The sequence below is a fragment of the Echiichthys vipera genome (genome assembly GCF_963691815.1).
Source record: "Echiichthys vipera genome assembly, chromosome: 8".
NCBI lineage: Eukaryota > Metazoa > Chordata > Actinopteri > Perciformes > Trachinidae > Echiichthys > Echiichthys vipera.
This window is the reverse complement of record NC_139833.1, coordinates 27,722,110-27,794,198: the sequence shown is the minus strand read 5'-3', so window position 1 is coordinate 27,794,198 and position 72,089 is coordinate 27,722,110. Positions and strand designations below refer to the sequence as shown.

Below are 72,089 nucleotides of genomic sequence, written 5' to 3'. Positions count from 1 at the left end.
CATTATTTAATAACTTTTGAATTCATATTACAGGACTACTCACCACTGGGTAAAAGTGTCTACACCAGATGTTTATCTGATAGTGCTATAACTAAATTTAAGGAAGCGATTCCATCTGCATTTACTTTAATGCCTTATCCTAATATTCAAGATTCCTGCACTAACGTTAGTTTTTCTGAAATTGATCACCTTGTTGAAAGTGTTGCAGGCTCTCTAAGAACAACACTTGACTCTGTTGCTCCTTTAAAAAAGAAGATAATAAAACAGAGGAAGTTAGCTCCGTGGTATAACTCACAAACCCGTGAATTAAAACAAATATCGCGAAAGTTGGAAAGTAAATGGCGCTCCACTAAACTGGAGGAATCTCACTTAGTTTGGCAAGAAAGTCTTAAAACCTATAGGAAGGACCTCCGTAATGCCAGAGCAGCCTATTACTCATCTTTAATAGAGGAGAATAAGAACAATCCTAGATTTCTTTTTAGCACTGTAGCCAGGCTGACAGAGAGCCACAGCTCTATTGAGCCATGTATTCCTATAACCCTCAGTAGTAACGACTTCATGACCTTCTTTAATGACAAAATTATAACTATTAGAGACAAAATCAACTCGCTTGGCACTATTTGTTCATCAAACCCAGGAACCTTACAAACTGTACGACCTGAAATATTCTTGGACTGCTTTTCTACAGTCGACCTTAACAAATTAACATCTACTATTTCAGCATCAAAACCTTCTACTTGTCTTCTAGACTCTATTCCAACTAGGTTACTTAAAGAAGTGTTACCTTTAATTAGCACTCCTGTATTAGATATGATTAACATGTCTTTGTCAGCAGGTTATGTACCACAGTCTTTTAAAGTAGCTGTAATTAAACCTCTTCTTAAAAAGCCCAGTCTTGATCCTGAGGTACTAGCCAACTATAGACCTATATCTAACCTTCCTTTTCTCTCCAAGATCCTCGAGAAATTAGTTGCCAATCAGTTGTGCGACTTTTTACATAATAATGAGTTATTTGAGGATTTCCAGTCAGGATTTAGAGCAAATCATAGCACTGAGACAGCACTGGTGAAAATTACTAACGACCTTCTAATAGCTTCAGACAAAGGACTTGTCTCTGTACTTGTCTTACTAGATCTTAGTGCTGCCTTCGACACTATTGACCATCACATCCTGCTACACAGACTAGAGCATCTGATCGGCATTAAAGGAACCGCACTGAGCTGGTTTAAGTCATATCTATCAGATAGATCTCAGTTTGTACATGTTAATGACAAATCCTCCATGCACACTAAAGTTAGTCACGGAGTCCCACAGGGTTCTGTCCTTGGACCGATTCTTTTCACCTTATATATGCTTCCCTTAGGAATTATTATAAGGAAGCACTCCATACATTTTCATTGTTATGCTGATGATACACAATTATATTTGTCGATCAAACCAGAAGAAACCCATCAGTTAGATAAACTTCAAATGTGCATTAAGGAAATAAAAAGCTGGATGACCTGCAATTTCCTGATGTTAAACTCAGACAAAACTGAAATTATTGTACTTGGCCCCAAAGGCCTCCGAAACTCAATAGCTAAAGACATTGTTACTCTGGATGATGTTGTGTTGTCCTCCAGCACCACAGTAAGGAATCTGGGTGTTATTTTTGATCAGGATATGTCCTTCGATTCTCACATAAAACTAACAACAAGGACTGCATATTTTCACCTGCGTAATATTGCAAAAATTAGGAACATTGTGTCTCAGAAAGATGCAGAGAAACTTGTTCATGCATTTGTTACTTCTAGGCTGGACTATTGCAATTCCTTATTATCAGGCTGCTCCAATAAGTCTGTTAAGAGTCTCCAGTTAGTCCAAAATGCTGCAGCTCGTGTACTAACTAAAACAAATAGAAGAGAACATATTTCTCCTGTATTAGCTTCTCTGCACTGGCTACCTGTAAAATCTAGAATAGAATTTAAAATCCTTCTCCTTACGTACAAAGCTCTTATTGGTCAGGCTCCGTCGTATCTTAAAGAGCTCATAGTACCGTATTACCCGACTAGATCACTGCGCTCTGAGAATGCAGGGCTACTCGTCGTTCCTAGAGTCTCCAAAAGTAGAATGGGAGGCAGAGCCTTCAGCTACCAAGCTCCTCTCCTGTGGAACCAACTCCCAAATGTTATTCGGGAGGCAGACACTGTCCCCTTATTTAAGAGTAAACTTAAAACTTTCCTTTTTGATAAAGCTTACAGCTAGGGCTTACGATGAGACTTTATTCTGCTTAATTATGCTGCTATAGGCCTAGTCTGCCGGGGGATAATACTTTTCCTGATACTCTGAGCTTCTCTCCTCTCTGTCTGAATCATTCATGTCCCATCAATGCATGTTACTGATTCAGCTTCTTCCCCGGAGCTGTTTGTGCTTTGTCGTCTCGCAGGTCTCTGCTGATCGTGGTGGTGCTTGCTGCCGTGGTCCTACATGACGCTTCCTGCTGCTATTGTCACTGTTACTCATATATACTATCACTAGTTTAATAAACTATAAAATTTGTAGCTGTATTGTAGCTGCTATTGCCACTACTCATCATTGATCATGTTTGCCACCATAATTATTATCATTTTCATATTCTGTCACTTTAGCTGTGCTTGTTTCTACTATTCTGTTGTATTAACTGCCTTAACATATACGTCATATTCACATTACTATAAATATTATAGTTACTGTTAGGCTTTGCTTGCATCTCTGGAAGTGTGTCTGTCTGTCTCTCCCTGTCCATCTGTGTGTCTTTTCTCTCTTTCTCTCTCCTTTTCTTCCTCCCCAACCGGTCAAGACAGATGGCCGTCCTCCACAGAGCTGGGTCTGTCTGACGTTCCTGCCTGTTATAGGGAAGGTTTTCGTTGCCACTGTACTCTACAGAGGAATTGTTGGGTCTATGTAAATCATAAATAAGTCATTGAGTGTGGTCTTTACCTACTCTGTAAAGTGTCCTGAGATAACTTTTGTTATGATTTGACACTATAAATAAAATTGAATTGAATTGAATTGAATTGAATCATGTTTTTCCAGGAGCATACAGCCTATTGGCCCTGTACTGAGTAATAGGCCATCTGAAATTTGAAAAACATTATGCAGGTTTGATAATTAGCCAGAAGCCAGACTTATAAGTCTGAAGCCACATTTTAATCTCTCTCTGTCGCTCTCAGCAAAAGCCATTTAACACTTTGACAGCCAACATTCTGCCATTCCCTTCAAGCGCTGAAACAGTCTGAAAGACGGTTTGTCTTCACAAGCACAGCCCACCATGATCATCACCAAAAATATAACGTAAATAAAACGTTACAATATTAAATACGTTGTTTTGTTGTTCATTTAAATTTGACACAGGGTGCGATTTGAAACATTGTTATTCTTAAAAATAAATCACAAACCACAGCAGAACACAAAGAAACTTGGACTTAACCACTGTATTTGCAGCTGATATCTTAGTGACAAGATTGAGCTAGCACTTTTATGTTTATATGTGGTATTCAGTTTGGGAAACCATTAAAGTGAACAAAACAGTAATGCAGCCAGGACCAAGGTTCCTGAGCGGCTCCTTTCGTCACTGAATTTCTCCCTTGTATATGCTTTATTCTTTATTAACAATAGTAACTAATAGTAATCAACAAGCACAATTACTGTAGATCTAAAAGGAATTCATTAATTTATGTTTAAGTAACTTTTTAAAAGAAATTCTGCATTTGTGTGTCTGATGCTGATGGGGAGCTTATTCCACCACCAGATGATCAGTCTCACCTAACTTGTGATATGTCCATAACAAAAACTGTGTAAACAAGCTTTTCACAAAAGGAATTGCGGTGTATTGTTCCAAATAACATTTTGCATTAATAACAGTAGACAGAAATGTAATTTATCCTCCAGAGATAGTCATGACGATTGTTTATGCATCACACACACACACTCACACATTAGCATGGAAAGAACAACAAAGAGTTAAGCTTTTTTATTCTGTGTAATTTGAAGTTTTTTCAGATGTTTCTAAGCAGCACTTGACCAAATAACAGGGCAGTACTCGAGGTGGAATAAAACAAGTGAACGAGCAACATGACTCATTACAGAAAAGGGAACATAAAGTATGCACAGCACTTCCTTGACATTGCAATGCATTTGCAGATCTTGGAAAAAATATGACCAATCTGATCAGACCAAGACACATTATCTAATTTAATAATCAGTAATTTGGTCTTATTGAGCTGCTCAACTGATATCCCATCTATGGATAAATTAAGTGCAGTTACCTTAATAAGAATATTACTAGTACCAACTACAATAGATTTAGTTTTGACAATATTGCAACTCCACCTGAAGATTCTCACTTAGCTCCGCTGAAGTTGTTGATGAACAAAACAAAGTACAGTCATCAGCATTTTTAATAACACATAGTCAATCAGTTATGAAGATGGAAAATAAAGGTGGACCCAAGCAACTCCCTTGTGGAAAACTGTAAGACATTTCCCTACTGGCAGAAAATCTGCCATTAAAAAATACTCACAGTGTCAGAACATGTGAGATTTTTTTTATCCAAGCATAACTTAGGGTTAAAAACCATAACATTTGAGCTTTGCAATCAGAATGTTTTAACATCAAAAGCACTGGTAAAATCCAAGAGCACCCAACTGCTACAGCTCAGCATTAATCGTGCATCAAAAATGATAGTGCCGTTTAAGTTTTATTGCACTTATAAGTGCCACAATGCAGTCTCTCATCCACTGCTGCTGTTTTACACAAACACACACAAACAAAATTGAGAAATATTGAAACAAGTTAAGACGAAAGCTGTCTGTTTCTATTAGAACTGTTTTGGGTTGTTTTTTTTGCCACAAATCTCCTTAATAAAATAGCTGCTGGTGAAAACAAACAAGCACCTGTCTCTACCAAAGGTGGCTTATTATATTTGATGTCATTGGACCTTGAGGCATTCTTTTTTAGAGTTTGCTGCAGACATAGTAGGCTACACGGCATGCAACAGAATCTGTGGTGATCCTGAAGCAATGTAGTTCAACAGGGAGTGTAAAACAAAACACTGGAGGTGTAAAACAAAACACAATTTTTCCAACTTTTTTTCTCTTATAATCTGCAACTTTTCTCTTGTAGATTTATTACTTTTGATCTCATAAAACTGAAACCTTTTCTGGAATTCTTTTTTTTTTTTCATACTTGGCCCTACTACAAAATATATTGGGAAAAAAATCACTGTAATCATACTAACAGCCTGTCTAAAAGTAGCAAAATTAGGAATTTTACTGCAGCAGCATCAACAACTTGACATTTCCTTCAGGAAGATGTATTGAAATGATAAATGATCTCAGTTGTAGAGGAAATTCTACTGCTCTCAGCTAAGTGACTAAAATGAACTGAAGAGTGACCCTTGGGTGTGCCCTGTAGCTTCTTGGGAGTTAAAACGGTAAAGAGGCACACTCACTTCATGATGCCCCTCGGCCTTCCTCAACCCAGTAAGTAGCTGAAGAACGAGACGTGAATTCCCAATGCAGCCTGATCACATCTGTAACAGACTTATGATAGAGCACCTCTTCCAATATTGCTTTTGCCTTAGAGTAAGTCTCCTCATAGATCACCTTTAGTGCCTCGCTTACACTTTATTCTCCCCATAAAGAATTATTTAAGGTAGGAGGACAAGAGCCTTACAGAAAGTTTACACAATGGTAATAGCCCCGCAGTCAGACATATTATTCCCAAGTCACTTCTTATTAAAGTCATTTATAATTTGCACATCATCCTGACATGGTTTATTTCACTTAGAAAACACAATAAATTATTTTCCGACTGTCATTTTGGAATGAATTACAGATAAATCAAACTGTCAGGCTGCAGAAGAAACTCAGATTAAATAGAGGGAAACACAAGTTTGGCCTGTGGGTATTGTTACACATTCTCATTGGTTTTGCCACGCTATCTTTGATATTTTTACATGTTTCTCCTGGGTTCTAGGGCCAAGAAGCCAGTCTGGACCAAATGCCGGGCAGGAGGAGTCAACGGGAAAGCCAAATATTATTTCACAGAAATCCAATATGTGGGTACAAGTATGACAGCAAATAAGTTGGCCCTGTCCTTGCCTTGCTCTGCACCACCCACAGAGCAACGCCCGCTAGCGTTATAAAATTCTACCCTCTGTCTGGATGACCTCACAGCTCCGCCCTCTGCTCAGGCCAGGATCTCCAACCAGGGTCCAATAGGCCACCCCATAATTTGCTAACACTCGTTTCATTTGTCCTCTTCTGGAAAACTAACACCACATAGTTGCAGAAATTCAGACTAGGGTGCAGAGTATCAGTTGAACACTGCACTAGGTGTGTCCAGATGAGCGTGGGCTGCGGCCTGGCGCCTCCATTGTTCTTCACTGTTATTTCAGAACCCCAGATTTAGGAAAAAAACACATTCAGGGTGGTTTTCATTGGCCGAGCCATCAATGAAGGTCGTGTGAGCTCTGGTGCAGAGGTCTTTCTTACAGTCATGTGGCCTCAGACTTACGGGAGTTTTTACTTAGGCTGCACGGAGATAGCCACATCGCTTTATGCTGTATCATAGCCTTTTGCCAGGCATAATTATAATGTCAGTCTGTTTAAAAAGCAGTCTTACGGGAATGAGAGGGCCCCATTACTGCATCAAGATCATGCGCTAGGGGCAGTGGGGCCATAAAACACTCATCTGTTACCAGCAGTAAAAGAAGCAGTAGAGCAAAAAAAAGGGGGCACTCTGACAACATAGTATTTAGTGCAATAATAATCACACCCCCGTTTTGCTTTTACAGCATGTAAGCTTGATTGATTCATTGCCTTGAGAAGAGAACACATGGAAATATACTTGTGACATATTGTGTGACCGGGCAGCACAGTTTCCAAGGTCTAAGCTCACTCATGCAGTGTCAAATGTGTGTCTTAAGTTGGGAAACAGGGTAGGTAAGAGTTTGTACATTGACTCTTATATTGCTCTTTATGTTGTGATTCTGATTACTTTATTTTTATGAAATGCATCTTTTGCAATGCAATTGACTGAGCAAGAAAGTGATCCATGTCTGTTAAGATATGGCTGTTGGGCAGTTAATAGTCACATAGCCACCAGTTTTTTCAAAGGCCAAAAAGACTCATGTGCAGTCAGTATGGTCAAGCCAATGATAAGGAATAACATATTTAATATCATAATGACATGAGCCATATGAGGGGGCAACAGCATCATCATCATCATCATCATCCCGTCCTGTTGCTCTACAAAGATGGAACCAAGAATTGACTCTGGTTAGACTACAACCAGAAAATAAACTAGAATATGAATTGGGGTTCACACACTTACAGTAACTCATTCACTGACCAGTTTTGTCATGTTGTGTAATCAGAGGAAAGTTGATTTAGGTAACTTGCAACACACATGATGTTTCACTTAACTGTGTTGGAAGGGTTTATATATCCACCAACAAGTCCTCCAACCATTCTTATCCTCTAATACCACTCACAGAAGTGTTTCCTTTAAAAACACCCAAGCAGATCAACACGTCCAGTGGTTACAGTTTTAAACATGTGGGTAACGATGTATGTGTGTCACAGTTTGGTTGGGTTTTGGCATCAAAACTACTGGGTTTTAGGAAAAGATCATGTTTTTGAGTTAAGTATGTTTGTTATGTAACTTAACGTATGTAAGTGACGTACTTAAGTACATGACACAATTGTATGAACTGCAGTTTTTGGCACTTTCGCGTTGGCATCATTTTTTTAGCCCTGGAAGTTGCTGCTTGGGCATGAGTTGAGAACTGAACCTGGGTCACTGTCGTTAACGGAAACAAGTACATAGCCCTCCGCTACCCCAACCACAACAGCCTTACTTTCCACTGTGCTATTTCTATGTCAAGCCACTGCCTGTTTCGAGTCATGTCTCCTTCATTTAATCCTTTTGTGGTGGGAAAATGTATTTCTCACTTATACAGTTCAAGATGTTGTGCTTTTTCCACCAAAATTTAGGATAACTCACTCATAGATTGCCATAGGATTTATCGCTCATTGGAAATGATAACAGTGCGCATATGCCGGGATGCCATTTGAAATGGACAAAAATAGACAGGGATTTCCCCAAGATATAAGTAAAGCTGAATTTATTATGTAATATTTTTCCAGTAATGAGGTAGGTAAAACAAAAGCCTTAGAGTCAATCATCTGAAGAGGAGGAATATAGCCAAGCTTGTCTTTGTAAATAACCACACCAAATTGTATCTAAAATACAGGATCTTTCTTTTTATTGTAATTTATTTGAATGGAAACACCATGCTATTTTGTCTCCATTCATATCATTTTCAGTCATGAGGAACTGACAGAACTGTGTAAAGATATGATTCTGTGTGGTTTCAAAGTAAAAACCAAAAGTGCGTCAGAAAGAAAATAATAATGGGCAAAAGTAACAGTCAATAGCTATGCAACTCACACAGGACTTCAAATTGACAAGTTAAACATTTCATTTCTACCGCCAATCTGATAGAACATTGCATTTAAATTAAATAATGATAGCCAATGCAGAATATATGAATTACTGAAATATAATATTCTGAGAACTTTATAGTTCAATCTTCTGTTCAATGTTAAAAATCATAAAACTCAGCTGGTTAGCCAAGAATGCCTGTCGATATCCATATTCACCTCAGTCAGAGTAAACATGTCTTTAATGTAGCATGTAGCACAAAGATTTTATCAAAGACAAAACACATGGCACAGACCACATGGAATGCTCTAACATATCTGACCGAGTATGGTCCTTGATTCACACGAAAAAATCATAGAAACTTAAATGTTTGATGCTGTGATGAAGGCAGGAGTCCAAAGGGCCTGAACCAATAAAAGTTGGAAGATTTCCAAAATTTCTGGACTATTGTAGAATAAGAAGTGTTTGGCACAGTTTGCTCCCTCCATTCAAGCAAAGTTTTGCCTGGAGGTCTGTCTTCAGTGTCTTGAATGGATGCCATAGGAGTAGGCCGCAGCAGAAAAACAGGTCAATACTGACTGTTAATGCCACGATTGGATGGTTTGTGGTCTGACCGTTTGGAATACTGAACAAAATATAAACCTCTTGTGGACGTTAGAATGGCTCCTCCATAAATTCTAAAGTGTTGAAGGTGGGACGTTAAAGTCAAAGCTACAAGAATGAAAATATGTATAGAACTGCAAAGTTTCAGGAGAATCTCCTGCACATGCTGCTTAAACTATAGTAGCCTACGTCTTGTGTTATACGGGCAATATAAAAAGCCAGTGGAGATTGATGAGTGAGAAATAATAAACACTTTAGAGAGAAATTAAGTATGCTACAGCAATAAAATCTAACACACAATCATGGAATTCACCTCCCTCACTACATTACATTAATTCTGTAATGATGAATGAATTACAAGATAATGCACAGAGGTTACAGGACTAACTGTTGCTGTGAGTTTGGACAGTCTAGTCGCCATCACTCCAACTGGACCCAAGAGCAGACTGCTAAAAAAGCTAGAGTCTCATCCTTTGTATAATGTTAGGTGGACACCGAGCTGACTTATTATTTGACCAAAAAATTCTGTTGTTTTTTTTCTACGTTAGCAAACCATGTTATCCTAGCTTGCTAGCTTCCACTTTTGTATTGGAATACAAACTTAACAGTGTAACTGACAGGTTAAGTCAGCCTCTGTCACACCCAGTTGGCTGATCTGCACAATACAACTAATCAAAAATAAATGCCAGTAAAAGTAAGTCCTGATCATTCTCTTCCACTAATGCATGGTGTTCTCCCTGGTTGATACCGACGTCCCTGAAATCCTTGCAAGATTATCCACCTGGTGTTGAGCATTATTCCGAACACCACAGATTAATACAGGACTGTGTGGACTAGCAAGTGGCTGTCTCTGATTTGAATTGCACCCTTTGATTGAAAATTAGCAGTGATTCAAAATCAGAAAGGTATACTTTTTGGATCAAACTCAATTTCTCAACAGCTCTTTGAGTGAAGTCCCAAGGTGGGACTTCGACTAGAAATACAATTTAGCTGAGGTCTCTTCTGGCCCGGTTACACATGGGTCCTCCAAAATGTTGAATGTTGTAAATCGACAAACATCTTAAATCACTAAAGTTACATAACTACCGCTGTGTGTTTGTTGAAAAAAGGGAAAATGTAAGGATAGAGTAGAGTCAGGGTCCTGATCTACAGGAACGATAGTTCATGAACTCATTCATATTTTGGGCGAACGTGAACTGAACATACTGTATACCGACACGCTCTCTCACTTTAACTTCGTTTAGTAGGGACCCAGATTTCAATAGAGCCTTCCAGGCAAAACTCAGGCTAAAACACACCGTAAACAAGTCTTAATATGGAGCGGAAAAAACACCAAATCTGGCAACACCAGCCACCAGTGTTGCACCACCACATGTGTCATCAAAACAATAAAGCGCAAGACCTGAAGCCTTTGACTTAAGTGTAAAGTTCAGCTTTCATAAAATTAATTTCAAGGTCAACCTTAATTTCCTACCTCAGCCTGGTTAATGGTTTTACTATTCATGTAACTTGTTTGTTGAACCTGGTATATTTTACCAGGATTCCAGTATTCCTTTTTAGTATGTACTGAAATGGAAAATTATTAAAATAGAAAAACATTTGCACCTTAAGGATTACTTTCCTGTTTTTTTTCTTTAAAATTCCTCATTAAAAAAGACCATTCAAGCATGGACAACAATGGACAGCAGCAGAGTGTTAAAGCAACAATGGGGAAATGCTGTCCCCTCAATTCTAATGTAAACCCTGGTTAATTATGGTATTTAAAATGGGATATGAAGATGAAATCTAACGCATAGTTTTAGTGTTAAAACTGTTAAAATCATTGCTGTCTGTGGTTCTATATAGACTGTGACAATGATTTAAAAAAAAAAGAATAGCTTGCAACAACATATTGTAAAAAAAGAACTATGAACTAGTTCATCTTTGGAACTGTGAACTTAGTTCATCATTTTGAATGATGAACTATGAACTGAACTAGTTCATTTTTGGAACTGTGAACTGACCTTTGAACTAGTTCATGTAGAAAATGAACTCTCCCAACACTGCTGATCACCCTGACAGGATTCGATTTGCAATAACGACCGGTTCGCTCTACATTATCCAGCTTATTACATGGCTACTTATTAAATAAATGAATAGTTTAGTTTAAAAATTATTTAATTAATTTTGAATTAATAAAGTCTGCTTTGTTTTGTGCCCTCCAAATGTAGGTTGTTAAGATAACTATTAAAGAGTGACGAAAGCTAGTATTAAACAATGCTGTGTTATAACGTTTATAGACTCAACAGAGCTGACACCTTACAGTCAGTAGTCACAGAAGTTGGCTCTTAGTCAGCCAACAGCTGCAATGGGAAACAAACACTGACCCAGAGACTTGAAGCTTAGATTATTTTCCACTAATGTCATTTTATGTCTTTTTTTTAGGAATGAAAAAAATATGCACAATAGCTACAGTATAGTCATAGTTTCCTATTTCAGTTGACTTTAACTCCACAAAAAAATGTATGTGTGTGTGATATGTTTGCTACTGTTTTAATGTGCTTAGTTTATGTCCTTGGTGCTGCGGTCAGGGCATTTATTACAACAGAAAGGACAAGAAAAAAAGGTATTTTTCATGGGGAAAGAGAATAGATTACAAGTCACACTGATGCCAGTATGAAAATGAAGATTCCATTGATGTTATTGAAGGGTGACTCATCCGATGAGCTGCAGTCTCATCCGACAGGGAAGCCAGCAGACCAAAACACATCTGTGTATTACATCCAGTAAGTGGTGCATCATCTGATTTGATGTGATTTAAGCAAGTGCCTCTCCTTGAGAAGACATAAATTATACTAATGTCTTCTATACTAACAATGAACTAATAGTAGTTTGAAGTTGCCATCTCAAAGTGGATGTTCTGAGGTCAGGTTGAAAATAAAATATACTCAAGAGGATGTTCTTCACTTATGGGTACCGTAATGTGTACAAGTGATGTGTGATTTGGCTTGATACGGAAGCACCAAAGCAGACATAATAAAAGCAAAAGCCTCCTCAGGGTTATTAAAGTTCACAGTTGCATCTGTATAAAATCCTCCTCTCTATCTCTGAGAACATATGCCAGCTTGAACTTGATTGTTTTTAATATCTGTCCTGGTCAGCTCATTATTTTCGCCCTAAACCATTTATCTGTCTCATGCTGTGAGGGAAAGGCATCTTCATTTTTAAGTAGCAGATAACACCTGCTTCTGCTTTAGCTGAAAGTAACACAGGTTAACACACACATGTGGAATTTAGCCCTATGGTGGTTGGAAAGATGATCTTCTGAGAAGAGTGGCGAACTCCAGAACGGAAGCCCTACTGTGACCAATATATAACCCAGCATGAGTCATCCAGCCAAGACCCCATAGATATGATGACCCCACTACAGTGTACTGTAGCTGCCTCAGTTGGGCCCCTGTAAAACAAAGTTTGCATCTACCCGCTCTGATCATCTTCAGATGTTCCACCCTCTCTTGGAGACAGTGAGAGGGCAGAGCAAAGGTGGAGAACGGTAAAGGGAAAAAGAAACTAGGACAATCAGTCTTCCCCTGAAGTCACAAGGTGTTTCATTTTATATACCGCTTCCTGAATTAATGCTACTGATTTGATTTGTTAGGTAAAGATAAATATAAACTTTGTCAGTGCCTTATTCACTCAGTGACTTTGAATTATTGTATTGTGTGTTTGTGTTTGTGTCTGTGTGCGGGAGTATGAGTGAATGGTAGGACTTTCATCATGAGATGACAATGAACACTCAGGAAAACTGATGTAATGATACAAATCAATCAGGATTTGATACATGGCACCATCTCGCTGCTCACCATAGCCATTATTCCAAAGATATCACTGTTCCAGCGTGCCAAAAATATACAGAACCACAGCTTGAGTTTTTTCCCTCCCGTCCAGTCCTGTGTGGCTGAAGGGAGCCACAGGGATGATGAGGATAGTCTGGCTGACCCTTACCTCAAAGAAAATCCCCAGCAGGTGCCAGAAGCTCCACAAACACAGAGATCATATGAAGGGAACAGAGCTGTTGAAAGTAAACAAATTAGCATTTGGCTTTTTATGTTGCCCTTAGGTTTGTGGGATTTCATTGGGAGTTGGAAGTACATGCAACCACAGGTAAAAACCCTCCTGGATGCAAAAAGATGTGGTGTGTGTTTGAAGTGATAATCACTGGGCCTCTCCAAAACAAGTAAAAACTCTTCCCAGACCCACAGCTCATACACAGAAGAGGGGGAAGACCTGCAAACATGAAGAGAGACGTCACAATTTCAAAAAAGCCTTTTTTTCAATACATATCACATCCAATTGGCAGTGGCTCAGTCCATAAGGACTTGTCCTGGGAACTGATGGTTCGCTTGATCAAGTCCCCATATGGACCAAGAGTGGAGGATGGATTGGTGGCTGGAGAGGTGCCATGTGACTCCCTGGGCACTGCCAAGGTGCCCATGAGCAAGGCACCTTTCTTTAATTCATACTCAAGTTGGGAGTGAGTGTACAAAAAAGTAATGCAGAATTTTTATACTTAAGATTAGAACAATACAAACAACATCAATAACAATTTTAAAAAGTTGTCTGACATAGTTAAAATAAGAAAGAAAACACTTAACTGTAGGTGTATATAGATTAACTCTGTTTGTTTTCTTGTGTTGTATAGCTTAGGAATTTGTGTGGGCATTAAATGATTCCATGAAGGAGGTTAAACCTTGGATTCAGTTGGTGAATCAGTTGTTGTTAGTCAGGCTTCTCCACAGTGTAAACAGGGATCTGGTCAATGCTAATGTATTCAGCTACAGTCCTGTTTATCTTCTGTGTTTCTGCTGACTTGGCTCCATATTAGCTCTGCTGATTAAATAGAGTTGGTAAAGCTGCTGACACTGTTTCTGTCTTGTTGCTGGTTGACTTTTCAGACACGTAATTGTGTCATCTGTTAAATTAATGTCTCATAACGTTTGACGGGCAGGACTGATGATGTTAGCTGCTTAGCTCCGCCGTTAACATAACTGTTTATTATTAGAAGCTAGCCGCTAGTGGCTTGTTTACATCCTTAGCCTTTCCCTGGTCATTAGCCCCGTATGCTAAATACTTCCAAACGGCATTTTTGCTTTGTTCATTTTCTACTAAAACTGGTAGCGAAGGTCCAGTAGCAGCGCTAGCTTTATTCAGTCAGCTCAGTGTTGTTATTGTGATGAACCAGCATTCATGTGCTCAGAGAGACGAGCTGTAGCTTCTGTTTTGTTTTGTCTGCAGCTGCTGGGGGACGTTACCCGTCAACTGGAGGAGGCGGAGGCTGCACAGTTGATGGCAAAATAACGATACTTTTGCAAGTTAGTATCTAATCGCATACTGTTTTTTTAGTATCGATTATTTTCCGAGTATCGATTTTGACAACCCTAATGTACACTGCTGCTGTTGATATAGACCAAAACCCTTCCTGGTAGACAACTGGCGGTTAAAAACTTGTTAATTTCTGTTGTCATTTTCAGCCATAACTGTAACATTTAGAGATATATAGTTATCTGACGTTTCTGCTGTGCTTATTTTACATTGTGTTTTGTTGCATCGTAATTAACCAAATCTAGGGTTATGAACAGCAACATCTCACCGCCGGTCATTCTAACAGAGAGTGCACGGTAGTGTCATTTTCTTTAGCCTGCAGCCCAACAGGTAAATTAGGTCTCCAACCTAACATTAGTTGAAGTGTTGTAATTAATGAGATAGGAAAGCATCAAACATGCATTTTAAATAAATGAGAGTAGAATATATCCAGGGTTTCCTCACTCTCTTTAGTTCAACGCTGCTGAATTGTATGTACGTAATGCAGGGTTTTCTTCACGGAAGTTATTGTAAACTAACATTGTGATTGGGTCTATGGCTTTCCATAAGACCCACCTCCATCCCAACATCCACCTGTGGGCTTTGAGTTTAGGCTTTTAGTCCCCACTCTCTGACAAAGTCAGAGCATGATGCTAAATATCTATGTACACTCACATAGTCTATTCTACATGAGTTAACTGACTAGAAAAACAATTTTCACATGTTTAATTATTATTTTTATGAATTGACTACATATTCAAAACCTAATGTTTATTCTCTGTTACTCTGTTACAACTATTATAACTTTCACTGTTTTAATGCCACATCTTTGGTAATTCTTTCGTTTATGTTTTGTTGTTTACCTATACAGAACAATAGAGGGTTTTATTCCGGCAAATTCCGTGGAAATGTAGCGCTAAGATATGAACCTTTTTATGTGAAATTGCCAGAATAATACAACCATTTATGAGATTGTATTACATACTAGTCAATAAGGATCCGGAAAAATGTAGCACATATTCTTTTGTTAGTTTTAACTAATTGTTTCAGTCCAGAATCACTTTTGATGGCTATAGCACTGAGACTATGAACTACTGGAAATGGCTTGATATATCAAACTGAGAAAATCATACCGTTGTATATCAAAAATGTATTTCTGCCTTTTCTTTCCCAATGCTCAGCCAAAGTCACGTTAACAAAATCTGAGACTGCAAACAATGATGAAATAAAGTTTTCTATTGACATTCAATAGCAGCCAAACCATTTTCAGTATTAGCTACAGTGAGAACATTTAAATCAACAGAAAATGATGGTGCATTGACCTGTTCTGCTCTGTGCCATAACTATACATAGGTCATAAATCTATTTAACGAATGAAACACTAATACTTCATATCCTGCTGGATGATATACAATACATACTGTACCCTCAGTGTAAATTCTCAATTCCCATTTCTCTCCTCCATGGAAAACAGTCAGAGATAAAACATAAAGGAGTGGATGAAATAGCATCTGTATACTGTGCAAAAGCGATTCCCTGGTCATGCTTGTCAGGATACTGCTGGAGGAAGATCGACAGTAAGATTTAGTGTTTTCTATGGTCTCTAAATATGATGAATCCAAACTATCCACATTTTTTCCCAGACATCCTATCTCTTTCGTACACTGGTCCAGCCAGCAGGCCATGTGTATTGGGCTTCACGCTTCCCAAGACCCTTGCCTGCCTTCTACAGACCACGACTTCCTACCACAAGACCCCTGCCGCTCGGCGAGGCCCTGAGGCCAGACCACTTGTCTACCCAACACTAATGGTTCTGTTTAGTAACTCAGAGCCTTTTGCAGTTGAGCCAAGCATTCTCCAGTCAAATTTGACGTAAAGAACACATTCTCATGGACTCCACACAAGTGGAACAGGTCAAATCGCTTCAGCGTCTCTCTCCACCACAGTCTATTCACCAGTTATCTAATTTGTATTGTTATAGAGGGTTATAGAGGTCCTATAGAGGCTGTAAAGGAGGTCTGGGGAAGTCTCAGGGACCACTACAATACGTTGGATGAACAGCAAGGTGTCTCTCAATAGTCCCATTGGCTCTTAGCAAGAGATAGAGGAAAACAATTAATTACACTTCCTAAAAGTTTCTATTTTTGGGTTATGGTTCGAAGGATGGAAATGTCAGCTTTTCGGTTGGGCCGTGAACCAAACACCCGCAGACACTTGGTGTATTTGGCACTGATGCACTTGGTGACTTTTGCCAAGTACCAGCCAATAGCACCCCACTTAAGGTGTGGGTTTGGTTAGTCATAAAAAAATGGACCTCCACTCACACCACAACTGTCTCTATGCGTATCTAGCTTCTATGTTTTTACAGTTATAATGAAAGGACAATCTGTCCGGAGGACCACCATGATCAAACTGCCAAACTCATGACTGCCAGGCCCTAGTGAAGAAAGAAAGCCTAACGAAAGTGTCTGGATTCAAGGGTGTATGAGGTTAACAGTGGACTTTATTTTTGTCAGTAAATCAGGGCTTTGTTATGCAATGAAAAGGAGAAAATACAGAAAGAACACTGTGCTCATATGGTCAAAAATTGTTAGTCCATGTGTCGATTCTCAGAAATATGAAATGCTTTTCTGTGAAGTACGAATACAATATCCTCAGGTTGGACTGGTGCTGACTCAAAGTGTTAGTAGAGAAAATGTCAACAGAGTAGCAGTAAAATCATGCTGGATCCTCAGACAGCCCTTCGACACTTCCTGTATTGAGCCATGAGATTTATTGAAGGGCCATGACAGCCGTTGAATTGATTTCTCTTTGTGTTCAGGAAGCGAATCTCAGACCTTCGCTTGCAGACCAAACATAACTAACAATAATTCTCAATAGTATATCATCTTTGCAAGTATGACTAAATAGGTTATTTTCCTGCTTTTTAATGCTGTTCGGTCTATCCATTGTAGTTTCAGTTATTAAGGTAATAAATACAGTTAGAGGTTACAGTACACATAACACTTTTCTGAATTCTCTCAACTTCCGCACTGGTCTGTTCTCCAGAATGATGGCAGTTTGTGGGGAAATGTGCCGTTTCTTTGAATCATCAAAATCATCAGAATGTGCCAGCAACACTGCTGTACTTATGGTTAATTTCAATGTGTGAAAATACAAATATGGTGTGAAATGCGTCACTTCCAGCTCACTGGCTCTGTTTCAAACAGACTTTATTTGTATTGTTACCCAGAACACAAGCTTATTAGCAGAATAGTAGAACATGGAGATTGTCCAACCAGTTTAAAATGAATGACGTACTGATTAGCCTGGGTTATTTAAAGAACATTAAAGGTACATGCAGTTGTCATTTATAGGAAATGACCTAAAAGAATGTATATAATAATACAAAGACAAGAAGCACATTATTATCAGTATATACTGTATATTACTCAGATAACACTGCCACTGCTACCACTACTGTGCACATTTGCCACTGCTAAAAAAAAACACTACCAGCAGCTGGGATACACAACCACTGGTTTGTTGTCATTCTAACCCTCTCCACACTGGCATTCATATAAAACTCTGGCTTCCCACTTGACTGGCTGATGGTGAGTGACAGCATCCCTGATTCCCAGAATACAACGCCGGCCAGCAAGGAGAGAGGAGGGTGAGCTGAGATGCCAGAGAGCTGGATCAGGGCATGTGTTCTGGATGATTTGGTACCGGCTGGATTGGACGCCATGAACAATCACTGCTTCTCTGTTGCTTGATGATGGACAATTTGCTTTCCTAATTCTACTGTTAACAGATAAGGAACGGTCGATCCAACTTAGAGAAATATTGCTAATATATATTTAACCCCTATAGCTCTTATTTTGGCCTCAGGTGTGGTTGACAGTTGCAATGAGATGATGTGTATAACCAAGGACAGTTATTTAGTCAAATGAAATATACAGTATAATAAGTGCCGACCCTTGATCCGTCAGTTTGAATAATAGTGGTCTGTGTGTCTATAAGATGTAGCCTGGCTCATTCATTTCCAGGAACTAGCCCTAGCCCAGAGGGGCCAGCGTGGGTTCCTTTACCCCTTCGAACATAAAGGTAGGAAAACTGCTCATACTTGTTTCTCCTGCACTGATGAAGCCTAAACTACCCCCATTAATTTAGAGGAGGAAAAAGCATTTTGCCTTTCCCAGTTCAAATATGCCCACCAAGCATTCAGGTAGACATTTAGACTCTACTCCTTTGAGGGCTTGATAACACTCCAACAATGTATCAGAAGAAAATAAAAACCATAAGAGTGTTGACGCACGAGGGCAAAACAGTAATGCTCTAAGTCAAGGAACTTAATAGTTTGGGTTTTTTAATCCCACTTACTGAGACCTCTAGGAGGAAAAATAGCCCAATTTGAGCTGCAGAGAAACCGGACCGGTCTCGATCTTGGACTGAATCATAGCCTCCACAACAAAACAAATTTGTATCAACGATTATTTTCCAAGGAGGGGGAAAAATCTTGCAGAAACTTTCCAGAGGTATAAACAGTGCAATTATTGACAAACAGTCCCCACAAAGGTAACCTTAGCCTTCTGATGAGTATGCATCTTTCAACATGTGATATGCATTTATCCAAATTTGTGCAAGTGTGTACTGTGATCATTGCTGTATGATACCGTGGCCTTAATGTGAGCAGGCAGTGGCAATTGAGATTATTGAGCTGGACTAAAGTGTCTCGGTTGCCAAAGAGGGGGTAAACTTTATTGGACCTTGCAGAATTTGATAGCTTAAAGAAGAACCTGATCTCCTCTTTCTTTTCGCTGTGGTGTTGTTGATGCTCCTTTGGATGTGCTGATACATAGCTACAATATCCAGACTGGTGTCATTAATGTAATTCTACCTAAAGCCTGTGTGATAATATCTCTTAAAAGATGGATTTGAGTTGTTTTACTGTTATTCAGTGGGGAAAGAAGTACTGAGAGTAATTTCTTACAGTAAATCAAATATTATTATATTTGACATCATCAGATTGTCAACAGAGAGGTTACTACTGTTGGAGTTGGCAGAGGTCACACTGGTTCATCGAAATATATACAGTTAAGTGGTTTACATTACACAAAAGGTAAATCTAAGGGTTTCTGAGATGACTATTGGATATGAGAGAAAGAAAAAAGTTCAGTTTCACAAATTTGTACTATTTCTTTTTCTCTCTGATCTCTGCTTCTTTTGGGAAGTAATGAATAATTGTATTGATTTGAGACCCCCACAACGGTGTAAATAAAATTTAAACTGCCAGTGTGCTTTTTTAGATTGTAAAACAGCTTCTGAAAACCCCTTCCTCCCACAGCTTTCCAATGTTGGAATTGGGGCAGGGGCTGCTGCCGGCAATTTCTGTAACTTTCCGAAACCGACAATCCAACACTCACACCACCTTCAAGTAGCAGAAAACCAAGCAGAGTTTGAACTTTTCTATTTCTTTGATGCAGATGAGAATGAGGTTATGAGGTAATTATTATCTCCACCTGGTGTAAGCATGTGTGTGTGTGTGTGTGTGTGTGTGTGTGTGTGTGTGTGTGTGTGTGTGTGTGTGTGTGTGTGTGTGTGTGTGTGTGTGTGCAAATCTTGTATACTACTGATCCAATCACCCAACAATAATTTTTGTTGTGCATCTATGTATGACTGTACGTATGCTTAAGGACCTCCCTTGATTGTGGTTTTTGAAATTTTGAAAAAACGTTGACTGCTTTGTTTTATATCATCATTAACTGCTGACTCCTCAGTCCATTTAACTGACCAGTAGGGGCCGCAGGTTTGCACAAAATCACACAGGAAACGGCATTTCCAGCAATCAGCTTGGCTAAAAACAAGCTTTACATAATCTGTTGCAGGCCATATTTTGGTCTTTGTCGTGGCCCAAAAACTGAAAATCTTAGTTTCATTTTGAACCGGAGCATCTGCAGATTAAGTCCATCCGTATAAGTTACCATCCACTGAAGTTCGGAACAATATGACTGTAGACCTGCTACGGGAGCCAGGATATACAAGGTAGAGAGCGAGAGGGGAAAAAAATCAGAGGTGGCATGTCTACGAGTGTCCCTAGCTTACACCTACGCCTACATAGAAAACAGGGGCGGCTGTTTTAAAGTTCAGTGGCAGCGTATTTTGGCCTTTATTAAGGGACCTTTGAATGAAATGCAACTCTTTGATTGGGAAGGGAGAGGGCGGAGATCTGCATTCTACTAAGTCCACTGTAGATTCATCACTACAAACGATTGTTTTCACATTACTATTTGATACATTGTTACTACGAAGATATTGATTATAGTCCTGTAAATGGTGACCTGTGGACATATTCTTGATCATGATAAACCATGTGAAGTGTTTGATCTATGCCTCCATGGCATTTATATAATATTCTCTGTGCTACTTTTGATGCATAACTGATGAATAAATAAGAATGGAAAAAGTGGATCGCTGCCAGTATTGATTGTGATGCATTATGCTTTTGCAATACAAACTGCAGAATGTGTTGCAATTAGCTGCAACAAGAGTGACTAAGGAGATCCTCCATGCAGCACCTACATAGTGTGTTTTCATGTGAAAGATTCCACTTTGACCTTAGAGGAATATGTGGTGAAATCAGACTCTATGGTTTGGCTCTCTGGGAGACTGAAGAAAAACCTGCAAACTTTAGCCAACTTATATTGAAGGAAGGTCATAGGGGCAACCGCATTTAGCTGAAGAACTGTGTCATTTAATACAGGAAATGTAATGATTTATATGGGTGAATTTACACCTACCTTAGGTAATACTGAAGAAACCCAATGTTGGGCGAATGCCTGCAACCTTAATGTGATCATTCTACTGCCATATTTAACAAGAATCATTACTCTGTCAATACCTCGATGTTTTAGTGTTCCTGAAATGGAGAAATGCATAATTAAGAGTTTTTGCAGTCCAGATGAACAAAAATTTAATTAAAAGGCTGCCATAGGTAATGAGTTTGTAGCCTATTCTTTTTATACTCTGGCATGGATTCTAACTATTCTTCTGGTTAAGGACCCAACTCATGAACTGAGTTCTTTTATTTTGTTTTTCTATTAGTCTATTGGCTGTACCCCATAGTTCAAGCTTTCGCTCTCTCACTCTGTATTTCTGTTCCTTTCTTCATGTGTCTCCATGAGAATCCGCCACAAGCAGAACTCTCCCCAAATTAGCATTTATTAAAAAATCCCTACCTGGAAGTATTAGCGGAAACTGGCTCCAAGATTTACATGGGTAAGAACTGAATGAATAAGAGATTCTGTTTGGTTTACACAAAACTACGTAAATGTCTGAGAAATGTTACAGTAGCTGCCAGCGAACTGGAGAAGCACTCTGTCGTTATGCCGTGGCCCATGTTGTACGAGGTCCAAGCGCTTTGGAATGAGGAGTTTACTGCTGTCTGGGAGATAGAGACTGAGTGGAACCCATCACCATTACCTTGGCTGTTTGTGGTTGTCCGCTTGCCATAACCCTCTCCCCACAAGCAGATGGTAGCATTGCTAGCCTGCCAAGTTTACATTGACGAAAATGTGTGTGTGACACGAGTATCCATTGGTGTATATGTGTGTGACTGCACATAAAATCATAGGTGGCAATAACATGGTAGAGTTCATTCCCATCCATGGTGAAAGCCTACTTGAAACCCCCCCCCTTATCTTCCAAAATAGAGGGTGCAGTGTATGTTTCTGTGTCTATTACGGATCGTGTCACAGGAAAGGAGAGTGAAGGGTCCTGACTGGATATACAGTATATGATAAAGGATGTAGCGAGGTCACCTTACTATGCTGCAAAATGAGATGGCAAGAGAGCAGTGAAGAAAAGAATACAGTCAAGGCGAGTCGAGTCAGCAGACCACATTGCATGTCAGTATGTGCTGCAGATGTAGCCTTGAATCTCTAACTGATGCCATAATTTACACATATCAAACAACATCAGTTTGTTCGGCAGATCATTGTGTATTTTAAACAGTGACCAACCACCCCAGAGACGGTGGATCAGATAAATCGCTACCATGAGGATAGAGAAACCACCCAACTGATAAATTAAACCGTGCATGGCCGCAACTAGTATGAGCACATATGGATGTACAATATTGCTGGAGATTTCTAAAAAGAAAAACTTGTTCTTGGAATTAGAGCTAAATTCTTTGGACTTAAGATGAGGACTTTGAGTTCCTCATAATAGGTAACAGGTAGAAGGATGCTCAGTCAGGAGCTAACAGTACACTGTGGTGGAAGAAGCATTCAGATCTTTTATGTAACCTACTGACTGGGGTACCTGCAGACCCCAGAGATATCTTTTTGTCATATCTCACAGTTGCTTTATTCTGTCATTGCAATGTTTTTACGACCTTGTCAATAAAGTTCTAATGACTTTATATCATCATTCCGTTTTAATTAGTGCTTTTTAAAAAACAACATAAATGTATTGGGGTGCTGAGGGACCCAGTCATTTTGAAGGAGAAAGACATGAATTGTAAAATCCAAATTTGAATTGCATTTACTCAACCTTTGTTTAGACGGGGTCATACTGAGACCAAGGTTTCTGTCAACTTTTGTATTTAAAGACAAGTAGAATTAAAAAGTATTGAAGCTTGAATGACTGTGGGTTTTCTTCAGTTGTTTTATATTGGTTTCAGTGTGTAAATATAACATTTGAAAAATTACAGAAAAATGAATACCAGTATCAAAGGATGGTAAATAAACTTTTAAGTACTAACGTGGATTGTATTTGAGATAAGCTGCGTGTTAAAGCAACATTGTGTAACTATTTTACCTTAAAATAACAGCTTCATTTATCATTTTGACACTACGTTACTTGTAATAGGGAGTTGTTGGCGAGAGCGTCACAAATAAAAGGCTGCAAGACAGACGCTGAGCTGGCCTTATTGCTGTTGGATTATAATATTAGGTGGCTTACTATGTCTTGTGTTGTTGCAATAGTGTTTTGTGCTAAACTAAGCAAAGCTAAACTAAACTAAGCAGCTGCCGGCTGTAACTACACTAGAGATCAAAAAAGTGAGTGAAAATAAGTTATTAATACTTGATTTATTCTGAAATACTGTTGATTTTTATTGTTAATAATTTGATAGAATACCCACTGCTGTAATAGCATGCTTTTTTAAATAACCTTTATATTGTGAAAAAAGCAGTGAGCAAAATGAATTAGTTATTGCTATTAATCTGGCACCTGGTGACTTGTTGGACTCACCCTATTTATCTGCAGCTCTCCTGGTTTCTTTGTAAGATGTCAGGCTGCTCTAGGGTGACTAAAAACCCTGAGACAGCAGGTTGTCCAGATGAAGGCCAAAGGGATGACCCTCACAGCCATCAGAGAGAGGTTGGGCGTTCACAGTCTGTGATTTCAAGAATACTGAAACTTTAAATACTGAAGGACACAGATTCAATAATGTCTCTCAAAAAGGCCGGTCGTCCACGTAAAACAAGTGCACGAGAGGACAGGATTATGCAAAGACTCAATGGGGAATCGGTTCAACACTCTGCAGTGACAAAACCTCTCATCAGCAGTAAGTATAAAACGCTAGACTTTGCTGAGGAGCATGTTGTGTGGACAGAGGAGAACTGGTCCAAAAGTGACTTCAGTGATGAGAGGATGTTCAATTTATTTGGGTCTGATGGAAACATTATGTTGGGTGTAGGACTGGGGAAAGACTGGACCCAAAGTGTGTAAAGAAGTCAGTTCAATTTGGAGGAGGAAGCGTCATGGTTTGGGGATGTTTTCTGCAGCAGGAGTTGGGCCTCTTGTGCAGCTACATGGCAGGGTGAATGCAAATGTTTATGTGAACCTCCTTCAACAACATGCAAAAACTTCACTACAATTGTCTCCAATCAGCTGCAATTTTCATGCAAGACAATTCCCCCTGTCACACTGCAAAACAGTAGTAGTTCCTTGAAGCTTAGAATATTGAAACAATGAGATGTCCAGCCCAGAGTCCAGATCTAAACCCCATAGAGAATCTCTGGAAAATCCTGTGCCAAAAAGTAATGTCTAAGAAACTCACTCCAGTTAGTGAACTGTGGAAGAGACCGAGTCAGAATGGACCAAGATCAAACCAGAGCAGTGTGATAAACTAGTGATGTCCTGTGGGTTCAGATGTGCTGAAGTCATTCAAAGATGTGGCCTCTACACTTCCTGTTCATTTTTGAATCCTACAGAAGAAAACATTGTTGAAATCTTCTTTTCTGACACAATGATTACTGTTCTCTAATTTTGCTCACTGTTTTTACAAAATGAAGGTTTTTGTTGATGTGCCTCAGTTAGTTTAAAAAAACATGCTTGTACAGGTATAGCCACAGCTGATTCTGATTTAATCAAATTCTGAACAATAAAAAAAACAGTATTTCAGAAGAAATCAAGTATTAATACATTGTTCTCTAATTTTGATCTCCAGGGTATATATTATGTGCAAAATGTGCAAATTATTTTAGTGCAGTAAAAAGTACAATATTTGCTTCTATGTAGTGAAGTAGATCTATAATGAAAATACTCAAATACAGTAATCTACTTACAAGCTCTGTAAAATGCTGGTCTACTTAGGATAGCCATTAAGTCCTTGAGCAGATACTGAATTATATTCTACCAAATCAAGAGAAGGTGTTCGCATGACATCAAAAGCTACAATGTGGAGGAATATGTGTCCCATTGTTCCCAGTTGGAATGAGGTTTGTCACCATGCCTTAGAAACCCTTTGATTCTAGCACTGTAGTAGGAAGTGTTTACCATTCCTGGGTGGTGTCATATCAGAGATGTCTTACAATGCCTATGGTATAAAAGAACATGTTACAGCAACCCATGTAACGCTTTTTCTTTACAACCCCAAACCTCCCCTACTTCCACATACTCCCAGGCTCTGATGCATCCCTCTTGGGGTATAAAATATCCCTCTGTGGTTGCTATTAACATTCACCCAGGAAGCTCAATCAGTAGCCAATTCTAGTTTTCCCTCCTTTTTATAATTAGGCCCCAGGCCTTGTGTGGGGCGAGCATGTGCATTCTGGCTGAGAAGACGCCCTGAGAGGGGATTTGTGGTTTGGGAAGCCTGGTCTGGAAAGAACAACTGTCTATTGAAGCCAGCAACTTGCCCCTCTCTGATTTGACACATGCCCTACACTGTGACAGATTTTGCAGACAGGATGCAGCCTCAACATGCACACGTCTGAGGCTACTGCCAGGGAGCCTGGAGCTGAGAAGCCAGCTCAACAACCAGAACAGCCCCTGGAGGCTACAGAATATCCTCTGGAAGAACATCGCAGCAGTCTGGAGCCTCCTGGTCAAGAGGTTTAGGAGTACAAGCATTGCCTGAAGCGAATAGTTTTAATTCCACAGGCAAAAGCTCTTCATATTGTTGAAATTACCACAGCCTCTCACACACTCTCACTCACACACAAACCCAAGCTGACACAAAGGCATGCCTGCACATTGTCTGCACATTCATAATCACACTTTCATAACCCCACACACACACACACACACACACACACACACACACACACACACACACACACACACACACACACACACACACACACACACACACACACACACACACACACACACACACACACACACACACACACACACACACACACACACACACACACACACACACACACACACACACACACACACACACACACACACACACGTTCTCTTGTGTTGAGAGGGAATTATTTCCCAGCATCGATGCCCTTGGAGAGAAAATTAAGTTAGCATTTATGCCGGTGAAATTTTGTAGAGGAAAAATGTTACAGAACCAACAAAGAGATATTGTGCAATGACCAGAAAAAAAATCCCATTTTGACAGATGATCTTACTGCTTCATATGCAATGATTGCATTTCATTAGGCAATACAAATCCCCCTAATTCCACATAAACATCCCACCTCCTTATCTGTATGTAGTGAAGCAGTACAATGTATTCTGTAGAGTGGATGAATGGGATGTGGTCAACTCTCAGCACTGTATCCAAGGCAAAAAATACTTTGATGAATGCATGTCCAACATGATTTTCCACAAAATGAATTCCATCATGAAAACAGAGACAGACATGACAAGCCAAGAAAAGCAAATCTACGCAAATACACCAGAATTAACAAGTGTGCATTTATTATGATGTATGTGTGTTCATATTCAAAACTAATTGAAATGGATCAAAAGCTTGTAAGCATTTCAAGAGTTGCAGGTTATGAGTTCTGGATGAGCAACTGCGTGGCAACTGGAGTAGTTATCTCCTCACATCTCTCCACTACATGTCAAGTATTATTTAACTGATCCATCCTCGCTGGTCCAACCCTACGTGTCCATTCCCAGAAAAAAAGGGAGTGGGTCAGTCCGTCCCTGCTCATAGCCAAAACACTATTTCATCACCAGGCTCGGTTGTGTGGCTGGACAGGGCAGGATTTAACGCTGCATGCCTCATCCATCTTTAGCGCTCTCAGCCTCTCCCCCTAAAACAGACAGAGATAGATGAGCTAGATGGAGCCCTGCTTTCCTTTTCCACTCACTCCCTCACCTTGGGAAACTTCCCCTGCTCCTGAACATCATGGGGCAGTTTGCTCCTCCCTCTGTCTTTCAGCCCTCCATTTTCCTTCAGTTTCTATAACCCACATCCTCAAAGAAATTGTCTCTTCTTCTACCTCCACTGTTGCCATTTCCACCAGCTAGCACCCTCTGCTTCAAACAAGACTCCAGCCATGCTAGGACCTCTGAAGATGTACTTGAATTTTCTCTCAGTGCAAGCAAGCCTTGTACTGAGAGAAAAATCACCGTCATCACCCCTGCTTTTGATGGATAGGCTGATCAGGCGCGGCTCTATCCCAATGTAATCTTATCATCCCAGAGCTCATCCTGTTCAACTAACCTGGCCACTGTACAACAGCTGAGGACAAGCAAACCCTCTCCAGGGGCTAATCTCACAGAGAATCCAGGATTATGGGCAGCACTAATAGTGAATCCCCTACACACACTAAACTGAGCCAGCAGCTTAGTGGGGTTAGAGGGTTCTCTCCTCGCCTTCCTCTGTCTTTTGGTCTGGCTCTGCTGTCCAGGTATGGGCCGACAAGATGTTCATGAGCTCTGAACTATTTGGACAGGGGTTGAAAAGGCTTCAGGAGCTTGAGGTGTCATAAACAGTGAGGTGAGAAGTGATGCTAAGGTTTATTAAGACTCTACAAGACTAGACAGGGCCAACACGCTATTTTTCTTGACTCTAAAAGGGTATGTTTGGACTGCACGGCTGAGCGCAAGAACATTTTTTTTAAATCAGAATTAATGACTGAAAAATGATCCGTAACCCACTTTTTACTCTTGCTCAGCAAATCAGAGTTGCAGATAGGCTAGAAATAACATTACAGTGAAAATTTAGATGGTGTTTAATGAATGACAGCAATTGCCTACTTCCAGGTGCATACTATCAGTCATTGCAGCATGCAGTGAAAGGTTTTACCCAGTGACAAGTTCTCCATCCAGACTACAGATGGCACTATTGCCTCAGTATGGTTGGCACTGCATACCAACATCTCATAATGACCCATCAGACTGATTGACAACCTTTATTCCCTTTTTACAAGTTTATAAATGACCTAGAGCAGTGTTTACATGCGAGCTACAACAACAATGAATCACTCTGCTTCAACTCAAACAGTTACCACCCTTTAACTTTTCAAAGAGCTTCATTTAGCTTCAGCCATTTTTGTGTAAAACATAACTTGCAACATTTTATGTTCAAATGTCCGCTGGCTTTCATTGGTTCCGCTCGATTGGGGAGTCAAATCAAATGCAGACGCATCCCTCCACTGATCACGGCCAGAGTATCAAAAACTTGAGAAAGCGGCTTTCCACACTCCGGGATTTGAGCTGGTGACCTCTCTCAATTTAAAAGTCATCCAAAGAAGACCATAAACTCAACACTTAAGTTTTCCATCGACCGAAGAATGAAATTATGAGACAATTTCCACGACTTAATAAACAAAAGAAATGGAATTAACAGCTGACCATGCACGTGTGAGTGACAGCTTCACATGATCATTTGGATCAATTCAGATTCAACAATTATACCAAGTGAACCAAGTGTACTGCTCTAACAGCAGAGGAACCAAGTGCTGCCTCTCACAGCACTAAAATGTCTTTCCTCCTCGCCTGTCATGAAAGTTCCCAGATTCCTAATTTTTTTTTCTTTCCAACAGCGTTCTTTGACGCTCTCTAAACTCAAAGGACAGAGGTGTTCTTCAGTGTGCTTAAGTTCACTCAACTGTTGTCCAAGGAAAATGAAAGGCGGGATTTTGCAGCTGAACTCATGGAGGAAGAGGAGGAACATTTTTAATGCTCCTGTTTGTCTGTGTCTGCCCTTCATAATGGCAAATGTATCTAATGCTTCTCCAGGATAATTATAGCAGGTTCAAATGTGTCAATAAGTTATCACTGTTAGGTACAAAATGACTATTTTAATACTCAGAAATACATTTTTAAAAAACAACTGCTGCTACAAACACCCATTAAGAAAACATGTCAACAATCAGTTCTACTTTTATTAAGACATTTTAATGGGTTAGATAAAAGAAACGTTTTTTATTAGATAAAGATGTTTCCTTTACATATGGTACGGAAACAGTAAAGGACCTCAGTGCAGACAGGTGGGATCTCCACATTGTCTTTATAAATATCTTTTCCTGTACAGCTTGTTATCTTTCCTAGTCACAGTTATAGCCTTGACGTGGATGTGCTAATTAGTGATAGACAGTTAGAGATTAACCTTAAAGATGGTATGAGCTGAGGTTGGATAAAATAATCCTGTTGTGGGGAAGTCACAGCTAGGTTAACACTAAGAAGAACTTATTTAAACAATATGGGGTACTTGGAATTTGCAGTTGTAGGTTCCAGATGGGTGGAAAAATCTTTACACTTCAGGAAAACAAATGTCTTCCACTGTCCATGTCAAGTTCATTCAACTACAGGACCAAACTTCAAGGGATAAAGAAAAAAAAATCTGCTAAAAGATCCGGTTCTGGTCACATTGCAAGGCAATTTGAGCTGCCATGTCACTCTAAGTGGCTGTATGTGAACAAGAGGGAAGAAGGAAGGCGAAGTCCAGGACATCTAGGGCATGGTGATCTGCATGGACTCAAGCATCTCCTCCACCGCCTTCATGGAGCATTTGTTCTCCTTGGTCCCACGACCGGCCAGCTGCATGTCAGAATAGGAAGGTGAATGGCAGAGAGACACCAAATGGGACATAGCGAGGAAGAGAGGAGGGGAAAGGAAAAGAGAACATCAGCTCAAGTGCTCTCTGCACCAACTAAAGCAATGGAGAGCCAAACATACTTAACATAGCATCACAGAGGCCATGATAACCTATTAAAGAAAAAAGCCAGAAGCCAAGATAATCAAAGGCGATGGCGGTCATTAACAGCCTTGTAAAACAGGTTATGCAAAGTAATATAATGTCTCTAATCGGCAGGATTGTCCCTCAACTGTTGCATGAGTGCCATTTTAGTCCTCTGATTGTGCCGGAGCTCCGAAACAGGATGCCCACATGATTAGTCCATTTCCATGGCCTCTAGTACAGGAACTACATAACACTCCATTCTAATTTCTGCAGTGTCCACAGGGTTTCACAGGAAGTGGCGCAAATTATAATCCACAAGCACATCCAGGATTACTCATGCATGCATATACAGGCACACACTTTTTTTTAACCCAATTAAACTTTGCAACAAACGAGGCATCCCCTCCAAAAATACCAAGGAGAAAGACAACTTCCTTTACCTTGGGCAGGGGATCATGCTTATGAAAAAGGTTCAGACTAATTAACCTCACTTCACCCACATTTATAGATACATACATCTTTATGAGATCTTTCTAAAAGAAGTTAAACTCAAACTGATGACATTTTTATTTTAAATAAGATAAGACCTGCAGTTCAGTCAGATGCAGGTTTTTAATGTTTTATGTATGTTAAAACCATTTCCGAGCTACAATGAGCCTTAAAACAAAGCTACATTAACACTTATTAATAGTTAATGTACAAGACTAAGAGTCTACAGCCATGCTCATGGCTCTGTGGGGTTGTGCTTAGGCACAGGGATAGTGAAGTAAATGCTAACATGCTCATGTTCACCACTTGGGCTGGGTATTGTCAAGAACCTTACGATTCGATTTGATTTTGGTTCTTCAGGTCACGATTCGATTTGATTTGACTCTTCAGGTGACGATTTGATTTTGACTCTTTAGGTCACAATTCGATTTGATTGATCTGAAAGGTTTTGATACTGATTCAGGAATAACTGTAGATGACAGAAATTCACAAATAATGAATTAGGGTACCTCCTGATAATTGATAATGTTTGCAATATTTGTTTAGAACAAACTGACACCAACAGAAATTAAGAGAAGATAATAGGAAGTATAATTATTACTATTAAAATTACTTCATGAACAAGTTCGTAGGACGTCTTACGAAAAGTTATGCAGAAATTGGTATAATTGTAAATTCAAGTAGGACGACACCAGTGACACTAAAAGCAGCCGGACCGGAGGGCAATTAAGAAAAAAAAAAAACATTTTACAGCCCGATTTCAGCCTACAAAAGGTGATGGTTAGGGTTAGACATGAAAACCACTTGGTTGGGATAAGAAAAACGGCAGTGGTTTGGTTTAGCCCGTCCATAATATAAATGGCCACCACCCGGGAAATTAACCTCACTTGCCCGGGTTAGCGTCCGGCTGCTGCTACTCGCTTTGGCCGCCATTGTGTTTGAATAAAATTTGTTTGGTCGAGCAGGTCCTCCGTACAACGCGAATCACACTATGGCGTTGCCCAGAGCACCCTCTCTCAACTAGGGCTTCATTACAGCGTAAATAATCGATTTCAGGATTTTCTGAATAGATATTGAATTGGGAAATATTATACTGCAATGCATTGATGAATCGATATTTTTACCCAATCCTATTCACCACCACTACACACAAAGTACAGCAAAGACTGATAGGAGAGCCATTAGTTTTGCAGGTATTTGGTCAGAATCAAAAGTAGCGAACAAATTAAAGTTTTAAAACCCTGCTGCAGCATAGAGGCATTGCAGTTACGTCAGCAACAACTACAAGACAGCTAACCAGCAAAGGACAAAGGGGACCTTTCAATTAAATCATTAGGAAAACATCATTACCCTGAGACGAACACGGGCAGGAGATACTGTTTCAATGCTGCCTCTGGACAAGAGAGCACATGCTGCATGTCCTCCAAGAGGAGACTCGAGATGAACCGATCCGATAACTGGATTGGATATCGGCTCAGATATTGACTAATTAGCTGGATCAGATATCAGGTGAATGAGGCCGATATTATTTCGATCCAGTCATTTCTTTTTTATTAATATCATACACAGCAATTAAGTTACAGTGATCTAGTCGCTTCAATTCTATGTTTGTGACACGGGTTGGAGTTTAATATTACATTTTAAAATATCTGTTTGTAGTGCACTTTACATGGAAGTGTTACTTTGTTAATAAATAATATCAAGTACATTCATATCAGTGTTAATTTGTTACCTTTTTTTTAACAAGACAAAATGTTTATGTCAAACCTGATGCCTTCACTCACATGGACAGGTAAACGGTTCATTCATTCAACAGTAGTATTGGATCGGTATTGGGTACCGCCCGATACGCTCAGCCCAGGTATCGGTATTGGATTGAAAAAAACTGGATGGGTGCATCTCTAGATGAGACAAGCTCCTTGAGAGTGTGTGCACACTTGGGCTACGTCCACATTACTAAGTTTTCATTCTAGAACAGTGTTTTGAAGTGAAAATTATCTCCGTCCACACAAGCGCTTTATCAGAAACAATCTGAATTAATATTAAAGTGTAATTCCGGCGCAAAATCATTCCATGGTCTTTTTCGGCATTTACATACATCAAATAAGCCATCGAGACAGTTTTTTTTTCGTGTATGAACTATTAACAGAGAAATCCGGTAGAGTCGCTAACAAGCGGATGTGGCTAACACTCATTAGCTCGGGGCCCTAACCAAAAATACTACTCAAAATAACACTAAACCTCTGCAGTAGCATGGTAAGACTCCCTACACATGTATGTACATGGTGAAAAAGACCATGGGACGATTTCACTCCGGAATTACACTTTAACACGCATGAAAACAAATATTTTATATTTATTCATTCAACCTTTGGCTATGCTCAGGCTTCTACAAACAGGACCTAACTGTAGCCTAAACCTAGCCTATACTGTATTTCCATGGCTAAAGTTTTTTCCTTGCTCTTTCGCCAAACTCCATCTTAGACAGGGAAGTTGGCAAAGGTGTACAATTGGCTACGTAATTTCCGAATGTGACTCATTCTTCTAGATTTAGGGTGTGTGTGTGTGGTGGGTTAGCTATAATGATCAGTGCATTTCATTGCCTTGCTGCCTAATGCGCCATTACCCAAGGCCCGGTAGTCAATTATCTCCTCAGCCTGAGGTGAGACCACCACATTAACTCCTGCCCTGTTCTACAACAGACCAGACAGCTCCACATCTATTTAGAGCATCTGATAATAGAGTCATGACACAGTGGGAGCCTGTGATTCGTGACAGAGGAGCTAATCAGAGAATCTGTTTAAGAGCTAGGGCAGGAGGGCAGGCCATGTTGTGCTGCTTTGAAGCCCCCTGCACCTACGACCCACACATCTACAGGTCTTTTACATGTCAACCAACCCCACCAAGGTAATTAGATTTCTTTTTAAATGGGCCCCAGTCAGTCGTGACCTCTCGCTGACGTCTGCTCCCACTTGCACTCACCTGCCCACCTTCTTCTCACACTGAGGTATGACAATCACCAGGTACCAGGGCCTAATAAAAGTGGACAACTGACAAGAACAACGCTTTAAAGGGGGCCATCAATCAGCAAGCACAAGCCCACAGCAGCCTGCAGCTGTCTGATGGAGGCCCACACTGCCGTTCCCTTTTAAAGATTTAAGAAGTCATTTAATTGGAGTTGGGGAGGCAAGATTACACCTTGTCATTTAACTTCTCAAATAGCTCCAAAAAAAACATCTACAAGTGCACACGTGCATGGTGCCAGGCTTGCATACACATACTGTACATATACACTCACAGTTGAGTTGAAATCCCAGTATAACTCCACTATTACCAGGCAACTTAAATAAATACAAGAGGCTGTAGACCAGGGCAGAAGCAGAGGGGCGGAATGAAGCTCACATCATGCTCCCTTGAGGACATAGGTGTGACTGACTGAGGTGTCTCATTATCGTCACCATGGGGTCAAAACAGCATAAAGTCAAAGCGTTTTAGCACTGGCCTCTAAGTGTAGCTGAAGTCTTTCAGTCTGCCATGGCAACAATACAACTGAAGCAATTTTTCAGTGATGCCCGTATTAGCTTTATAACTTAAATATCACTTCAGTCGTTAGTCCATTTAAAGCTGTAAATGATAAATATGTTATTAATAACATAGAATTGGTGTATGACTAGTAATATAAGAAAAAGGTTATTTATATATATATATATATATATATATTACATTATTCTATAACACTGCAAAGTGTCCATTAATAACTAAAATCTACGCTGATCTATTAGTACAAAGAGTCTACTGAACTGCATATATTCATATGTAGGGCAGCGTTTGGTGATGTTTGCCTTAATGAATCAAATAGTTGGCTATCTGCCTCCCAACGACATATGCATGTTCCCTGTTTGTGCCACACCTCCATTGCAATAAAGAAAATATCTAAGCAGGAAAACATGTGCTACACTACTGGTTGTGATACTGACTAATCCCTGTAACAAGTTTCAGATAAAGTCTCAACGTAGTGTTGTTTCCAAGCTCAGTCGATGTAAACAGCCTGGCAACTGCCAATAATGAATTCATAACCACTTTGAATTATAAATATAAAATGTTGAGTAATATGTTGACAGAAGTGAAGCTTAATTTACGGTATCAGGATTTCTGGCTGTCCTGTAAAAGTCTGACGCTTTGAATGCTTCTTATGTTACACTTAAGTTCTTCAGATAGTTGGAAGCTCCTGAGTTCTCTTCAAATATGATTTTCTTTTTCCACACTTTGTTCCTCTCCCTCTTATGGGCCTCTGATTTATGATTAAAAGTTAGCAGTTTGAGATATTCATCTCGTCCCCTGCTGGGATCAAAGACATTCTAAGACAGCGAGGAGAAGTCAGTGGGCATAATGATCAAAGTGACGAGTAGTGTGGACCAAACATCAATCGAGACATTGGATTGACTAATCTTGTTGACCGGACCACCTCTACATTTTTCCATTGATCAAGGAGATCTATATCTGCATACATATAAAGTGTGAAACAAAATAAGCTGCACCTCTTCAGTTATGACAGTCCACCTAAACTCTAACCGGAAAGCAACAAATTTACATGACGTTACTATCATGCACACTGTTTCCAGTAGAGCCCTCAGACTCGTCTGAATGCTCAACATGTGAAATGTGTCTTATTAGGCTAAGACAGCAGAGTGTGGTAAGACATGATCTTTAGAGGCTCAGTGGGGAGTCTCTCTCCCGCTCTCCCTCCCTCCCTGTCTCTCTCACACACACAAACACACACACACAGGTTAAACAAGGAACCGCTTATTACATGTTTAGCTGTCGATGCCCAAATAAGCAACATATATGGCTCGCATGGCAAATAAGATTTTTAGGTTTTTAAAAATGCTTTTATGCCTGGGTTAATATTACAACGACATAAACCATTTTAGTGATACCATCTGAGCAACTCCTCACTTTTTCCACTCTTTGCTTGGTGTGTAATGTGCAGATACTAGTATGTGAGCACACATGCACACACATACACTTCCATCCTGTATCTCCCTTGTATGTCCACTTTCTTACTCTCGGTATTTGAATAGGTCAGAGTTACAATGTCTACATTAAGGGCCCTAACATTTTTCTTCTAACAAATCCTCAAATGGAAAACTAATGAAGTTGATTATAATTAATATTAAATGTATATGTACCTAAGAAACACTGCAACTGAAGAAATAACATTCAAAATCTATAATTAGGCTTGTGAATTTGCTGGGGACCTCCTAGTTTCTGTTCAAAGGCACTCAAGGGTCACAAAACCTCACTTTCAGAACCACTGAACTAGACAACTCTCTGCTACAGTTTAGTGTGATTGTGGTCCTCAGAGAATCAGCCTGTGGCTCTGTTAGAAGCTCATCTGTGAGGCCAGGGTGTGGAATAAAGTCTTAGCAGACGTTGTGGCCTTAAATAAACACATTAACATTAAATGTACCCAGACACACTGAAAGACACTAGGGCTGTTATTACAACATTGCAAGCTGAAGGCATCCTTCAGGACTGCTTTGCAGTCAGGGGTCATTTGATGGTGGTAAATACTTTTCACATACTATGCAAATGAGGGGATTTCTGGTGTCTGGATATTGTGTGTAAATGCCCCATGAAAGCTAAAATACAACAGAAGAGTCAGAAGACATATGATTGGTGGTTTTTAGTGTCTGGCGGAATGAAGGGGGATGTGGGAAAAATATGTTTTTCAGATGGAGGGAGACACCAGAGATATGGAGGCTACACAAGAGTAATGAAGGTAGTGGCAGGAATAACATGTATTGTGAAGCTAGATTATCAAGTCTAAAGACAATTATTACGGGACTCACCTTATAGGCTCTATTTATTTGAGTGGCAGCCCAGGCAGCGTACTTCATATTGTCCTTCTTGACCTTGGCACTAACTTTAGGACTGGCAGCAATGTGACTTGCAGACTAGAGGACAAACAGAAAACGGCAGGAAGAAGCAGAGGAGAGAACAGGGATGTTCTTGAATCAAAACTTGTTGAAACAGCAATAAAAGCATAATTGAGATGAATGTGCAACCACTCTTACCATCTACCACTCCACTAGTCATTGTGGCAGAATGAAGAAAAAAAACAAACCTTGGCCTGATGACACGGGGGAAATCATTTATGGGGAGGAAAAAGTGAGTGTTTTAATGCTTCATACGTAAAGTGTCACTTAACAGTGCCTAATTTCTCTAACACCATCGATTCACTGCGATGAAAGAACCTTGTATGTCTGAAAAAAAAGGCGCACTGTGTGAATCATGGTCTATGCCTGTCCTGACAGCTCCCCCTCTGAACCACAAATCCCATGTCTTTCCCATGTTCCTGCCATCATCTCCACACTGCAAGCCCCAGAGGGCTTACTCTGCATGCACTTCAAAGCCCTCCCTACCAGTGTGCTGAAGCTTTTACTACACACCAATCAACCCAGCAGTGGTTTTTTTTTCAATAAAATGGTTTGGCTTCTGTATTTTTTTAGTAAGCATTATCTTTATTTCTCTCTCTCTTTTTACACTCAAGAGCACCCTTAATTTAGATTATGTAAACCCAGACAGGCTATCCCCGAATAATAGTGTGCACCGTTATGAAGGGAAATCCCCACCCAAGTGTTGTGAGTAACTAACCCACAGCCCAACTGCGGTCAGTGCTACCAGGTCTCCCGTCGAACTGACTCAGATGATGCGAGATAGGGAAAGTTTCCCGTCCTTTCGCTGAACTTTTTGCACCTGTCAAGCTCTAGACCACCGAGACTTGCTGACAATCTGAAAAACACACTCTAAAGACGGATCTGTGAATGATAAAGACTAAACTCCCAACTCAAGTATCCATTAAAGACCTGAGTGTCACTGGATGACTTGTCAGGAAACCATACAGGGCCTGCTCTGTCTCCAGTTGAACGTGAGAGTTAACAGAAGCAACTGACCCTGCCCTGTGCCTCCTGTACTCTGCCTACACCTCTGAGTGGTTTCAGAGGGTATGGGCTGCTGTGAGGTGTTTGGACTACCTGAAGAATCCCAGTGCTGCAAAGAGGAAAACACTGGGGCACTCTGTGTAAGACCTGTTTCCCCTCTCCACCTTTTATTCCCTGCACCGCTTCGTTTGTGTTTTTATGTCAAGTCTCACTTACATATGATGCATTGGTACAAGCAGACAACATCCTGTTTAAACAAATATGTAGATGAAAGTGCTGTTGGGCCAAGACTACAATCAAACTGGCACCTGGTTGGACTACTTGCCATGGACAAAATGCTTGCAGCGGTTGTACTGCTCTCTCTCTTGCGCTTTTCTCTTTTTTACTCCGGGGCTACTTTATTTATGTAAGTCATAAACATAAAAAAATGTCTCACCAAAAGGGTATTATTACTAAAATAAAGCGCTCCAGAGGGGCAGATTTTTCCAATGCTGGAGTTCACCGTCTGAGTCAGCAATGAGCTGACCTGTCTGAGAGCCCCTTCTTTTCTCCCCCCCAAAACACACTTACAATCACAAAGTATAGTCGTGCTTGACACACTCAGTGGCCAGCCTCAACTTTGACAAACCACAGGGCTACAAAAAAAAGTTATTTTTGTTTTTTCTTTCTCACTCTCTCTCTCTCCCACTTTGTCTTCATGCAAAGCAGTACTCACCATGTACAGACCAAACAATGCCCTCATGTTTCGGTTGTTCAGCCTCAGCGCCTGGGAAAAATACTTTCTGGACAGCTCTAGGTTTTCCAGCCCCCCCTGAGTGTACTTCACCTGTGTGAGGAGGCATTAAACACGGCCAATAAGTTTTGTTAAAGGGCAGCTCAAGCAATGACAGCATGACATCTGAATAAGCAATACATGACAACCCTGCGTAAACACATATCCTTTCATGAGCCTATATTCCCAATGACGTTAAGTGCGTGTCGGTGTCTCTCTGTTTTACAGAGAGCTACCATTCAGAGATTTATTCCACAGTTTGCACCCATGTTTGATGACGGACATCCAGGCGGGTACCTACCTCAGCGTACTGCTCACAGTACAAGTGATTGTGAGGATTGGTCATCATCAGCTCCTCCAGACAAAACGCTGCTTTTCCATAGCTGTGGAAATGACAAGGAAAACATTAAGCCGATTGATACAGCTGTGGATGTGTCATCCTTTAGCTTGCTCAACTGTGAAGCATACATCTATGCCCAATAAATTTACAGGTATAAATTTGAATTGAAAACTACGGGGGGTGCAGGTCAGTTTACATGCGATGGACTTAAAGCCTATGCTGTGGAGATCTGTAAAGATACGCCACATGATGTTTATTAACAGGCTTACAGTAGAGGGTTTCTCAGTCCAGACAGCTGGTAAAGGTAAAAGCCTATCTAGTGTGGTGATTCTCACTCCTTTGGGGACACTAAGGATCAATCTTGTCCGTCCGTGTGTTTTTTCAGCCTTTAATGTGTAGTTAACTACCTTCCTGAGGTCAGCACTACAGTAAGAGCTGGCACACTGTGCCTATACTCAGATGAGATCACTTCTCAGCAGCAGACTGCTGAGCTGTTGACCTCACACTAATCTGCTGCCACTCTACTTCTAATACAGTTTCCCCTTCCCAGGCCCAGGCCAAGATGAGCGAAGACACAGTATATCATTGAACACAAAGCCATAAAATGTCTGTACACCTAACAAAACAGAAGCCGACGCACACAGACCAAGGCAGAAGCCGAGCTACCAACAGAAAAAGGAGCTACTCTGTCTGTCTATCAGCACATCAAAAAAAAATGAAAGTTAAGGTCATTCTTTGTAGCCAAACTTTCACTTCTCAAGCGATGCCATTTTTTTCATTTTGCTTTATACTATTTGAACAGTCTTTGCGCAATCCTTATCAGTTAAAAGAAACATAACATGCACTGGGATAGATGGGGAGTCATTTCACTGCGAGAGAGAAAAGAGGGAAATGCTAAGATGCAGAGTTTTTGTGGGAACCAAATGATCCAAATGTTGCCTGCCACAACACAAAGAACCTATCAGTCTATTTAAAGTCTGCCATGGTAACTAGCTGAAAGATTAACAGCATAGGAGGGAAAGGAAGGTGGGGACAGAGAAAGAAAGAAATAAACAGGGAGAAGGGGTATAGTAGAGGGGGGAGATCAGATGGCTTGGAAGGTTGGGGGCTGCTTACAATTACCACTTCCTCCCCATAAAGACTTTCAGATGTGTTCATGCAGTGGCCGTGGCCTGCAACAGGGCCCGCTCCATCAGCCATCAACCGGAATCTTGTACCAGAGCCAGACCCTTACCTCTTTTACTCTTCCTCTAAGCCATCTAACCCCACCGTCACCCAACTACTCTCTATGGCAGTTCCGAAGCTCACTCTTTACCACAGTGCCTGAGGTAGGCTGTAGCCACCATCATGTGCGAGACTGTAAGAATCATATTTGTTTCTTTTGGAGGTTAGTAAAACCATCAGCAATGGCTTTCCCCCCATTTCAATACCACATTCTGACTGCATAGAAGACAAAAATGGATTCAGACTGCGCAAAGTATGCTTGAAAAAAAATATTACTATTTATCCTGTAATTCTGGATGACCAGTCCATTTTGTCAGTCTGGGTCTGAATTAGAGCCAACAGCATATTCCGAGAGTGCAATACTCGCAAACAGCCAGAACACTTTGCTGTCTTAACACTGTTGGCATAAGGACTGTTTTAACTGTTTCAACACAGAGGCTTTTAATTATGTTTTTAACGTGTTAACACTCATGCCTGCTACAACTTTAACAATAGCAGTACAAAGACACTGCTTTGTTTATTTTTAGCTCCCAGGGTGTTGCGCAGTGAAGGGAGGAGAGGTTTTTTCTGGCCGGGGGGGAGCAAAGTGCCACCACCTTCCCCTGGGAATTTCACAGCAAGTGCTCTCCCTTTCTGCCCCCTGCTCTGTCCCTCTGGAAGAGTGGCGATAATGCCGGGCTATCCGGAAGAGGAGGAGGAGGGGAAACAGGGAGTTTGTAACCCAAAATAAAGAAAACAAAGAAAAGAAATTGACACGCCTGTAGATAAGAGGCTGTGGGAGTGAATGGTGTGATATTAGAAGTGTTGGGATAAGCTGAGAGATAATCCGCTCACCCCTGGATTTCCTCTGGCCACTACAGCAATAAAGCTTCCCAGACAAAAGCATGAAATATCCAATAAGTAGCCTTCTCACCGCACCGCATTCCTGCTGCCACTGCCTTGGTATCAGAGCAACCAAGCAGCCAGAGTCAGCGCGCGCGCGCGCGCACGCACGCACGCACGCACGCACGCACGCACGCACGCACGCACGCACGCACGCACGCACGCACGCACGACTCTTTTCGCTCTCATATGTAGGAGAGGGGGCTTAAGACTGAAATCCTATTAAACTACTCTTATGTGACAAACAGGGAGAGGGCTCCATTCAGACCCCTGGCCGAGTTAGGCATCTCACCGCCTTCCATCGTGGCCATCCAACGGCCCTTTGGAGATCAAGCCATCAGCCTGATGTGAAGCCCTGTTAAACTGACAGACATATCTTGAACATATGTCTGCCTTACTGGAAACAGACACTTTTTATATGATAAACCTATGTCATTAAACAAAGAGTTCACACTAAAATAACAACTTAACACAGCGGATACACCTCAACCATTCTCTTCAGAATATATACCTTTTTGCACAACAGGATGTTTGGTCCTATCCCCACCTTTTCCCATTATGATGAACAAAGTCACATTCATATCTGTTGTTTTGGCGACGTCCAACACTGTGGTGCCATGACAACAAGTACCTATGTTTCTTTTTGTGCAGAACTATTTCTTAGGTGAATTGTGTGAGTTTGGACAGACAATGAGCAGAGGAATGGCTGAATATCTTGCTTATTTCCTCTTTTACTTTTACCCCATGAAGATATTTATAATTTCTCCGAATGCACTGATACAAAAAGGGTGACTAAAGTTTTTTTAAAATGCGAGTTTTTAAGCTTGGCGTTTAATCTAACTGATTTTTAAATATTCTATGGTGCATTAAAAAGTGCAAATAGTAAAAGAATTATTTTTGATTATTTATAAAAGACATATTTACTCGTGTTCGTTGATGTAGAGTTCTGACAACTCATGCCACGCTTCCTGGTCTCCAACAAACCTGTAAACACAAAATTACAATAAATCCTCTCCCTCAAACATGAAACCATACATTAAGTCATAACAGTCAATTTAAAATAGGGAATGCTTTTGTAAGGAAGCACTACATAAATTGACATTGTTATTCTGATGATAAGCAATTACATGTATCAATCAAACCAGAAGAAACCGATCAATTAGCTAAACTTCAAGTGTGAATTAGGAAATAAAAACATGGATGACCTGCAATCTTCTGATGTCCAGTTTAGACAAAACTGAAGTTATTGTACTTTGCACAGAAGATCTAGAGCTAAAGATATTTTTACTCTAGGTGGTATTGTGTTGTCCTCGTTATTCAGGAGGCAGACACTGTCCCCATATTAAAGAGTAAACTTCAAACTTTCCTCTTTGATGAAGCTTACATTTAGGTCTGACTAGCCCTTAGGCCACAGTCACACTGTCCATCCATACCATGCCCAAGCACGTTTCACGGTTAAAAATTAGTTCGTTTGACCAGTGTGAGTGCAACCGTACCGCGCCTAGGTGCGGAACCCTTGCCGGCCACGGATCGTTTGGGAGAGGTGGGCTTTTGTAAAGCATGTTTGCATATCTACGAACATGAGCGTGCGCACGTGTACGAGCACGAGGCCTACGGCGGCTCTGACGTCATTTTATGTGCGCCTGCTTCGCCGAGGCCCAGGTAGTGTGAGTGTGAGAATAGAACGGGCCCGTCCCGTGGGAGGAGAGGGAGAGGGGAAACAAGTACCCTAAAGCACAGAGCACGGTGCGGACGGACAGTGTGAGTGCGCCCATATTTACACTGTTTCCTTACATGAAAATAACACACAGTGAGGTGCGCAGGTTTTAAATATGGGGGCAAACAGAGCACAGGTATCTATGGGGGTATGTACAGGGCCTAAACAGATTTTGTACTGCTTACTTAGTAATGCTGCTATAGGCCTAGTCTGCTGGGGGATACTACTGTTCCTGTGATACTCTGAGCTTATATCCTCTCTCTGTATACTTCATGTCCCATTAATGCATGTTACTAATTCACTTTCTTCCCCAAAGTTGCTTTCTCGTCTCGCAGGTCTCTGCTGATCGTGGTGGTGCCTGCTGCCGTGGTCTACGTGATGCTTCCTGCTGCTATTATTAGTGTTACTCATATATATTATCATTAGTTTTATACATTTGAATATACATAGTCATGAAAACATTATCAGTCATATTTCTAGTTGTATCCCATTTTTTATTACTACTACTCATATCACTGATCATATTTACCACCAACATTATTATCATTATCATATTCCATCACTTTAGCTGCAGTTGTTTCTACTCTTTATAGCACTCTGGTATATGTATGTAGGTCATATTCACATTACTATAGATCTTATTATTGTAACTGTTACTTTCGTGGTTGCCTGCATCTGAATCTAAATCTAAATTGAATCTAAATTATGAATTAGTGTGGTCTTGACCTGGTGACCTATATGTAAAGTATCTTATTTTGTTTGATTTGGCACTATAAGTAAAATTGAATTGAATTGAATTTGTAACAAAGTAAAAAATCTAAGTATAATATTACCTACAATAATTCAACTACCAAGGTAGGAAAGAGTTTGCTGACTTTTCATGCACAAGTTGTGCCAGCTCAACTGAAAACAAACTTATTTTTTTTAATTAAAATAAAAGCCAGGGGAAGAGGGGGTGCCTGACCCTCTCCCCCTCTTGTAGAAACACTCACTGCTCCAGATACTCATTGAGCTCCCGGATGGCTTCTGCGCTCTTCCCCTGGGCCTTCAGTATGGAGATCTTGCGCTTCCTTGCTGCCTGTAGAGCAGAGAGTAAACAGGATTAGGAGCTCAGCTCCTCAAGTATTTGTCTGAAGGGGGGTGAGAGGATGAGTGAGTGTAAGAGATGGGAGTTTAAGTGTGTACATTAGCGTGTTTTCCGTGCACCACAATCCTGTTTCAAGTTTCACTGTGAGACTGAATCATTTCTATAAGATGAATAAGCACTTTGGTGGATGACAGAAACAGCCACGAAAATAGAGGACGGACAGTTTTGATACTAAAGTAAACTTTGCCACGTTTATTCATATAAGAGTTTTCCCTGCAATTATAAAGCTTAGGCAAATTGCCTTAACATATGAACGTAAAAACAATGCGACAAGCATCAGGATGAGCCGTGAACAGGAAGGGCGTTTGCTCCAACAGTGCAGTCTGTCCCTCCCTTTGTATGCTTTGAACAGGCGGTCAGTAGTTATAGAGCAGTCAGCCGAACGCCACTTGCTGTAGAAGTGCAAGGTTTCTGTCAGTGTATTGCAAGTCTGGTGGCCCACTGGCCAAATTTGCTTCATGTTGGTTCATGCGCCAAACGACACAGACAGCCACGCACAACATTATGCATGTTGTGCACAAAGGGGCTGCTTCCCCACACATTGATTCACACAGCAACACACACAGCAGGGTTTTATCCAGTGAGTGATGGATTACTCGAGTAGTACTCATTTCAAATTAACTTGACTGGTAAACAACGGCACATGTGTTTTTTTGTGTTCACGAGCACCTTTGATTTTTGGAACCGGCTCTTCGCCTCACCATCCAAGAGAAGTTGTGTGAACTACATGATGGGGTTACTGTGCAAGGCCCAGACGTTATGGAGAGGGAAAGCAGTGATGTTCGAGACCGCAACGTCACAAGCACAGAGGCACTGGACAGCCTCTTCAGGGAGGACTAGTTTGAAAATATGGATGTCAAGGAGCTAGTGGCTTGTTTTAGTGAGCCATGCATTCGTCCTCAGAAAAACCCACTAGAGCGGTTCGAAGTCCATCAGGCACCGGGACAAAAAACTGCGCGTTCTGGCAAAGCAGCACCTGCTGATACCTGCCACCTCTGTACCAGTGGAGAGCCTGTTCTCCACAGCTGACTGATCCTTAACAGAATGCGACTGCAGATTTATTAACATTTTTGTAAAGAAACAATGTTTTGAAGTTGTGGTTGTGAAAATAAATCCTTAAGAGGTGACTATTCTGACTAAGAATAAACATTAGGTGTTGGGTAGGCTGTATTGCTGTGCATCATTATTCCTGCAGGAAGATGCGTTGTGTTCTAAAAATAGATTTAGAAAAACGAGAACTCAATTGGCCCTCGAGCAATTGATGGGAACATTCGATCTCGGAATTAACTATTCGTGTCCATCCCTAATTTTACGTTGTTTTTTTAAACTTAAAAGTGTTACACAAGTCAAAAACTCCAACAGTGCATAACATTAGAGACGGCAGAAAGACAGAAAACGTGATGCTACAACTCCTCAAGACCCGAGCCAGGTTCCCATGTCTTACTTGCCACCTGCTGATTAAAGCAAAGGGGGTTAGCCCCGAAGCTAGCGACAACTTCAGCACAGGCTCACAAACTTAACCTTGAAGGTGCACCAGCTATACTAATTTTAGTGACAAACAGCTCCTCTAAGTTTTGCTTTGGGTGATGTGTCCCTCACTGTAACTGACAACCACTTAACTTTATGCAAGTAATTGCACAATACCGTCACCGTTATCCAGTTGAGTGTATGACATAATTTGCGTCTCAGCGCTGTGACAACACAGGGATAACCCTGCTATTATAGCTGGGGAATTTAAATGTATATAGGCGTACCAAGACATAATTGGAGCTAGTTAGTGGCCATGTCGAAGAGGAGATGGACACACATTATGAGTCAATGTTTGGGAGTCGGAATGAGCTCAGTGGTTGAGATAAAGTGGTGAGTCAGCCCCTAACCAAGTGGGGAAAATGGCACACTCCCCCAAACCCCAACGCCTGCCTTCCTGCCGGCACGGCACACATCTAGTGCTGCACTAGCCCAACTGACATCAGCTGAAAATTGCTCCACTTCGTTTTGATGTTGAAGTGACATTAAGGTGGATTAGATTCTCATCAATCTGAATTACAAAGTATTACTCCTGCTGCTGCAACTTTTCCAAATGTTTGACTCCCCTCAACCTCCCTCCTCCTTCTTTTGGTAGTAAGTAAAAACCTTAACAAGAGGCTGCCGCTCCATTAGAAGTGCACTGCCCTGCCACAGTCTATTTTATTAATGGACTGGCACTTGATTGAGTAGGGCTTCCTCTCCTGCACTCCTAACCAAAGCCATTGAGGGCTACGTATGAGTCATGTCTATGGGGCCGTAAATTTGGGCCTCTTCTGACACTGCCATCACAAGAAATCCACTTATCCATCAAGCTGAGGCAGGGACCTGCTGCCCCAACTGTCAAGCAATATTTTAGCCTTTCAGAGGAAAAAGTACACAGGCAACAGGACAACATCTTGATAAAAAAGAAGGATTCTATCATCAACAGTAAGAACTGCTACCTACACCACAATGTATCTTAATGCAAAGCACACTGTTCACATCTGTGAGTATTTTTAGTATCAGGGTGGTCTAAAGGAGTATTGAGAAAGTGATTAAAATATGTTATGAAGTTATCGAGCAACAAGGAACAGTAAGAGGTCAGCCCATTGTTTCCTCTTTTATGTCCTTTGACTATGAAACAAAGATCATACAATTTTACAACAAATGCATTTCACCAGAACTTGATGCTTTGTGAGATTCGGGAATTTATACTCATTTCAAACTAAATTACAAGCATGTGGGATCTTTCCTCATCCAATATCAAAAAAGGAAGCAGAAAATAATTAAACACTATAATGATGTTGAATGTGGATTTTTGCACTTGTGCGCTCCTGCCGTCACCACCCCCACCTCTCTTCTCTACCAGCTTTTTCCCCCCAGATAAAGAAACACTTGGGGCTCAAAGGAACATATGGAAGTTGGTAGCCCAGAGTCACACGGCACTTTATTAAACAAGAAGCAATTCCAAAACACTCCTCTCTCTCTCCTCTATTCTCTAACTAATGATCCAGAAAAACCTGGCAGTGGGTCTGATCCCTCTGTTGTCATGATTCTTTTTTAATTAGCGCTCTGAGGAGACCTCAGGAGGGTGGACTGGATTATTTACATCACCCCTGGCTCTTTGCTACGACCTACCGCAACCTTCCTTTATAATAAGAAACATCACAGCAAGGGTGGCACACCTAGCACTGTACATACTTGGAATTGGACAGATGAAAAGGGACAGAAGGGAAGTGAAAGACCCATTGTATTTTTTTACAGTGGAAAAAATTTGTTTACATAGGTACATAATGGCAAAGGAGGCATGTATTTATATAAATTCTGATCAGTAACAAAATGGGTTTTTTTGTGCAAATTTATTTAAAACGTTATTTAGTGAATATACTTTATACAAAAAAACTTAACTGGGGCTTTGATTTTCACATGACTTGACCCAAACAAAAATAATCTTGTCCCACAATGAATCTGTAATCGCATATGATTGTGGGTCAACCTCAGGAGTCGTCTATGTGACCTCAGTGGCTTATTTTTATATTGAACAATTATGGTGAAAGAAAAGCACTGGAATTCAATATCAATACAATCACTCAACTCAGTCAACTCAATGTATAAATAAATAAGAAATTGGTGCATCCTTTTATGTAAATGTTGTGGATATAAAATACTCTAAAATACTCAAAAGAAGAAATAAAAATGTGGAAAAAATGCATTTACGCATGCAGACCAGAATTTTGCCAGATCATTGCTGTAGGTATTGGAACATAGCAAGCAATGGAAGGGCTAAGAGTTTGAAACATTTTTTGGACGCCGCCATGGCAAAAAAACCTTGAGCAATTTTTGTTGATTCAACAATTTCGGTTAATGGGTACCACATCTATTCCACAGCCTGTAATTACAACAGCTCAGTTTCCAATCTCTGCTTCGCATGCTGGGATGCCTCGCAAGTCTTCCTTGTGGTCGCCAATTTTCCGCCATTTCTCAGGCCCATCCCCTGCCCGATTCTTAAGAGCATGTTGGAGAACATGTGTGTGTGTGTGTGTGGGGGGGGGGGGGGGGGGGGGTAGCCCTCACTCCAAGACAGGTGACCTAAACGATGTCATCACATCATTGCTCCACCCTATGCCACTCCACCCAAGTCATTCAGGACAAGGATTGTGGGAAAAAGGTTTAAGGTTAACATCCCAGGGACATTTGTCTGTTTTGTTCCATTCCCGGTCCCAGGCTTGACTGACACCCTATGCCCGCTAGGGTGGCAGTATCCAGCATGCAGAGACCAGGAAACCGCCCATTCCCTTTCTGAGGATGTCCCTGGAATCCCCAGAAGATCTGTGCCATGTCGGGGAGGTGCCCTGATTCAGTGAAATTACAACTCCCATTGTCAAAATAGTGGTTAAATGCAAAGCAATTTGTTACCGATTTTGCCAATTACCCCTTTTGAATATGAAAATGAAAGCGATACAAGAAAATAACGTGATTTGTCTCTTTAACTTCAATCTGTTACTGCATAGTATGACTGGTAAAATATAATTAATTTTAAAATATTCACTACTACCATCCCAGTGTTTCCTTGTCTGACATGGCACGGATCAAGACTTCAGCATAACTTAGGAAAGTAGTATCAAGTAAAACAAATGTTTTTGCTTGTTATTTGTGTCACCAGAGACAAAGCCACAAGACTGTGGAATTATAATGAAATGCTTCAGGTGCTTGTGTGTGATGTAGCATCATCATTTTGTGTCAAAATGCATAGCTTCCAGCTTCATGCTTCCTTTTGTTGTGACATTCAGCCTTCTACTTGCCTTAATAAGAAGTTCATCCCGAGATCCGGCCACACTAAATTTAAGTATAATTGAGGGATGCAACCCATGAAGTCCTGTTACTGACAAAGTGAAAGTGGGAGTGAGACATGGTGGGAGGCAGCAGCTGTGGCTAGATAAAGACGAGGAGGCTATTCCTCTATGCCACCATGAGAGCAAGCGCGGTGGGGTGCATCAGAGCGAGGTAAGGATTATTAGTTTTTTCAGTAAGCCTTTCATTTGTTTAAGCAGATAACTGAAGATGAATTTTCGCATGGCATCCAAAGTACAAATGTCTATGCTGTGTCTGTAGCACTCTGCCAGCTGAGAGAAAATGTAAATGTACATCTAAAGCAATCCATATGTCAGCAGAGCACAGGAAACTTGTTGAACATCTTTGGGGTGAGGGGAGAGGGGTATAGCCAAAATAAATAAGGTCATGGTTTCTTCTGAAAACCTTTTAAAAGATTTATTTTCTCGCATGGCCACATGTCCTTATGGAAACGATTAACAGCAGGTACATTATGTTTTGGGTTGGTGGTGTGGGATTGGCAGAACACTGGCTAGACGTGCTTCTGCAAGTAATTCCATAGGGATGAATAGTAAATTGAAAAGAGAAGATAGCAAGATTAAAAAATGAACAGCTTAAGACACAGCAGACTTTGCACCTGAAGCAAGTAAATGGCAATGAAGAAGGTGAGTCAGGAGCTCAGCCCTGTTCACTCAGGGCGAGGGTCCGAAGGGTCCAGTAAATCACCATCTTCAAAAATGCCAGACCTTTATTTTACGCTTTCCTTCAACCAAACATGTCTGCCGCTGACTATGACCATACGACCAGGCTGATTTTTCCCATATTTCTCAGACTTACCGTATTGGTGGGGTCGTCTTGGAGAATCGCATCATAGTGCTTGTTGGCCTCGTCGTACCTAGAGAGAGAGAGAGAGAGAGAGAGAGAGAGAGAGAGAGAAGTTTGTTTTTTAACCAATCCCAGTCGGGTAAAAATAGGTGTTGGCGAAATCAAACACAGTTCAAGGTAATCAAGTTTCTGTATACAGCATGGCAGGTTCCTATGATTACAGTGAGGCTGTACAGAAATCAGTGGGGATCTAAAGGGAGAAATAAACACTCATTTAAAATTAGGTTGCTGGTCAAACAGCAGACATTGTGCGATCACTTCACAATGCAACATGAAATCAATACAAACAAAGAAGATTATATTTTCCTTTGATTGTATCCAGCTTGATCCACCTTTAAACAAAATGAAATTGCTGCTTCTACATCTGTCCAGATCCACGGCTAAGCTGTTGGTTCAGTTGTCTGTGTCTTGGCCCATACACATATGAACCTGATAAGCAACAATATCCAACAGAGCACACCTCAAACTGTTGGACTAAACCCACATGATTCTGTTTAAGGGAAAATATATGAGCTGTAAATATCAAATCATACGGTAAAGAAATCTGGGAATAGGAGGTATGTGCACTTCACTTGTCATGTCAAATCAGGCACTGAAGGATGATTTTCAAACTTTTTTCTATTGAGGGCAATCTGCAACACTGACGTTTTAGAAGCCAGAGACAGGGTTCAGTGATCAGAAACGGTCCTGCCCATAGCCTGCAACAGACAGAAGCAACTCTGGTTCCCATTAGAACTGAGAAGCCCCACTTCCAGCACTGCTGCTTCCCTCACATTCACTTTATTACTCAGCCACACTTTGGGAGATTTCAGATGGCACCAGGCGACCACTCACGAGCCACTTTGATTTGCTTTATTTATTTAGGAACTCTGTGTGTGTGTGTGTGTGTGTGTGTGTGTGTGTGTGTGTGTGTGTGTGTGTGTGTGTGTGTGTGTGTGTGTGTGTGTGTGTGTGTGTGTGTGTGTTTGTGTGTGTGTGTGGAGGGGAAGGGCCATGCTGTTTGAAGCTATGTCATTCAAGTGTAGCTCTGCCTGCTGCCAATTAGATCCCAGTGTGCCGTTTATTTAATCTGACAGTGGTGAAGCAATCACTCTCAATTATCACATAAACTGTGACATAACCGATAAACCAGCAATGGTGATCCGAGGTAGTAAACAGATAGAATTACCCTGTTAAGCTCAGTACGGACCAAAATACCTCGTATCTAGCTCTTGTTCTCCATTCTGCTTACTTTCTGTATAAACTGCAGATTTACAAATAAAACAATTAAGTGGAGGTGGGGCAAAGTTTGTGTGGTGACATGTCAATATTTAGAGGGCCAATACATACTCGCAGAACAGAGATCAAAACAGGACAGGAAAGCATAAAAATAGGGAGGGCAAGAAAAAAATACAGAGAAAGATGAGGAGTAACAAAATAAGGAAACAGCAGCGGAATAGAAACCAGAGAAGATTGAGGGACCCCCAGAATAACATTGAGATCCAACCACTTCCTTCCCGGGAATCCCTAACTCAGGCTCAAAGGGCCACAGGACTACCCATTGCTGAGCCTTTCCTCTTCTCCAAAGGAATGCTGGGTGATCCAACATAAACACAAACTACCCCACACATGCTGTACTTACACACTCAGACCACTGTACCACTTTGGATCTGCTAACAGTTTCTTGCCCCCAAGCCTCCAAAAGTACCATACATAACAGTGAGGCTGGGCTTTTTTTGCCCCCTTTGCCCCTGGAGCTTTTGGTACCCCGATGCTTACCTTTCCAAAGCTTCCAGCCTCATGCCCGATAATCGCTTCACTCTGTGGCTATCTGGAAACTGCTTCCTCAGTTCCTGTAGACAGGTCTGCAAGGATGTGGGCAGAGGAGAGGGACCAATTATAGTTGGCTGTAATTAAAGTTTATGTTAAGCTCTTGCTCTCACACACATACCTCTGGAGATACAAAACACCTGTCGGGAAAATTTTGGATTTTGTCTGTTTCATCAAAACAAACTTTATACCCTGACCTAAAAATAGACTGTCAAAACATCGATTTCAAAGTCCAAGTGAGAATCTGCAGTTACTACTGAATTTTAACCATTTAGGCAACTACGTTCGCTACTATAAAAAAGGGGAGTGAGGATGCTCTCTGCCAGTTCCTCCTCTACACAAACCTTTATTGTGTTTGATTAACCAGTAGTTAAGGAGCTAAGGAACGGTTATAATGACATTCTGCATTAGCCTGTATGAGATGAAAAAGTCTACATTGTGACCCTAATTGTTTGTGCTATCCATTAGCTGAAGGCTGGTCCTTTTGCTTTTTCTGTCTGGCAGCGGGGCTGAAAGGATAGCCAAGAGACAACTAATTCCAATGACTGAGCTCTGCTTTTTCTGTACGCAATGAGTCATTCTTTTTGCCAAGGGAGTTGTTACATCCATACTGATTGGAGATTAACCATTTCAATAATCATGATCTATTTTCCCATGCAGATTTGAACATTTTCATAGCTATGAATATTTCAAAACCTGAAGTCAGAAACATCACATTAAGCTTTAGAATGGCAAATAAATCATGAGGGGAAAAAGCAGTTTTACTCCATAAATGATGGCCAAGTTCAGCTAACACTTGAAGCATGCTTCTCCACTCATTTGCTACACCCTCTAATTCCAGCTCTCAGCAAATTGTTTTTCCAAAGTACAGACAGAGTAATACCATTTGGCCAAATAAAAATCAGATTTTCACATTTGGCAGAGGTGGAGCGGCAAAGTAGGAATGGCTGTGAGAGTGAACGATGGCTTTTGAAGCTCTAGGGCGTGAGAGGAAGAGCGGTTAAAACTTACCAGAGCCAAGTCATCCCGACTGCAGTCCAGCGCCGCAATCATCACCTGCTCATAAATAATCCATACTGGGCAGAAGACAAAGAAGACTGTGTTAACGCCCTTTCCATTCCACTGTCTGGTATAACATGAAAAAATGATATATTGAACTGTACACTTGACGTCCCAACTTACACGTCTGTCCCCAACAGCTGCACATCATGTTTTTTACTCACATAAAAAAGTTTCAATGATGTGAATCAACAGCTTTAGAGCTCATTCAAATAACTTTCCCATGTCATTTGATATGTACATAATGCTACATTTACTATTTTCTGTATGAAATACATTTAAGATAATGTTCAAAAACCCCAGATTAATTCAAAACTTGGATAGAACTAAAATTAATAATGCTGGACCATTTCATGAAAACACCCTTGTGTCAGGCTTCACAGTCATGTTATTCATTTCCCCACAGTGAGTTAGTATACATTATAAATTCAATTTCAATAATAATGTTACATCTGAGGAAATGAAGTGTAACATTATCAAGGAAATAGGTTATGTTTGGTATAATCACATCTCAATGTCAGACTGAAATATAACTATCTGAAAATCCCCCTAAACTACACCACCACTCATAATTCATTTTCCTCATTATTAGATGTCTTCCCTATACTTTATACTAGTAAAATAGAGACTTGGAAAAGGTGATTTCTGTAAATACTATACTATATACTATAAATACTATGTTGTTTTGCATCCCTTACTCTGGATAGTGTGACTGTGTTCACAGTTACGGACTGTAGTTCACATGCCAAGACAAATTTCAACAGCTAAATGTGGTTGGGCAACATCATAATGTCTTTTTACACTAAAAATACAAATGTAAATATTAGTTTAGGCGTAAAATGTATTGGATACCTGAGCGTTGTTAAAGCATTAGCAACGTTTTTAAAATGTAAAAATATTGTCGAACACGTGTTTTTATACATACATAAAACCAATCTCAAGACTGAAAATGTCAGCATTTATATTTATTATGCTTGTAGAGCATGGCATGTTGAGCACCATTATTAACAGGCACAACCATTCCTTTAACATGTTTCATTTGGTGGTTAGCTATAAAAAAATAAAGAAACATTTACTGAAATTTTTCATTCAGTCAACTGTAACATTATAGCATACTGACTAATAGCCTGGCTACAGAAGCCAATTAATGGAATTAATACAACATGTTAGACAGACAGCTCTGACAAGTAGGCCAAAACAAACGAATGCCTCAAGTTTTTCTTGACTTTAATGATTCCAACTCTTGTTTTAATAATTACCATCTCATTTCACAGCCAATTTAAAAGCTGGTTCCAATAAAACCATGGCATGTTAAGTGTTTATCCACCTCTTCTGAGGAGTGCATGAATCATAATGACTGGGGAGTAGGTGCTAGATCTATATGCTAATGCAGCAGGACATTACTGTTGTGAGGGAGACCATGACCTTTAATATGTTTATGTTAAGTAGAGCTCACTCCTGCTTTAAAAGTGAAAATCTTAAATCCACTGCATAGATCGATTGTATTCCTAATGTCTTCTTTATCCATTTTGAAATTTAGAGTTTCTTCTAGTCAGACAAATTAGTTATATGTTAAGGATGTCCTCTTACCTTTTCTTAGGGCAAGGGGGCATACTTGCTCCCACACACCTGGGACACCATTCTCTGCCAGCGGGACCAGGGCGAGGAACAGACACAACCGGATCGGTTAGCTGTTTTCATAAAACACGTCATACCCAGAAGAAAACAGCAGCTCTAAGGAAGGCTGGAGTACAGCCGAAACCGTCAGCTAAGAAAAGGTAAGAGGACATCCTTACCATATAACTCATTTGTCTGACTGGAAGAAACTCTACATTTCAAAATCCACAGCATACTGGACGCTAAGGCTGTAGCGAAACAGTAATCTGATGATATGATACACGATATTTAGCTCACAATATATATCACGATGTTCAGCCAACAATACGATTCGATACATCGTTTTCTGAAAGATTTTAAAAGGGACAGTGTGATTTTGGTGACATCTTGTGAGTGTTCCATTGACTGGGATTGAATTGTTACTGAAAGAATCAATTACACAATATATGGCTCTGACTGGACAGCAGAGATGGTAACAAGTCATTTTTTGCAAGTCTGAGTCAAGTCTCTGTGGGAAGCAGCAAGTCCTAATCAAGTCTCTTGTGGTTTTGATAAATAATAAAATAGAGTTGAAGTTCAAACGTATTGTTTAATTACACAAAGTCCCAACTAATGACAGTTTATAATCTAGTGTAAATAAAGAAAGTCTACTGCTCCCTTTACCTGAACTAATTACAGACACAGCTGAAACTCCAGGTCCTGCTCGCACTGGAGGATTTGAAGATATTTGATAATAAAATTGGAGGCAGACACATCTGACTGTAGATATTCTGCATTATACATTCATGATTATACTCGATTTTTATATAAATTTGCTGTTTTCACTTATTTGATATATTTTTATTGTATTATAGTCATGTATTTTATATTGGCTTCTCATTAAGTTTGTCAGAAACGTTGTCAGTCGTGCTGCGGTCTGTCTCAGGACACTCTGAAAAAAGAGATGTTTAATGTCAGTGAGCTCTTTCTGTGAAATAAATACAAACTCCTCTAGCCTCTCAAACGCAGTGTAATGGTTAAAGCTAGTAACGCTGCAACATTAATGTTATGTGGTCAACAATAAACCTGTAACGTTAAATTGCCTTTGCTGACATTTATGATTAACGTGTATTTCTCCCGGTTTTACGGCGTTAGCCAGCAGATGGAGGCAGCACTGGCAAGAAAACACTTTTCAAAAATGTGTTATTTAATGAATGCTAATCTAAAAGTTAATCTCTCACAAAGCTAACATTCGTAACAAGCTAACATTTATAGTTTATGCAGCTGAGCTTAACACAGAAGTTGCATTCTATGATTCTTTTGTTTCGGCTGTGCCTGAAGTTATTAAAGCCAAACAATATGACAGACGGTAATGCTACTTAATGTATCGATACTTGCGCCCAAAAAATCGATACTTTCTATGGAAACAAAATATCGATTTATATCGCAGAATCGATAAATCCTACAGCTCTACAGTACGCAGTGCGTTACTAGGCAACAGACTATACATTGCTTATTATTGCAGCTTTCATTACATTACAATTACTGTCCTGTTAACTGTGTCCCTGCATATAGTATGTCTGGACAGGAATCAGGTCAATTTTCAAACCCATTTCTACTTTTAGTGACAGCTTTTTTCCTGTCCTCTCGTGCGCTTGTTTTACGTGGACCGGCCTTTTTGAGGGATTTAAATGAATCTGTGTCCTTTTAAAGTTTCAATACTCTTGAAATCACAGACTGTGAACGCCCAACCTCTCTCTGTGGTTGAGAGGGTCATCCCTTTGGCCTTCATCTGGACAACCTGCTGTCTCAGGGTTTCAGTCTCCTTAGAGCAGCTCGCCGTCTTACAAAGTAACCAGGAGAGCTGCAGATAAATAGGGTGTGTCCAACAATTAAGTAAATTATCACCAGGTGCAGATTAACACCAATAACTGGGAGGGATCTGAAAGTGTTCTCTAATTTTGTTCACTGCTTTTTTTCACAAAAAGGTTTCTGTTGAAGTGCCTTGGTTGATAAAAACAACAAATAAAACAATTTAAAAAAAATCAATATTTCAGAATAAATCAAGTATTAATAATGTGTTCTCTAATTTTAATCTCCAGTGTATAACTTTAACAATTACCTCACACTTATCCTGCCAACCCTTCCTCATCCCTGTATATCTCCCTGTATGAAATAATTGTTTTGTAGGTCCTGTTGAAATGATTTATATTTAGACTTTATTGTTATACTACATCCAAACTATTCCACAAAATCACCACACAAATCGAAATGCACATACTCTTCGTAGTGGTATGAACAAAATGTTGCTCTTAAATTTAAACCACCTCTCTGTCTGATTTCTATTTCTGGACTTGGCTTTTCTGCCATAACTGTGTCTATCTGTGTTTTCCACATCACAGGAAACCTAAGATCCTGTTTAGAAATGTATCCAAGAGAAAAATATATACCACAAAAGAGAGGAGAGAAAAAAGCTAGCTAGCAGAAAATCACCCACTTATATCAATCATATCTCACAAAGTTGTACAGATTAAGCCAAAGTCAATACATTAGCCTTACTGTTTTTACAGAAGGACATTCAGTGGTTTTCAACCCCACAGAGCAAAAGATCCTCATTCAAAAAATGTTTTAAACTTTGAACAGACCAACTGTACTCGTCTCTTCAGGGCTTGAAACTTACTTTAAAGTTTGTTTTTGTTTTTTCATTCTACATAATAATAATGGTTTTATTATTATTTAAAGTATGCAAGTTAACGCATAATTTTATTGTTGTTCCCTGCACTTAGGGCTGGGTTATATGACCAAAATCTCTGGGCAGCGACCACTGACAGTCGAGTCGAGTGCTGGTTACTGATATCTGATTTCTGATACTGGCATCTTATTTAAAGTGTTGTAATATCAAAAATGTGTTGTTGTTTTTTTGTATCTTTCTTTGACAATAGCTGACGGTATATTTAGAACTGTAGTTTTACTTTCACACCGCTGTGTCAGACTGTCAGACAGCACAGCTGTAATTAGACGATCGTGCGTGCGTGCGTGCGTGCGTGCGTGCGTGCGTGCGTGCGTGCGTGCGTGCGTGCGTGCGTGCGTGCGTGCGTGCGTCAGGTGTGTGTAAACTGGTCTGTGTGTCTGTTACAGTTGTTTTCTGGTGATTTAATGAAGAGAGAGAAACAGTCTACAGAGGTCTCTCAGTTCATCTGGCTGACCCCATGTCAATTCACGGCAGTGTATAGTGGCGGTAAACGGAAGGTTATGTGTGGGCTGCACTTGATAGCTGTAGGGGGCAGCAGCATGCTTGAAATCTGTTGACAGGATTTAAGGGAAAAAAACACCTTCCGACCACAAAGTAGGTGGCAGAGTGGGGCTGTCCATATTTCTGCATGTTGACTCGACAGGAAGTAAGCAGCTGAAGAAGTAACGTTTCAATGTAACTTAATGACAGCTGCTGATACAAAAGTATATCTACCTGTATTTGCTGATAATTCTATATATACTGTACATTTACTTTTCATAATTACAGATAACCCCAAATTTAATTTACTTCTAATTTAAGGATAAATGCACATGACCATTCGTTGACAGGCTATATAAGCTGTTGGTTTGCGCTGCGTTCTTCAGTTGGCCGTTGGTATTGAATAGCCTGGATATGCGCATTTATTTTTCGAAATATTATAATCACAACTTTTGACAATACATTACATTTTAAGGCCCTTAGGGTAATGGCTATTGATGGTTAGTTCTGATTTTATTAAGAAAGAAAGAATGCCTTTATTAATCCCGCAAGGGGAAATTAAATTTTTTCCACTCTGTCATCATAGCAGAGTAAAAAAATATGGGGTTTCAGTGCCTCGCTTAACAGCACCTCGGCAGTGCCCAGGAGAGGAGAGAATGACGCACGGAGCGACACCTTCAGCTCACTTCATCTTCACACACCTCAGCCTGTAAAGTGCATGATTTATGACACTGCGATATAAATAATAGAGCAAAATATGAACCAATAGACGTTTTCTATTGTCATACGATAAATAATGTCACACCGCACAGCCCTACCTGCACTTACTGTATATCTGAACTTAAAGAAGTGTTTGGCCATTAGTTTTTCATTAGTGTTTTGGGGCATTTACATACCAATTTAGTTAGGCGTGGTTTGTTTTGGCAGGTGTGAACAAGGGGTGTAAAGATTCACCAGGGCAAATCCGAAACCGATTTTAATGTTAAAGATACGACTGCCTTAATACATGGACCTGTGGTCTGGTCAAAATCTACTATGAAACAGTTGATGGTCATTTTATGAATTTATGAACTCTTTAACTAAGATTTGCTGTTTCTGCACAGCATCTCCACTCCACTCTCATAAACAGTAAAAGGGATGAGACTCAAATTGACTAGATTATAACATTAGAGCAGTGTTGAGCGTTTCTATGGTTGCTTGTGAACAACATGACCGACACGGTTTACAGTGTGCGTCTTCCAGCAACACAACATTTAGGTGTTTTGCTGGATTAAATCATTGATGGGCTCCTTCCTTTTTTTTAATATCACATACTACGTTGTTGGTGCTTCAGTTAATGCATAGGGACTTTCGAGGTTGGGTGTTATTTGGAGCAGTATTAGTGGTTAAAAAAGACGTTTTAATGCGTTCAACTCACCACCATGAGCTTATCCGTGTTAGCGTCTCTCCGGAAAATGTACTGTACGTTAATAGTTCATACACAAAGAAAATTGTCTCTGTGGCTTATTTGATGACTGAATTTGCCTACACCGGAATTTTTACTTTAAAATAGATCATTTATAAGTGCTGGTGTCTTGATCAGTATACCAGCGCATGTTATGGACAGTGCTACGTGCTACTCTGATGGTGAAAAAAGTTTGCTCGTCACAAAATAAACACTCACTTGACTTAATGTACCATCTGGGGGATAGTCAGGTTATCTCTCGCTAACCTGCAGCTCTTTGAACTCCGCATGTCCGTCAGCTACATGTTTCTCCAAGTTGGACATGTCGATACCCTTGATCTGTATCAATTTAAGGCATCCTTTACAAAGTGGCTTTTGTGGTGTTCGTGGGCTTGCCCTTGCTTTTGGCAGCATAATATTTGGCTCCGGGTGTCTACTTATAAGCAAGCCTGGGACGGTTGGCAGGAGCCACTTTCAGTCATGTCCGTCTCGCTCCATGACTGTCTGTCACTATGAAACCACGCCCACTCTGGCTGCAGGCACTGAGGAAGCAGAGAGCTGCCCCACAAAGTTCATAAAGTACTGACACTAATAAAATGTCAAATAGTATTGTTTGTAACAGCAGGGTACCACGGTACCTTTCTAGTATTGGTTTACCCTGCAACACTACTCAGCCGTCCTGTTTTCAGACTGCTGCTGCTAATATGCTGGGTGGTGGCTCAGGGTGTAACGATACACTAAACTGTCATGGTACAGGCACTTCTGGGTGGGTACAGAGGTGGACCGTGGTCCGTAAATGTGGCATGCGTTAATATGGCGAATGTACAGTCTTGTTTTGTGGTGCGGAGCTAAAAACTCATCGGAGTTGCCCCTGGACCGTTTAGTCTTCTGCTTGGCTCGCACGTGCGCAGTAGCAGGCAGCGGCAACAGCAGTGGCGGCAACAGCAGTGGTGCAACAGCAGTGGTGCAACAGCAGTGGCGGCAACAGCAGTGGCGGCAACAGCAGTGGCGGAAACAGCAGTGGCGGAAACAGCAGTGGCGGAGCAGCAGTGGCGGAAACAGCAGTGGCGGAAACAGCAGTGGCGGCAACAGCAGTGGCGGCAACAGCAGTGGCGGCAACAGCAGTGGCGGAAACAGCAGTGGCGGAAACAGCAGTGGTGGAAACAGCAGGGGCGGCAACAGCAGGGGCGGCAACAGCAGTGGCAGGCAAAGCATATTGTAGCACAGGACGCCCCCCATTCTACGAACGCGGCTGCGTGGACAGTTGGTTAGCGAACAGAGAGCTAACCCCGTGCCGACAACATGAAACCGGAGCTTGCAGATGCCCCCGTCATTCAAATCCCAAGTGTGGGATGCATGCAGGTTATTTATGAACACGCACACACATTTAAAAAGGCACCATCCAGGTGTCACTGTCACTGTCAAAAAAACTAAGCTGTGCAAACCCAGCTCCCGACACCATTTCAACAACCCCTACTTGGGAATTCAGAACGGGCAAATGCCATAACCTAGGTTAATGCTGCAGTTGCACTTACTTAAGAAGCATGTTAATTATTGGAGAATTGCAGCAGTAATTTATTTTTTATATTTGTTACTCATTGCATGTGTATTTTTCATACTGACAGCTAAAACTGTGTCACTGTTGTTTAATTGTTTACTAATTAAACTTATGTTGATTCTGACAAACATGCATGTTTTTCATTTTACCCCTAGTGGTGGCACCGCAAATGTGCGCTCATATTGGAAGTGTAACCATTTGCATAGCCGACTTGTGAAAAAATGGATGCAGACAGTAATTGTTCTGCTGACTCTTTCCGTTCCCTCCTCACTGTATTCTACGGCAACATAAAATGTCCCCACGCCACAGATTTGTAGGAAGATTCCAGTGTTGTAGTTGTTTGTATAGCTGGAGTTTGAAACAAAAAGCTCAGAAAGAGCCAATTCAGAGAGAGAAATATAAAGTGTGGAAACATGAAATGATACGAAATTTTATGGCACAACTGAAAAAAATTCAATTCACGAGTGCACATTGAACATGCATTGACGTGGAGGGCGTACTGCATGGTTCAATATTATCCATCATTTTTTTTATCATCATAAGACACCTGATAATTAAAATTACATATAGTCAATGATGCATGGACGTAACGATTTAATTTGTAACTATAAGCTGAAGCATCTTTGTATCCCAGGTATTATTTTATTATTAAAGTAATTATTATATACTGTTCCAGGGCTTAAAGGCCCACTGCAGACACATATTAAAAAAATAATCTTATATTATTAATATTTTGTTTAATATTGATTGCACACAGAAAGTAAAAGAAAACTCAGAGATGTTTCTCTCTATTGAAGAATTCTGGATCTGGCCTCGCCTCGCCCCCACTGCTTGTGCCTGTGCATGTTGGCTAGCTTGAGCTCTTCAAAAACCACTTATAGCTTCTACCGGAGGTTTAAACTGAACCGCGCAAGCGAATCATCAAGATGACTAAACACGTCGAAGAGAATCAGATGAGGAATATGTTGTGCACTAAAATCGGCGACTGGCAGACATATCAGAATGGTTAATGTAGTAAGCATTTTTTATTAGTTTCTATTGTTTGTTAGCTTATAACTGTCAGTGACTCACAGCTATGATGGCAGTGTATTGAGTCTCTGTACCAAAAGTCCATTCTGCAATGGAGGTTTCAGATTTCTATGTCTGTGTTGTGTCAAAGTTTGTTGCCCATCGAATACTGTTCTATATATTAAGATAGCTATTGGTGCATTTGCTTATAACGTTCCAACCAAAACTGCCCGCAAATGTTTGAATCTCAGAGCTCAAAGAAGTGCAGAGACATCTTCTCCTTCAGGAGAGGACTGTGAAAACACCTCTCTAGTGACAACATTTGCTATGATACAAGTCACTAAAGTAAATGTCAGACATTTTAAAGGACAGAAACCAAAGACAAATACTTTTTTGAGTGGAGGGGTACTTTAATTTTAAGCGATGCATCTTATTTCTAAAGGCTCATTTATGCTCTGCATTAGGAATGTATACGGATACGGGCAACCAGAAAACAATCTCAATTTGCCCGAGTATCATTTTACTTGCCCCAGGCAAGAGGGCAACAGTTAGTGCCATTGCCTGATTGTACACAAAAAAAATTGCCATGAATAGCAGGAACAAGCAAGTCATCAAAAGCCCCGACAGACATCCTGAAATACTGAAAGTGTGGTTCATCGACAATTTCTCTGATCCGTAAAACCAATGTTAGGAATTTAACGTCCACACTCTGGGATTTATTTAGTGGTCTCACAGTGTCTACAACACTGCTGGCCATTTTGCCTCCTTCTCAATAGATGCGGGCCATGTTTGTTATTGTCATAAAATTCTTTCTTTTTTTTCAAACTATATTAGTTACTTTTGAATCTGAGCGATGCCCTCAAGAGGATTTGCTCAACGTCCATTCCAACGTAGGGGACACATGAAAGCATGAGGGCTGTGACAATTACAATGTTGATAACGTACACGTCTATTCAAACCAAAATGGGGGCAAACATTAGGCTTAATATGACATTCCTGACACAAAGAAATGCCAACAAGCTGTCCGTTGTGTTACCAAAACATTAGTGTGTTCCACCTGCTAAAGAAGGTTTGTCATAAAGGCCAATATTCACCTGTTTAATGTTGTAAAATATAGTATAAAACAGGCATTCTGAACGTGTTGCCTTATCTAATTCCTAATGCTCGCTCTCCAAATAGCATTGCATATTACTGTCTATGTTGGTACAATCCTCAGTGTGTATGCTTGTTTAAAAGAACTATCTGGAATGATGCAACATTATGTACCGGTTTATTTCATTTTGACACACTTACTGTCATCTCCCAGTTTTGATGCATGTTCACCGATCAGCTCTTCACCAACATCCACAATTTGTTCACTATTTCTGCAGTTATCTTCTCTCCATTTACGCAGCTTGTCTCTCATCTCTGTGGACAAAATTGAGTACCATTTTACCCAGAAGGACAGTTGTAACCCGTAACATCAACACTTTTCCACATGATATATCAAGCACGATCTTTGAACTCCGGGACTTTGCAATACTCGAGCGTGATAAGCATCACACTTTACTTAATGTTCAGTAACGTTTTGCTTTAATTATCCGTCATCTGAACTGATGTGGATGGTGTGGCTGAAATGACCGGGGCTCGTCAGACATCACTTAGGTCAAATTATCGGGTTAAAAAAATAAATAAGTACAACCCACTACGGTTATGTTTGTGCTACTAGATCACTTGCAAGTAGACGAAATGACACTAACTAACAATTGCATCACGATTAAGATACGACTCTACTGCAGTTTAGCAAAACCATGAATCTAACTATATACCGATAGCTGACGTTGGCCGAAGCCATGACTGTCTAACGTTAGCTATGACTGGCTAGCATGCTACAGCAATAACGTTAAGTGGTTATCTGAAAACAGACAAGCACCGCTTGCTGCTTTACCATTACCGCTACTTTAGCAGTCAACAACTTGGTTACCAATGACGACACTTGAGCTTGTACGAGTGTGCTGTATGGGTCTACTGTATGGGTGAACCCAATAAGTTAGCTAACCATGCTAACTAGCATTAACGTCAGCTAATTCCTTCTAACTCGCGAGCCCTGTCAGTCCGGGGCAGTGACACTCTCCCCGGTGCTTTTTGCACAAACAAAATACCAAGAAAACACAAAGTGCATTAAAAGACATGTCCCGATGACACTTGAGGCGAATCTATTTTATCTTTTGTCTTACCTTCCCAACCCACATCGTACATTTCTGATATCGCCGCCATCTTTTCTCTGTTGACAACATACGCCGTGCCTACGTCATGGGCGTGCTTGACGTTAGTACTGAATTTTATTTAACAACAATATCTATAACAACAACAACAATATTAATAATAATTAACAATTATTATAATAATAATTATTATTATTATTAATAAGTATTAGTATTATTAGTATTATTAGTATTATTATTATTATCATCAAACATTCCGTATTAATTAAACTCATATGTATAATGTTTATTGTATGTATAATTACTGATGAACATAGTGTCTTGTTTTAATGTCATGCTGTGATCAGTTTTAAAAAGGTTTACATATGATCTAACAATCACTTAATGTTTTGTCCATGACTTTCAGGTGTTTAGGACGAGTGATTTTTACTTTCAAGCTCAAATTGCACATTTCTTGTTGCTTAGTACACTGTAAATCTACAGTTGCATATCCATTGCAGAGTTCGGCAGTTGACAAACATGCAGCATGACGGTTAGCAGACATTTACAATCCAGACAATGTCGTTCTCATTCCATTTCTATATAATTCCCTTATTGGGTAGGAGAGTCGGCTGAGTCATTATATAATTTTCATCCGAATATATGAAATGTGCTTTCCAAGTACATTTACCATTTTATTCTGATTTCCCTCAGGAGTCTCTGTGAATTTCATCCCCCTCACTGTGTATGCTTGCTTACACATTTGTCTCTTACCACATTACACACTTGTTGATGTGTACTCGATCTGATGTCATATCCAGTGCTGTACACTGCACATAGCCTACTGTTATGCATACTTTGTCTATTGTCAAAAGGGCAGCAAGGAGAGTTTTTTTCTGAGGCATACTGATATTGTAAAACAGCTTAGCATTATCAGTAATGGGCAAGTGCACAGGGGAACGATGAAATGTCATCATCTCTGTCAGGGATACAAATAATAACAGTGTGTGCAGTATAAGTTACGCTCAGCTTTGGCGATCTGTGCACTTGTAATTTTTTAAGTCTGCGCATGGCAGTCAGTTGATATGTGGTTGGGTTTTTGCTGGAACAAGAAATACCAGAGAAACCACATTAAAACAATCATACACTGTCCTTTGGGGTAAAGGGCTTTCCCCTGTCTGCCAACGTGCCACTGAAGGCCAGGGCCCTAACAGTGACCTGCCATAAACACCATGCAGCGGGTGTGACTCTAGGGATTTCAGGACATGATGATAAAAGTACTCTGTGAACAAGCTGTCTATAACTCTGAGATGCAGCTGGATGCGGTGGTGGTGAAAAAAACCCTCTTGACATAAGGCGCCTGTTTAACTTGGAGCAGCTCTCTTGTACAGAAATGTCACAATATGGGAGATCAATTGCAGCCATCTGAAAACCCAAATTGTACTACTTGACTGGTGCTTACGTAGGTTTCCATGCTCTGGAAGCCCCCACATATGGCACACAGGACAAGCATATATATATTTTCCTTTTCAGTCTCCATGTATGAAAAAAGCAAAGAAATATTCCAGTAGAAACACTTCACAGGCATTATATTTTGATTTCTGACAGAAGCAATCACAGTTGGCAATCTCTAAAATGAACAGTTATGGACGAAAAATTGAGGTAAGTTTGAGGTGCTCTCTGTGGTTTTGAAATAGTTCTTGTTCCATCTAGATTTCTTTTTGGTTGGTGTTGTACAGTGAGTTGCGGAAAATGAAGACAGATGCAATTAGCAACAATGTTTGGACTCAGCCTTCTGGAGCCGGCGGCACCGTGTTTACTTTGAAATCTGATTAGGTCCCCTGTCTGACCAAGTTGCTTTCACCTCACAGTGAATAACTCTGTACAGATGACTTCAGCACGCTTTGCCTCTGATGGACTCCCTCTATTGCACCTTTGACCTCACCCATATCCTGAGTGAGAGGCCCTGAGCGGGAAATTATGGCACATCACAATTAGGCTTCCTCACTCTCCTGCTCTTCTCTCCCTTGGCTTCGGTGCCAAGAACAATATTCAGCCCCATGTCAGAGCAGCACCACACTGGTAATTGACGTTACTCACACAGTATGAAGCTTAGGATGTATTGCTCCCCTGACACCCGTGTAGTTGTGCCATTGGTTATTGTGGATTGGAGTATCACCACATGTAGTATATTATGTGTTGCTAGATTGGTTTTAATAGCCAATCGTCCTTTCTCATTAAATTCGAGCAAGGATTTAACATCACCATGCATCCAAAAGACTTTAACACTGGCTGCAGGTGATGGCCACATTCATCACAGGAAGTGATGAACCAGAAAAACTCCTCCTCACAGTACAAGCTTCGGAGACCATACATTGATTTCCACATGAACACAATCCTGTGCTCCTCCTGGAATTTATACAGTTTGAAAAAAATAATATTGGAGGCTTCAAATTTAAGCCTAATCTTACATAACCCTCATGCTGTCTTATTAAAGAGAAAGTTTGATCTAAGAGAGCATTTGGCAGCAACGTGGCAATTTTGACACTTCAGAGCCAAATATTGAAAATTTTTTTCACTCACGTATCCAAGAATCACATCATCTCCATCCTAAATTGTGGCAGCTGGTGAGGTTCATTCATTCCAGCCATATTTTTTTGTACGGTTCCAACTTGAAATATAAAGCACTTCTAGAACCTCTCAGGGGGTCGAAGTTGAGGTTTGACATTCATGGAAATCACGACTATTGTTCACAAGTCTTACTTTCTTTCCAGTGGTTTTATTCAGAGGCCTCCACTTAGCTACATAAATACACACAATAGCAATTATTACAGAAATTCAAAGTCCGCAGGAAGAGGAATCCCATCCCCCGTGCAATGGAAGCCTGTAACTAAACAGCATAATCTGGAGTTATCAGGTTTCACTTTTCTTTTCTGGTAAGAATGTTCACGACCGCAAATTTAGAGATAGTGCCATGTTCTCTGTAATGTCATGTTTTCAAAGAAAATTGCAGAGGAAAAGTGAAGTAATGCATAACGAGCATGGGAATGGAGCCGGCTGAGGAAGGATTAGAGGGGTCAAATATTGATAGACTCCCTTGTGTGCTTTCTGTGATATTGCTGATGTGTGTCAGTACAAGTCGCTCCTTGTTTGTGCAGCAGACATGTGTTGCACAGATGTTCTGCCATGCTTGGTGGCAGTGGGTGCTCGCTGAAAGTTACTCGGGATTTCTAGCCCATAGACCTGGTCGATAACCTTCATCCCAGTGCCATCGAATGTGACAGTGCTGAAGTCAGCACTGGGCTCTGAATCAGAATTGTGGGCCGCTGATTTATAACCTGACCCGCACTCGGAGCGAGGTGATGCATATCTAAAAAGTTTACAAAAGAATCATTGAAATTCATATGAGATGCTGGAATTCGGATTCAGAGCAGGGATGCTTAGCTTTGCAACATCCAGCGGTGAGTCATTTGTCTTCAGGTCCTATTGATTTATGTTTTGACAGATATTATAATGAGGCCAGTAGTGGGTGTCTTTGGCAGTGTAATCTCCTCTTCCTCTCTTGGATTCATTTGATGACCAAGAAAAGCTTTCAGGGAACTACAGAGCCTAGGTTTTCTGTGGAATATTTGGCCCATAACTCCAGCACCCTTTAAGTTTATCCCATTAAGGTCAAGTAGTATTTTCTGCATGCTGAAATGTGTTGGTGTTCCTGACAGCATTCATGTTTTGAACCTGGGTATAATGTGTGGTCAAGAGTCAGAGCCATCACTGCCAGCAACTGTTCATCCTTCAATAACAAACACATGCTTTAAATTTACAAAGACAGAAATGGTGGATGACTGGCTATTCGTTTTGATAAGTATTTAGCCCAAAACGTCTTCATGCACCAGCCTGGCTGGGTAATCATTACATTCACTCTGTTGTTTGGAATGACAAGCACCTCGGCAGGAAGAGATTACAAAGTTGCAGACACATCATGCATGTGTGTATGTGATGAGTTGGGAGTAAGGATGTGTTGCCAAGTCATAGTTATGTTAAAGAGCAGACCACCATGAACTGTATCCACAAAGAGGTTGAATCTGACAAACAACAATCAGTTTGCAGTAACTGTGCACAATTGCATAGCCTTGGCCTTAAAGGAATACTTCACCCACAAAACGACCATTTATCTATCAATAACTCACCAAGTGTTGGCTTGAATTTGTGAAGAAAACTTTGTGTTTGTTGCATGCCTCCACAGTGAACGAAGAACCAAAAGAGTTTCGATGCATTGAAGTAATATAGGGGACAGCATTTAACAACAACAAAACAATAAAACATCTAAGTCTCACACAACACTAAAATGGTTCTATTTACACAGCCCATTCTCATTCCCAGTACATCAGATACCATATTTTTGTCATGGCCCTCAGCGGTTCACACCAAACGCACTGGGTTTTCACTGTACACCCATCTGTGGTGATATTAGACTCTCAGAGCAACTGCTCCAGGTGTAAGAGCGCCAACCGCCGCGCAATGAGGCAGGTTGGGATGGTGGATGGGTCAAACAACAAATACTGGACTTTCAACCAGGAGACCATGGTTCCTGTCTAGTTTAAGTCTTGTTCATGTCCTGTGCAACAAGTGCTCATTTTAACCCCACCCTAGCTCTTTTCCTTATCCTAACCAAGTGGTTTTGAACTCACAGCACAAGCACATGTTCTCTGTGTTTAATCTCCTTTCTAGAATTCCACACATGATGCCATTATTCTTGCCTGTGTTTCAGATTATGCCTAAGGGGAGACACATTTTGTCAAAGTGCAGTCTCAACCTGCCACAAAAGGTATCGCCTCTCTATAATGAACACACTTTGCATACAATCAAGTGTTCTAATTTGTGAATAGGGTTAACAAAACTACCTTAAGATCACAATGCCATATGCGTAAATTGCATACAACCCCTCCCTCAATTAGGAAACCTGTGTATCGATCCTGCTGCTGTGTGATGGCCGCAGCTATTTAATAAAGTCAAAGAAAAGGAGGCTACATTTGTTTGGCCAGTATGAGACAGTTTCTGAAAGCATCATATGATTAATATGGCTGATACTCAAGATATTACTGAGTGTCCAGTAGGAAATTGCCTGGATTCACCCCCCTGAATTACTTTATTGTTCGTTTCAGTCACCCCTGGCCCATTTTCCCAAATCTCTGCAATTCATGGGTTTGGCTATGGTTTTCTCTATGGGGATGGATGAGCAAGCTGGCAGTGGACCTTTTAAAAAACAAGGGTTGTGCATAGTTCAGGTCTTGATGATACTCAGTGGCTAGAATTGTTGGGTTTGTAAATGTCAATATGCACTCCTAACACACTCCTGCATGTCTGAGAGATGTATTTGCAAATGTAAAAAAACTGATCAAGGGTTGGTTTTTAACAGAAATATGATAGCGCTCACAACATTACATTCTGTAAAGGAGAGAGTCTTTGCACCATAAAGTCAGTGGATTACATGTTTCTGTGTGTTTTGAGCATATTAAAAGCAAAATAACATTAGTGTGGTGTCAGTAAGGAAACTCAGAAATCTGAAGAAAAGAAAGACAATCCCCTGCAAATGATTTTCCAAAAATACCCACTAGCACCTAATTTTTTTTTTTTAAAGATGATTGGCTGGTTGAAACAAGAGACACCAAAGACATTTGGACTTTATATCAGTGTTTGAAATACATGGTTTCTTGTCTTTTTGGATTTAACTTGTGGTGTTTAACGTATCTGAGAATGTTTAGTGGCTTTGCCTGGACTGGTGAATATACCTCCTGCTGCTTCCTAATTCAATATTGTGTAATAACAAGTATTATTGCCTGCACATTAAATCCAAATCATTTATGTTACACAGAGGAGAAATTATTGAGTTATGATAATTTTGCACTAAAGTAAGTATGGAAGGACATTTAGAGGTTTTTAGTGGGATGAGGGGGGTTGAACCTTCTTTTTTAACCCTCTTCTAGACTTGTTACAATGTATGTATATTAATATATTTAGTTATCAGTGTTAAATGGATACATGTCTAAATATGTGTCCCAATTTAAACCTATGCATTGTTGTTTATATGAGTATGAATACAACTATTAACTTTATTGCAAAGGAAATAAAATATGAAATACAAAATTGAGCAATATAGATGAGCAATATAAAATAACTTTCCCTGCCCTCCCAAAAAAAGTCAGACTACCGTACCTTCAGCCAAAAGAAACACACATAACACAAGTCATTTGTGTACAGTCCCTAACAATAAAACTTTATTACAAAAAATATATACCTACTGTAAATGTGGTTCCGGGTAAAAAAATAAGAGGTTTAAACTTAAAATATTATGATTATACAACACACAAAAGTGAAATAGAAATAGGATTTGCAATATAATTAATAATTTGAATGCATGAAGAAAATATTGAGCAGAAAAGCACAAGTGAAATAATAATACTAACCCCAACAAGAAGACATGAAAATGAAGAAATGCATATAGTAAAACTGCAGCTACAAAACAAAACAGGTTTTTCATTATGACCTTATAAAGCATACTTACCGGCAACCAAACTGGCTTGAACATTTAATTACTTGAATTAAATCTATGAATGATCTAATAAAGACAAATTTCCAAATGACACTCGCCAAACTGACCAAATGACTGTATGGCTGACTCTCTTTTACTGCAAAACCAGTCCTCAAATTAAGCACATGACACAAGAGAGGCGTCAGAAGGGTAAGTTGTGGCTGTGTTTTCTCTTTTTTTATTTTAAGTAAGCTGCCACAGAGCCAGAGCTGACAGTGTCAGAAGCACCCAGTAAAACAGCAACTGGCCATGGTGACTGGTGTCTGTTTATGACTCATTTCTACCTGCCAACAGGCGACAGGGAGAAGTGGGAGTGGAAGAGAGAGAGAGTCCAGTGTTAACAAGGAAAGAATTGTGTGAGGACACAAGACAGTTCCGTGCGGTTGTCAAGAAAACAAGGTGGGAGTGAAACCTATTAGAAATGGGCCATTTAGTAGCTGATATTGGCTGTTGTCGGACAGGTATGGTCGACACGTGGCACCTTTATGAGGCAGCTGCTGAAGTAAAGGAGGATGGTTCAGATGCACAGTGAAGACATTCTAACCTTGTGGAAAAGTCAAATGATTGGAAATGATCTGGTTGTTTTCATTCCCATTTAGCAGGCTTGTGAGTGGGTCTTCATCCTGACTGTAATTGTTTTCTTTTGTCCCATGAAGAAGTCATTCACAGTCACACAGGCTTTTAGAAAAAAAATATTGGTGGTTTCTGGAGGAAAGCCTATGTTTTCTAATTCAACAAAATGTTCACTTGGGTTCCTCTTTAGTGATGAAATGTTGCACTGTCTAAGCACCATGTGGAAATTATGGGATTTTTGTCACCAGTCATGCATCCTTCTGAGAAACCAATGAAGAAAACAGAATATTAGTGAGATTTAAGTCCCTGTATTCATAACAGGGTGATGTCTTCTGTAACGAATAATCATGTAATATATATTTATATAATAATAATCCTGTCTCACCCACATTTTACACTCCTGAACTGATAACTGTAGTAAAAATAAGAAGGATACTTTGCCGATCTTAAACCAGCTCTCTGTCATGGCAGTGTGGGCAGTGTGGGAAACCAAGTGTTGTTCGGGAGGCAGACAACATCCCCATATTTAGAAGTAAACTTGAAACTTTCTTCTTTGATAAAGCTTATAGTTAGGGTTTATGAGCCCTTAGCTATGTTGTTACTGGCATTCAATTTTCTCTTAGAGCCTGCATGAACGGGGTCTAAGCTGATTTTGTTCTGCTTACTTAGTTATGCTGCTATAGGACTACTCTACCAGGGGATAATACTGCTGCTGATACTCTGAGCTTATATCCTCTCTGTCTGTATCATTCATGTCTCATCAATGCATGTTACTAATTCAACTTCTTCCCCGGAGTTGTTTGTGCTTTGTCATCTCACAGGTTTCTGCTGATCTTGGTGGTGCCTGCTGCAGTGGTCCTGCATGACGCTTCCTGCTGCTATTATTACTATTACCCATATATACTATCATTGGTCTTATAAATTATAATATTTGTAGCCATTAAAACACCATCAGTGGTATGTCTCGCTATATCGCAGCTGTTATTGCTGCCGTTTGCCACAATAATTGTTATTATCATTGTCATATTCTGTCGCCTTGGCTGTGCTTGTTTCTTACTATTCTGCTGTATTAACTGCCATAACATATAAGTCATATTCACATTACTATAGATATTATTATAGGTACTGTTACTTTTGTGGTTTCTTGCCTCTCTGGAAGTGTGTCTCTGTTTGTCTTTGTGTCTGTCTTTGTCTCTCTCTGCCCGTCTTTTCTCTATTTCTCTCTCCTTTTCTTCCTCCCCAACTGGTGCAGACAGATGTCCGTCCTCCAGCTGGGTCTGTTCATTCCTGCCTGTTATAGAGAAGGTTTTTGTTTCCACCGTGCTCAATGGGGGAATTGTTGGGTCTATGTAAATCTTAAATAAGTCATAGAGTGTGGTCTATACCTCTCTGTAAAGTATCCTGAGATAACTTTTGTTATAATTTGGCACTGTAAATAAAATTGAATTGAGTTGAATTGTGTGTAAACAGTGTTTAGCTTCCCTCTGTGGTGTAATGTTCCTGTGTAGTAGAGCAGGATAATGTCAAATGCCGGTGCACACACTGCCATGACAAATCAGCAAAAAACGTGTAGTGGCTGTTCTACCAGTCCACGCCAACATTAAGGAAATGTTCTGACCTGTGTTGCAAAAGTTAATTTGTGCCGAACCCAGTGGACCCACAGGGGGAATGTGAAACTTGAACCAATGTTTATTAATGATGTATAGTGTACACATAGCGTATATCTACTGACTTAATGTCCAATGTTATAGGCGCATGTTATCATTCATTTATCTTGTACAGCCGCAGAGTTCTCATTAGAGATCACACAAAATTGCATATATCACACATATCACACAGAAATCCATCTCGGCAGTCACCAAGTAATGCATTTGTATGGCCAGAAGTTGCTGGTGTTAGTTTTATAGACAGATGGTTCATCAGATGGTTAATCACCTGCCAGGTATGTTTTGAAAGTGCCTCCCTGTTCCCAAACAGTTTACAGTGAAGCCTTCTCAGATGGTTCTGTGAAACAAGAGTCAGA

At 40.4% G+C, this 72,089-nt stretch overlaps 1 protein-coding gene across 1 annotated transcript; it reads right to left on the bottom strand.

Moving 5' to 3' along the window:
• Positions 1–28,979: 28,979 nt before the first annotated feature.
• Positions 28,980–62,984, bottom strand: emc2 (ER membrane protein complex subunit 2). The gene is made up of 11 exons (XM_083918972.1): positions 62,938–62,984; positions 62,015–62,128; positions 51,836–51,900; positions 50,774–50,859; positions 48,968–49,025; positions 43,140–43,225; positions 41,355–41,414; positions 38,286–38,367; positions 37,928–38,038; positions 36,121–36,225; positions 28,980–29,637 (listed from the first exon to the last, which is right to left on the bottom strand). Exons 1-11 carry the CDS (start codon positions 62,975–62,977, stop codon positions 29,551–29,553), a joined length of 894 nt encoding a protein of 297 aa, XP_083775098.1. The 5' UTR covers positions 62,978–62,984; the 3' UTR covers positions 28,980–29,550.
• Between the last annotated feature and the right edge of the window lie 9,105 nt (positions 62,985–72,089).

Excerpts from the sequence above, each read along its gene's own strand:
- emc2 (XM_083918972.1), bottom strand. The coding sequence starts at position 62,977 with ATGGCGGCGATATCAGAAATGTACGATGTGGGTTGGGAAG. Across the intron at positions 38,368-41,354 it reads CTCTACATCAACGAACACGA|CTATGGAAAAGCAGCGTTTT; the intron begins GTAAATATGTCT and ends TCATTTCCACAG. Across the intron at positions 29,638-36,120 it reads AAATAAATAGAGCCTATAAG|CTGGCCGGTCGTGGGACCAA; the intron begins GTGAGTCCCGTA and ends TCTGACATGCAG.